At 41.9% G+C, this 69,741-nt stretch overlaps 1 protein-coding gene across 1 annotated transcript; it reads right to left on the reverse strand.

Annotated features, from left to right (window-relative positions):
* Positions 1-38,902: 38,902 nt before the first annotated feature.
* Positions 38,903-39,799, reverse strand: LOC143838882 (integrase/recombinase xerD homolog). Its single transcript, XM_077340790.1, has one exon. It carries the CDS (start codon positions 39,797-39,799, stop codon positions 38,903-38,905), a length of 897 nt encoding a protein of 298 aa, XP_077196905.1.
* Between the last annotated feature and the right edge of the window lie 29,942 nt (positions 39,800-69,741).

Below are 69,741 nucleotides of genomic sequence, written 5' to 3' on the forward strand. Positions count from 1 at the left end.
CATGAAACGTACTAGATGATCTTGGGCTGGTCACTTCCTCTTGGGAAACAATTCCCTCTTGGGAAAGATAAAGTAACTAGGATGTTTGTGTATAGGCTTAAAGTAGTTTCATATCTGTCAGATATTTGACAGAACAAGAAACTGGGGAGCCATGAATACATCCCTGCCCCTTCTTCTCAACGGCTTGTTGGTGAGACTCTTATAAGGACGTCAAGTCATGAGCGACAACGATGATCTGGGGCCAAAGGACCAAGCCCTATGAAGATAGGTTGAGGGACTTGGGAATATTCAGCCTGGAGAAAAGGAGGTTGAGAGGGGACATGATAGCCCTCTTTATTTGAAAGGTTGTCATTTGGAGGAGGGCAGGATGCTGTTCCCATTGGCTGCAGAGGAAAGGACACGCAGTAATGGGTTTAAACTACAAGTACAACGATATAGGTTAGATATCAGGAAAAATTTTTTCACAGTCAGAGTAGTTCAGCAGTGGAATAGGCTGCCTAAGGAGGTGGTGAGCTCCCCCACACTGACAGTCTTCAAGCAAAGGTTGGATACACACTTTTCTTGGATGCTTTAGGATGCTTTGGGCTGATCCTGCATTGAGCAGGGGGTTGGACTAGATGGCCTGTATGGCCCCTTCCAACGCTATGATTCTATGATTCTATGATTCTGTTTGGTTCTGAAAATGCATATGCAGAAGCCTGCTCCCACATGCATGTAGACTTTTTGTCTAAACCAGCTTTTATCCACTTTTTTAATGTTGAAAAAAATGTGAAACATTCTTCAGGCTTCCTAAAACCCCGAAAGTGGCATAATCATACAGAATATTGTTGGGAAGCATAGTTGTGTACATGCCCACCCAGGATCCCTCTCCATTCCACCCTTGCCTGGCCCATCATTGGTTATTTGGGGAGGGGTGGTGGTCATGACCATATATAGTCATATTACCCAATAAATGTTTAACAAATTTTAATATATATGTCTAAAAATTAACTCCCATCCATTCCGGAAACCCTTCCAGGGCTGTCAAGAAACCCCAGGGTTTCATGAAACCCTGATAGAGAAAACCAAGGATTTCACCCCAGTTTGTATGTTCAGGACACTTTTCAAGTCTCTGAAATTTGATGCTACAGAAACAAGAGGGTTTGTATTTATTTGTATTGATGCATACCATGAATTTTCCATATAATCTCAGGTGCTCATTAGCAGCCTGCACAGCTAGCCAGTTACATTAATATATTCTAAACAGAGAAGGTGATTTTTGAGGGCCTTGCTATTGAATTGTTCTTCGGACTGCAACAATAAAACTGTGCTATTTGTGCACTACATCTGTCAGTTTGTGTTGCATTGATTAATTTATTTTTATAGCTTTTATTTTAGATAGTCCATCTGTTTCTAGGAAATAATATTGTCTTGTCAACTGCCATGTATATTTTGAAATAGGGGGAACTGATCATGAAATCAGATACACTAGTGCAGGGGTAGTCAACCTGTGGTCTGCCAGATGTTCATGAACTACAATTCCCATGAGCCCCTGCCAGCAAATGCTGGCAGGGGCTCATGGGAATTGTAGTTCATGAACATCTGGAGGACCACAGGTTGACTACCCCTGCACTAGTCAATAGAGATAAAATCAGTCATTATATGGAAAATTTGGAAAACAGCGAACTGGCCCCTAGTTCCCTTTCTGTATTAAAGGTGGCAGGGAGGTCCTGGCAGAGCGACAAGACCTTATTCGTGAAAAAGCTTGCTAATTCCTCACAGCCAAGTGACAATTGACTACTATTTTGGCACCCTTCCTCAAGGGTGGTAAAAGATTGAACTATCCTAAAAAATTGGGCTCGGAAACAGCTTGCGGACATGATAAAGGCGGCATAAAACGTGCATTTAACTGCCCTAACCACCATCTCATATGCCTTCATAAGCATATGATAGGATGTTCTTGTAGCTTTGTTGCAAGCTTTCCTTCACACTTTCTCAAATCATCTCATTACTCTCTTAGCTCCTGGGTGTACTGGGAAGCCAGTTTGAGGTGAGGATGGAAAGGGAACCTGGGCGAAATCTCATCAATAGTGGTGGTTAAGTGGGACTGCCAGTCTTCCACCAACACTGCTAACAAGTTACTGGGAGGCACTGGGTCCCGCAGAGTCTCCATGAGCAGTCTAGAATAAGCCTGCTGCCCTCACAGGGAGGGTATCTTGAGCTGGGCCTTCAGGGCATAGTGGTCTGGCAATGGGACAGGATCAACCACCATCAGATCCACCAGATCGAGACTGTGGCTGGCCTGTTGGATAAGTCCAGTAACAAACTGGGAGAACACTAGCATCGCCATGGTCGACACTAGGTCTGAACCTAACCTAGAGGCAGATGAATTAGTGTGGACATTGAAGTTCTCCAGGATTAAAAGCTTGGGGTATTGCAGAGCCTAGGCCATCACTGCCTCTAGGAGGCTCAACAGGTTAGCTGGAGGAGAATTTTAATTGCCTCCAGAATACACAGGTCTTGTTCTTGCCTGAAGATTAGGTGGAAAGGAAGAACTTATTTATTTACTTCACATCCCATGTTCCCCTCACCCATAGGTACCCTAAGCAGCTTACAATGTTCTCTTCCATTTTATTCTCACAACAACCCTGTGAGGTAAGTTACATAAGTTTGGCTGAGAGAATATGACTAGACTAAGGTGACTGAGCACATTTCCATAACAGAATGAGGATCTGAACCTGGGTTACCCAGTTCCTAATCTGATGCAGTAAACACTGCATCATACTGGTTGTGAGGTGAGGAACCTATCTCTGAGAATTGCATCCCAACTGACCGGTGCTATGAACTTTACCTAAACAGAGTGACACTTCTTAATATATAAAGATGTAACACATTTTAACAAAAAATGAGATAAATCAGGACTAAATGGAAGAAGAGTTGGTTTCTATACTCCACTTTTCACTACCTGAAGGAGCCTCAGTTGCCTTCCCTTCCTCTTGCAACAGACACCCTGGGAGGTAGGTGGGGCAGAGAGAACTCTGTGACTAGCCCAAGGTCACCCACCTGGCTGCAGGTGGAAGACTGGGGAATCTAACCAGGTTCTCTAAACTGGAATCTACCATTCTTAACCACTATATTACACTAGTTTTAAAGCACATCTGTGCATTCAAGAGGCAAATGGTCATAAAAAGTTAAAGTAATATAAAATGAAATATGCATATGAAACAGACTAGCAATACAGACTTACCCCAGTTTAAATCTACTGATATCAGTGGAGAAGTTTTGCATAGGATTTCACTGTAAGAGGAACAAAATGTTAATACAGCAAAGCAGGAGAGATTTTTCTTATAGTCAGGGGATAAAGTGAGTTCAGACATGCTCAGTACTGGCTGATAGAAATTGAATTCTCTGCTAAGAAAGTCTTTTAAAGCAGCCCTGGTCAAAAAGAAGGTTGAACAGAGCTCTGAAGGAAAAAGAGGAGCTAGTGTCCTTCACAGGAGAGCAGACATTTCAGTATGCAAGGGGGGAAAGTACAACTCATCATAGAAAAAGGGGACAAAGCCTGTCAGAAATTGTGTATCAACTAAACGATAATAGTGCATGTAAATCATTAGGAAGAGATTCAAATAATGCCCAGAAGAGGGAATGACCTTTGTAAAAAGAAGTAAAAAGTGCTATTATTAATATTACTCTATTGCCATCTCGTCCCTAGTATTCTTTCAAAGAGCTCAGACCAGAATATAGGTCTTTCTGTTATCCTCACAGTAACACCGTGAGGTAGGTTAGGATGAGAGTGAAAGAGCAAAAAGCTGGCCTGTAAATATTATGGCTGAGTGGGGATTTCATCAATATTGAATATTGAATATTCTGTCAACTATACCACAGTGGCATTCTAGGAAATAAAAAGGGGTCCAGATCAATGCAGATTGCTATAGAAAGCAACAGAAACTTTCATTTCAGGTAGGAAAGGTTGTACAAAATGGCTGTAGACACATCCTATGAAGAGCTACAATTTAGGCTTTCAAAAAAAGTTCTGATCTGTATTTTTTTAAAGAGAATTTCTTATAGTAAGTCACAGGCAAATAAAACAGTATTAACATTCCCACCAACATTTTGTTTAATCAGAAACTCCTCCCCTAATGAAACTTCTAAAGAAATCTGAAAAAAGGTAATAGAGCTTTAGTACAACTAGCAACATTTCTCAAGATGTTTCTGTACACCCATATTTTGCTTAAAGCAAACCCTGAAGCCAATTTAAATGTAACAGTTGAGGAATTTCAAGGGAAATGAAATACATTTTTTGAGAACTGTAGTGAAATTTCTCCAGAGTATTCTGTGTATTCTGATCTGATATTAAAAACTCTCCTCCCAAATAAATGCATCCTATTTTTTATTTTTCACAAATTACAGCAATGATATATCCTGGAGACTATTTACTGATGCCAGCAAGGTACAAATTAATTAAATACTGAATGTAAAAGTTTCTATTATTTCTGCTGAAATAATTCTGCCAGTGGCAGATGGCAATACTCAATAGACTTCAGTCCTAGAAGCCTTACAGGAGTTAATTACGCTGCCTTGTGAGGGAAAATGAAGCTTGACTAAGTTTTTGTGGCTTGTTTTCACTGCAGTATGCTATTCAAGAGAAGGCTTCTTTTTCCTGTTTCATCTTTTGATGTACATTATCTTCTATTATTTAAAAAAAAAGAACATCTTTAGTAAACAATGAAACTTCCAATTCATGGTTAAAGGGGTATCTAATGGATGTCAATTAACAAGTTATAATCAGTTGCTGCCAAGCAGCAACCCTAAGAATTTTTAGAGAATAAATTGAATGGGATCGAGGGAGGCTGTGTAAAAATGCTTATGATTTTACCTTAAGCCAACACATTTTATTTAATGTACCTTTGAAAGAATTTACTAAAATAGGGATGGCATAAACTACTAATTTTAAATAATGCCACCAATGTTTGTAATTCTTAGGCTCAGGATAGGAATTTTGGTTAGTTATATTGTTCATATAATAATATAGAAGAAAAAGAAGAAGGGGACGACAGAGAATGAGGTGGCTGGATGGAGTCACTGAAGCAGTCGGTGCGAGCTTAAATGGACTCCGGGGAATGGTAGAGGACAGGAAGGCCTGGAGGATCATTGTCCATGGGGTCGCGATGGGTCGACACGACTTCGCACATAACAACAACAACAAATATTGTTCATGTTCAGCACACAGTTAGCATTTTGACCCGAGGCTTGTGTTGTCCCTCATCTACTTCTAGTCTGTCATCATTTTTGATATGGCTTTGCAGACTGCAAAGGGGGGGGGGGTATTTGCAGCTTAGTCTTTGTCTCCCTTGTTCTGAACACTCTTCCAGCATTGTCCAAGGCATAAGAACCCTCAGAAATGCAGTTCTTTGATGAGCTAATGTTAGGATATCAGGCACCTTGGAGACAACTTCTCTAAAGATCTGGTACATGTGGGAAACTATCAAATTTATTTATGTATGCTTGAGGCAGCTTACAAAATAACACGCAATAATAAGAAACCATGAAATATTGAAGATTAGTCATTAAAGCCTATGATTAAAAATTCAGCCAGAACATAAAAGACCAAACAGGTTAAAATGAGTTGAATAGTTTTGTAATATGTAATATAAAGTATTTACACCTTTCTGAATAAAAATTATTCTGTAAAAACATCAAACACTTTTCAGTTAAAAGAAGTATTAAAATAGTTTTAAAAAAATCAACCCCTTAATTTAAAGGTAGAATCAACAAGACTGACTGGGGAAGATTCCTCAAAGGTAGGCCTCACCAGGCTCAAGGGAAGGGAGTTCCATAGGTGAGGCTTCACATGTGGAAAAGCCCTATCTAGTTGTCATCTGCATGACATCTGAAGGCAGCAGCACTGAGAACAGAGCTAGCAAGGCAGATCTTGACTTCACTCTTTATTCACATTTTATGTGGATTGTAGTCATGATAGCCAATGAAATATATTAAAATATACATACAAAGAAGAATGCAATAAAATGAGCACACAAATTAAAGACCAATGAAACATAAATGGTACACTACCAGAAATGGCACCCCCACATGCAAAAAGCTGGGTGACCTTGGGATTGCCACGGCACTGATAAAGTTGTTCTGACTGAGCAGTCATATCAGGGCTCTCTCAGCCTCACCCACCTCACAGGGTGTCTGTTGTGGGGAGAAGAAAGGAAAGGCGATTGTAAACCTCTTTGAGACTCCTTCGGGTAGAGAAAAGCGGCATATAAGAACTCTACTACTACTACTACTACTCTACTACTACTACTACTACTACTACTACTACTACTACTTCTTCTTCTTCTTCTTCTTCTTCTTCTTCTTCTTCTTTCATGAACTGGGTTAAATGCAATGAGGGAGGTTGTCCCATCCACCCATCTGCCACTACCATCACCAGCCTTTCCTGAACTGCAGCCATAATGTCAGTTCATTGGACTGGATATTCATCAGTTTAGGGCAGTGGTTCTCAACCTTCCTAATGCTGTAACCCTTTAATACAGTTCCTCAAGTTGTGGTGAGTTCAACCATAAAATTATACAAGTGTTCTTTCACAGAAATTAAAGCAAAACTGACCAATGGTGTGAAGATCCATTGTTCTTGATTGTATATAAATTGTTTCCCCCCCAGGTTTCTCAGTTCAGCTCTGCCTCTTGTCCCACCATCTGCTGTTCCAGACAGACGAACGCTCTATCTTGATCTAACTCGCAAGGCTGTTGTGTGGATGGCGCCCCCCCCCCCGGTCAAGCTGCTTGCCCTGCCACGACCCCTGTGAAAGGGTCATTTAAGCCCCAAAGGGGTCCTGACCCCCAGGCTGAGAACCACTGGTTTAGGGTTTAGGATTGATAAAGTGGATGGAAAAGATCCAGAAACCATAACGCTCCCAGAATTGGATTTTTCCCTTTTGAAAGAGAGATCCATTTTCTGAGGCCATGTCTGAATAAATTTGAACAGATAAAATGAATTTGAAGTACGAAACTGTTAGGCACTCAAAAGAGTTAAACTCCAGCCCTTGGAGACTATAGAAGGGAAGGGACCAACTCGAAAAGCAATATTGCATCCTTAGTATTTCTAAATGACATTTTCAGGCTTTCTCCCCAGCCTTCCCCTAGCTGTAGGCTTTAAGAAAAGTTGGGCATGTAGCTTTTATGCTTATATATAGAGTAGATATAGATATATAGATGTAAAGTAGACTTCTACTCCCTCTTAATTGTTGGGGAATGTCTGCCTGCTCAGAGATTTACAGAACTCTGATTTTTTTAAAAAAGTCTTCTTGCTATTGACTGCAAGTTATTGGTTGATTCTTCATGTTTTCTTTACATGTATTACATGTTTTTACAAAAATCTGTTCAGAAGACAATTTTGATTTTGCTTGACTTTTGAAAATGATGAGTCATCAAACTGACTTCTGGTTCTTGCACATAATGGCTGCCAGCTAATGCATTGGCATGTAATATTGTGCCAGTGTGGAATTTAAAGGACATATTAAAAAGAAAATGTGTTTGTGGTGTGGTTTGTGTCTCTAGCATGTGTGTAATTGGAGTACATAAGAATATAAGAGCTTGACTGCTTGATCTGACTACTGGTCCATCTAGTCCAGCTACTTGTTTCACACTGTGGCCAACTGGTTGTCCTGGAAATCTGACAGACAAGGCAGATGGACCAAGGCCACCCACTGATGGTGCCTCTGTTACTGGCACTGATATCTAGAAGCTTACTGCCTCTGAACATGGTTCACTGTGGCTATATGGCTAGTAGCCATTAGCAGATGGGTTCTGCATGCATTTTACTAATCCTGTCACTTCATTAATAAACAATGATTTTCTCAGTTTATCACATCAAATATACCCACATATGCATACTGTGTTTAATGACACCCATACCTGTTCTACTGTAGAAACTGTGGTCAGAAGACAGCTGATTTGGGGTATGAAAAAAGATAAAGCTGAAAATAGATATAACATTGTTCTAAGAGTGGGGGTGGTTTAAACATGACCCCTCTATACAAAATGTACTTTTTAAATGTCTTGCCATAAAGCTTCCACTTTCCTTTCAAAAGTTTGTCCTTCACTGAAGCAAGGACCCAAATTGATTCATGTACTGTGTTTGCATCTGTTTCTCTGCCTTCAATGAACACTCACTTTCAGCATACTAAAGATGTTTATTTTTGCTGCTGACTAGCATAGAAATTGTGTAAGGAAGCTGACAATACTGATGACACAAGGAAATTTCATTAATTCTAGACTCCTGCTGTGGGGCTAGGTCATTGATCAGCTCACTCCTATGAACCTGATAACTAGAGTAGTGAGATAGGATCTCATATCAGTGGCTGGAACAGAACTTCCAAACACCTTCAGATATTGGCTTTGCAATTCCTCTCTAGCTATAGACCAGCTGGTGCCGCTACAGTTTAGATTTCTGCAAAGTACAATCTGTTCTGCTGATCTTTTGCTAGTGGTATACATTAGTTAAGGGAAAGTAACTATACCTGTCGAGTTGCTCCAACATAAATTGGTGTTTCCAAAAGCAATTAAATCTGATTTATCTACGGCTGGCTTTTAAGGTGCCCTGCCTAAGATAGCTTAGGCTAGCCTGATCTCATCAGGGCTTAGAGGCTAAACAGAGTCAGTCCTGGCTAGTACTTGGTTGCTAAAAGGATGCAAGCAATGACAGACCACTTCTGAAAAGCCTATGGGGATCACAATGAGTTAGCTATGACTCGATTGGAAAAAATAAGGAGGAAAAAAAAGTTTTAACTTGTTGAAATTTTTAAAAATTGCCAGTTGGATTTTTCAGGAAGACTTTTAAGGACGTTGCTGATCTTCTCTTTCATTCCCTAAACTGAAATCAGTCTGTTCACTTTAGTTGTATGATTGTGTACAGGTTTTAGGGGACCATTTGCAAATTGGAATACACAAATTGCTACCCTATATACTGAGGTCCATTCCGCATGACTTCAATGTTGCAAAAGGCTTGCAAATTGTAAACGCTACTAATTTGCAGTTATGCACGACGTCGCACACAATCTGCCACACTCCTGAAACCGATCCGCAAAAAGGGATTCATTATATCGCTTAAAGGGAAATCCAGAAAAGTGGATTCACCCTCCAAAAAGCTACACCCTTGCAAACAATCTACAACAGTAGCGAAAAAGACCTGTGCATTCCCATTGTTGCGGTTCTAGCCAAGTCCCTCCCCCTGGCTCTCTCCTCCGAACTTCCGGCGAAGCGATCGCCATTTTTTTTTCTCAGAGCAAGCAGAAAGCAATGAATCGGCGAACCTTCATTCACCCAGTGAGGCTTCTCCAGCTACAGTCCCTCCACAGAGCTGCTTTAAAGCTCCCCTAAGTCACCAAAGTCACCAAGGGATCAAGACTGCAGGGAGAAATATCAACAACCTCAGATATGCAGATGATACCACTCTAATGGCAGAAACTGAAGAGGAACTAAAGAGCCTGTTGATGCAGGTGAAGGAGGAGAGTGCAAAAGTTGGCTTGAAACTCAACATCAAGAAAACAAAGATCATGGCATCCGGCCCTCTCAATTCCTGGCAAATAGATGGGGAAGAAATGGAGATAGTGACAGATTTCCTGGGCTCCAAGATCACTGCAGATGGGGACTGCAGCAAAGAAATTAAAAGACGCTTGCTCCTGGGGAGGAAAGCTATGGCAAATCTAGACGGCATCCTAAAAAGCAGAGACATCACCCTGCCAACAAAAGTGCGTTTAGTCAAAGCTATGGTATTCCCAATTGCAATGTATGGCTGCGAAAGTTGGACCATAAGGAAGGCCGAGCGTCAAAGAATTGAGGCTTTTGAACTCTGGTGCTGGACTCTGGTGCTCTCCCTTGGACTGCAAGGCGAACAAACCGGTCTGTCCTAGAGGAGATCAGCCCTGACTGCTCCTTAGAAGGCCAGATCCTGAAGATGAAATTCAAATACTTTGGCCACCTCATAAGAAGGAAGGACTCCCTGGAGAAGAGCCTAATGCTGGGAGCGATTGAGGGCAAAAGAAGAAGGGGACGACAGAGAATGAGGTGGCTGGATGGAGTCACTGAAGCAGTAGGTGCAAACTTAAATGGACTCCGGGGAATGGTAGAGGACAAGAAGGCCTGGAGGATCATTGTCCATGGGATCGCGATCGTTCGGACACGACTTCGCACCTAACAACAAAACAAAGTCACCAAACACAACACAGCCCCGTTTGCAAGTTACCTTTATTTTCGGCTGAAAATCGCACCTGTGCATGGGGGGGGGGATTTTTTTTCACTTGGGGGAGCGTGGTAACGATGAATCGGCAGCTCACACACCAGCTTCCAGCTAGATGGGTCTCTACATTAGGAGGAATCAAGGAATCAAGGAATCAAGGCATATTCGTTGCAACGTGTGTTTTTCTTTTCTTAAAAAAACTGTTCTTAAAGGGAAAAGGGCTTTTCGGGAGCATGATAACGGCTTACCATTGGCTGTTCATTTGATTGACGGCCAGGGGCAGGACAAAGCACAGAAAAAATCGCTTCCTTTCTAGCGATTTTTGGCAAGACCGGAAACCTGTGGGAAACGATTGAAACGCTACTGGATTCCACTACAAAGGCAGGTATGCATAACGCCAAATTGTACTTTTAAAAATAGCGTTTCCGCTTTCAGGAACCAATTGGCAACATTGGTCCTGTTGTGGAATGGGGGTCCCATCATATGATGGTGGGAGATTGGCATGCCGCCATCCCACCATCATGGGGGCTGAGAATGCCCTGTTTGGCTCCATAGCACTGTGAATCTAAACGGGGCGTTTAGTGCATCATCAGACATTGATTATCTTCTTAGCCATCTTAAGTGTCCGATATAGAAGGAATGGTAGGATAAAAATATTTTAATGAATAAAATAACATGCAGTAAAAGTACAATTTTTAAAATTTACACAGATTTAATTAAATCCTTCATTCATTCTATTTTGATGTGACCTATTTAACCTCTTAAAGCTGAAATGTATTTCACAAAGTCACATAAAATGCATCTTTTTGAAGAAATAGCTATTTTGAATCTTTGATATATCATGTGGTTCCAATTATAATGGCTGGAGAAGCATCCCTGGAAAATTACAATTTCTAAGCCCACATGGCTAAAACTGCCTGATGTACCAGCAATTTGCACTTTTTCTAATAAGTACATTGTTCTGCTGAAAGAGATTATTGTATTCTTTGACAGCCAATTTTCTACTGACAAATTGTCCAAAAGCCCATTTCTCTGATACTTTAGTATGCAGTTAAATGAGTGGTAAGCTAATTTTTGTTTTCTTTTACAGATCAAAGACTTCTCAAAAATTCTATTTCACATCATTTACTGATAAATGCTTAGCTCCCAGAAAATGCAAAATATGGTACATGACAATCTGTATTACATAAGACCTTCATTGCTGCAGCATCGAACTAGGAGTAGAACTAGGAGAGACAGTTCCTATCCTGATTCGCCTTGTTAGTTTAGTCAGGTACTTCCTCTTGTCAGAGTCTCTGGCTGAGCACCGGGAGCCTCAGTTGTATTAGGACCTGCAGCTTTAGTGACTACCAGTGCCATACTAAACAGTGCTATCTTAAAACCATCATACCTTCCTAAACCCATTGACTTCAATGGACTTAGAAAGATATCACTTTGCTTAGGATGACCCAGTCACCACTTAACAATGCTCAAATGCAAAAGAATATGTCCTTAGAGGTCATTGCGTGATCTTAAAATCCAGCAAGAGAATGAACAGTTGAAGACTGAAGGGGGTCCAGTTAAAATCACTTCACAAACCACAAAGAGGAAGTCTACACTTTGTCTTTCATCTGGAGGTCCTGCTGAGGGCATGGCAGATCCTCTGCTCCAGTGTATGTCTGCTTTCTGAAGTTCCAGTATGGAGAATGAAAGCAATTAAAAATTCTGAAAAATTTTCTTCTGAAATTTATGGAATAACATTATGGAACTTAGTGTTATAAAGTTCTGATTGAGAGAAATGTAATGAGTGAGAGGAACACTTGCATATCGCACCATTCACCTTGTATCTTAGTGCCAAATGGCAAGTGATGGTGGGCACGGGTCCAGTCTGTGACCACCACCATCATTTGGAAAACATTTGTAGTTCTTTAAAAATTGCAGTAAATCCTGATACAGATTGGGTGTGTGACATGGTCGTTCCAGGAGCACTTGTTCCCCACTTCCACTGCCATGTTCTGTGACAATTCTCAAAGACAACTTTGAGCCTTAGAGTAAAAACTTTCAGTAATTTATTAGGAGAGACATGCTAATGGCTGCAAAGACACTTTGTTGCAAAAGCTTGCTACACACAAAAATCCAAGACAGTTATAGGGTTCAGTTCAATATGCACACCTAATGCCAGTTGGTTTCACACACTCTGTGATCCTATAGAAAGTTACCCTTTTCACCAAAGTAAAATTACAATTTACAACTTAACACCTATAGCAGGAAAATAGACACATCATACCTAAAGTGATAAGGAGGCCAGAGGGCTCTGGAAATCAGAGGTGCAAAATCTCACTTGGGAAAATGGGAGGGGTCAGCCTGAGAGTGAAGTTAGATGAGTATCTGAAAGGCATCATGAGCCAAGGGTGAATATGACATCCACTCCCTGGCAGGTACAGGAAAAGGCACCTCATGGGTGTTCATAACTTTTTGTAATGGTATCATTAAGGCTTCTTCAGAGGGTTTGTAATACATTGCTGTCAGCCGACCTGGGTCTGATGCTTTGTCCTTTTCGTGTTTTTTATTGCCTGGGAAAAATCTTGAATTGTTATTGTTGAATTTAAAATTATCCTATCTTCTGGCATAAATTGTGTAATCACGATATCTTTTAAATATTCTCTTTTTCCATTTTCAATGGGGCAACCTGGGTGTTTGTATAATCAAGGTAGAAGATAAAAGGCTTGTGCCAGTAGTAGATCATACATTGAACATGAATTGACACTGTGATGTGATAGCTAAAATGCAAAATGCAAAATGCACTTTTGAGTCATGTTAACAGTATTGTAGTGTGCAGATCATGTAATCTGATGATGTCACTTTGCTCTGCTCTGGTCAGACTACACTTGAAGTACTGTGTTCAGTTTTGGGTGCTGCAGTTTAAAAAGGATGTTGACAAGCTGGAATGTGTCCAGAGGAGGGCAACAAGGATGGTGAGGGAGTTGGAGATAAATCCTATGGGGGGAAATGGAAGGCGGTGGTTATGTTCAGCCTGGAGAAGAGATGGCTGAGATGATGTGATACTCATCTTCAAATATTTGAAGGATTGTCATATACAGGGTGGAGCAGAGTTGTTTTCCATTTCTCCAGAAGGCTGGACTTAGGTCAACTTAAGTTGCTGCAGAGGCTGAAACTCAACAAGATAAGTACTATCCTTAGCACATGATGGACATCAAACAGTTTTATATCAGTACAGGCTATACAAATGAACTTTCTGCTCTCTATACAGACATTAATGATATTTCAAAAGGTATAGGATACATTAGCAAACTGAGTGAAGTAAGCAGTTAGAATTTTATAATAGTGTTGTCTCAGTGACATTAATGAGAAGCTTGTCTATGATGAATGATGCACTTTGAGGTACATTATCGATCACTTCTTGAAAGACAAGATATGAATATCATTGACACCCTTTCAGCAATCCAGATAGCCATTTCTGAAAGCCATTGTTAAAGACCAAGGGCCAAAGTTCAAGGGAGTGACACTGCAATCAGGAAAAGGTGGAATGAAAATTGATTAATTATTCAAGACTGCAATCTAGTGAAAGATCCCAGAGACTTTGGTCTCCAGGACATGATCAGATGCTGATGAGTTCATACTTTTTGAGAAAGCCAAGGTCATGAATCTTCCAGTAAGAGCAATTTGGAAGGATGAAACTTGATGTGAAAAAGCAAATGAATTGCAGCAGCAGCAACATGCCGATTAAGATAAGCAGGATATCAGAAATGTTTCTCACTTATGAAATAACCAGCATAGTATAGTGATTAGGCTGTTAGATGAGGCCTGAAAAGACCAGGTACAAATTTCCACTCAGCCATGGAACCCACTGGGACTGCTTCTGCACAGCTGATTAGTCTCCGATTACTATTTGTTTCTATCTGGGTTTTCGTCCCAGTTCCGCATGGAACCAGGCCCCTTCTGGCAAGGTCCAAGGGGTGTCCCAACCTTCCCCCTCAGTTGGCCTGTGTCAAGGAAATGCTCAGAAATCCACCTTCCATTTTTTAAACGTGGGATCCAATGGGGTGTTTGTTGGGGATGGGCCATGCGGAAGCAGGAAAAATCAGGCTGTCCCCAGTCAGGCATTCCCAGCCATTGTTCCCCCTGCCAAGCATTACTTTTGTCATCTACACTCAAAACCTTCCCTGGCCTTAAAAAAAAACACAAATTGCTGAGCACATTACAATGTAATTCTAATATAACAAAATAGCATCCTCACCACCTGCTGCCATGTTTGGTTGGCACCATTCCTTCATTCTCTTTTTCCTTTAGGATTGGTTTTAGTGAGATTGGGGACAGTCTGCATGTGTGTGGGGAATGGTGTGATAAAACAGTCTACCTTTTTGTATCCCCTTGTTTGTGATGTTTTTTCTTTATAATGCAATTGTAATTTTTTTTTAAAGATTTCAGACTTGGAGAGGGCACTCAAACGCAACAAAATGGCACTGGAGGATGATTGGGAGTTTTTGCCATGTGACAAGGATTAACAAGTGAAAATATGGCAGGAAGTTTTCACTTCCTTTGCTCAGCTATCACATGCAGACACTAGTCTGGGGGAAAACAGGGGGGATGTGGGACAAAGGCTCCCCCATACAGTGAAAAGATCTGGAAAGCTATCCTAAGGCAAAAAATCAAAACAAAAAAAAAACTAGAGAACAGCAGGTCTTAACAGATGGGTGAGTCCTTCATGTGGAAACAGTCTGGATGAACTAAGGCCAGCCACGTTCTCTCAACCTAAGCTAACTGCTAGGGTTGTTGTGAGAATTAAAAGTTGAAGAATGATGTGCCCCACTTTGAACTCCTTGGAGAAGAAATGGAATAAAAATGTAGTATTCTGGAACCCATAACAATATTAATTCTAATGTTCATCCAATGTCTTGTGAAATGTAAATTACTGTCCCACCCTTGATAACCCAGTTGAAATCACTTCCAGATTAGACTTCTGTAACTCACTGTATGTGGGCCTACCCTTGTCCCTGACCTGGAAATTGCAATTGGTACAGAATGCAGTGGCACAAGTCCTTACCAGGTCTTCCTGGAGTGCTCATGTTCAGCCGCTACTCAAACAACTTAATTGGTTACAAATTTGCTTCCGGATCAGGTTCAAGGCATTGTTTTTGACCTTTCAGGTTTTAGGCAGCTTGGGCCCTACTTACCTAAGGGACCATCTACCTCCTTATGTCCCCCACAGAGCACTCCACCCTGCAGGTATGAATTTGCTGAAGGTCTCAGGGCCTCAGGAGGTGCACCTGGCCTCGACCAGGGCTAGGGCCATTTGGTCCTGACCTCTATCTGATGGAATGAACTCCCAGACAAGCTGTGGGCCCTGTCAGGACTCTCTGAGTTCCACAGGGCTTGCAAAACAGAGCTCTTCCGCCAGGCATTCAGTTGAGGCCAGGTGGGAGCCCTGGGGTATTTGATTGGGTTCCATACCCCCCCCCCCCATGTTGCAGTGTTAGACAATGCTGGAAGCCCAATTCTTTCTTCCCAGACAGACATATTCCATCTGGGCTAAGACCGATGCCTGGAGTATGGGAAGAGACTTTTGTAGAATATGTTGTATTCTGCCATCTTGGAACGTATTAGGGGATTGTTTTAAGGAGATTGTTTTAAGAGGATATTTTAATGGATATTCTGTGTATTTTGTATTTTGTAACTTTTTTTGTATTTTGTTTTGTGAACCATCATGAGCCAGATTGCTGGGAGTGGCAGTATACAAATTTAACAATAAATAAATAAAATAAATAAATAAATTATGTCTCTGTAGCCAAGGTTACAAAGCTAGTTAATATAAAAATGCATATGATAAATGAGATACAGTGATAAAGAGCTATACAGAGACAGGGTATTTAAGATGCACAGAGAAAAAGAGGTAACTAAGAAATGGGGCTGTGGAGAAGCCTATGAGCGGGAACTCAAAATGTTTGGCAACCTAGTCCTAAAAGATCATATGAATGAATTTGCCTGCAAGGCAATGATGGTGTAGCATTTCTGTTTATATTAAATGTGTATATCCCATCTGACATACATATGATATTACAAGATGTCAGTGAATTTTAGTACTTTAGTAGCCTTTGTGGTCAAATATTGAATTCTATTTCAGTTCAAATATAGAATGAGAAATATAGAATTACAAGTATGGAATTGCAAGTAACTTGTAGGATCAGCAACCCCATTCTTCTCATCTTTGGTTCCTCACTTTTCTCCTATTTCTCTCACTGTCTCAGTCAGTCAGTCACTGTCTGTTCCCCTACCCTCACTGTATGTTTCTGACTGTTGGTGTCTCACTCCTATAAATGAAAAAATAAAAAAACTGCGAGGGGATCTTATCCCAAATTATATTGAAGGATAGGAAAATTTGAATATATAGGCCCAATGATTCTATTAACAAAAGTTAAAATTAATAAATATTGACATATATAAAATATACAAGTATTTATTACAAAGTAGTATTCGCCTTCATTATAGCCTCATATAAGAATCAAAATGTACAATGAGAACCAGAAATTACCATGACCAATCCTGAACAGATGTATTTTGCCCAATTGGCCTTCCTCGATGGTAAAACAACTTACAGGATGGCTCCTGACTTTACAATACAACAACCATTCCTTAGAAATGGACCAACATGAAGTTTTTCTGGAGGGAAAAGCAAAAAATAGAACACATTTTTAATTAATTTCTGCTTCTGTCACCTGACCACCCATTTCCCCTTCTACATTTCTTTGCTAGTGGCAGTGGTCGGCCCAGCTACCTGCCTCTTCATTGCTACTTTGGGTTACGGAGACTCCTTCCAAGGTTTACTGCCTTTGCATTTTTCAGCAACTTCACCAACTCAGATGGCAGCTAGCCAGGGCCTTTCCCTGCTTTGGAGGCTTGGTTTGCTGCTGCAGTGACGACAGCTCACTCTCCCCTTAAGAGCTTCACCACCTCAGCAGCACCTCAGCAAGCACCCAGCCTCTTCACCATCTCACCATCTTGGATGGCAGCTTGCTGCTTTGTTGACTGGGAAAAGTAGGTTCGTGCTGAGCCTGGCCAATCCTGAATGTCTATACTTCCCACCAACTGCAGATGATGATGTTAAATGCCTTATTTTCAGAAAAGGTTATTGAGGACTGAGCATACAGAATGAGATCAGGCTCCTGTTCAAATTCTATAGTCTATCATAAAATGCCCCAAATGAATAAAACTCACATGGAAAAGAGGGGGGGGGGAATCTATAAAAAGCTTGAGCTTTTCCTTATGACAGATGGCTGAATAACAACTGCAGCAGGGCTCTAACAGCCCATTTGTAATCTTCAAAGTAAATGTAATTAAATTTATTGTTCTTCTCATCTTATATTCTGAATTAGCAGTTTGGAGTCCCATACAAAAGCTTCAAGTTACCACTTGGAATTCAAATTGACATGAAAGATTTGCTTTGCAAGAGAAAGTTTTGGAAGACGGTGAGATAACTACTCTATCTCTCTGCACCATATATTACTTTGTAATAACCTCGCCAAAGCATTTGAGAAGTTTGGAAAGCGTCTTTCTCTACCTGCTTCTTATGTGGATTATTTATTTATTTAGGAATTGCATTGCTGTTTCGCCAGGGCTATGGTAGGAGGAAAGACTGATGTCTTATCTATGATTGCTTTTTAGAAAGTTAAACCCACCTTATCATTAATTTATTTTCACTGGAACGAAGGTCTCTTTGGCAAAATATTTTAACAAATGTCAAAAGAAAATATAACTCTTGTTGAAGGGTAACTCAAAATACCATGATTGTAAAAGCAAAGTATAGATCTGGGGAACTGCTCAAACAAATTACTAATATCTGTGGCTATAATGTGTGAAGACAGAGAGGAGGTTAGCGCAGTAAATTTTCCTCCCAACAGTTATGATCTTAGCAAAAGAAACTAAATACCAGAGCAAATAGCAGTTTTAATGTCATACTGAAACCTCTTGTGTAAATTCTAGCAAAAATAAATTTCATTATTTTGATAATCAGTACTTCTGTAATGCCAACTGGTGATAAGGTCCAGATTCTTCAATGAACATTTATCAATGAAATCCAGCACTCTTAAGGCCAGCTGGCACCCTCTGCCTTGTTAAGGCCAGATGTAGGTGGAGAGGCCACTCAGGGAATCCTCATGCCGATACCATTTCAATCAGTCAATGGCAGCAGTTTCATTCGGCTGTCATCTGTTCATTGACAAGCTGTTAAGCCCTCATTACGCTGAAGCCCAAAGCCAATGCACAAGTGCTCCATGAAAGCAGTTCCGTTGTAGTGCCATCCTAAAAATGTGCCCATGATTTTGTTTCAGCCACCATGTATTGTTCACTGCTGGATTTAAAATTGTACATTACAGCAATATATTTTACTGTGATTTTCTGCTTACAGTAGAAAAAAATAACATATCTGATTGAAGTTGACATGCTTGTGTTTGATAGCAGGGGAAAGTTGAAGTGGGAAAATTCTGGAACCATGACACTATTTTTTCCATTCCAGACAACAGAATTTGAATTGGTCAGCAGTCTTTGTTGTGTGCTCAGGCTTGTTCATCGTAATGTACTCTATATGGGGCTGCCTTTGAAGATTGTTTGGAAATTTCAATTAGTCTAGAATGCAGTTTAGATTGCTACCTGGAATAGACTATGAGTTGCATATCACTACAGTGTGAAATGACATTTTCTGGCTTTGTGTTTGCATCTGATTGAAAGTCATGGTGCTAGTTTTGACCTATGTAGAGCTATGTATTTATAAGACCACCTGCTCCCATATACCTGTGCCTGGACCCAGCATTTTTAAAATTGAGGCTGTCTTTCATCTTCCCAAATGTTATGAGATAAAACAGCTGGCCACAAAGAATAGTATCTGTTCATTGGTTCCCACAGGTGGTGGCATGAGCTTGCCCACTCCCTGCATCTGGCACCTGTTCTTGCTCCTGTCCGAGCCAAGACTTTAGAGAAAAGTCAATCTAGCTTTTAAATGACTTTTAGAGGATTTCATTTTTTACCTTTTGGCTAGATTTTCTTTATTTGGATGCTGTCTGCCTTTAGTGTATTTCATTACTCTTTCCAAGGTGCTGCAGTTGATCAGGAATTCATTGATCAAAAATAGCTATGCCAGGGTTCAACAGCATTGCCCATGACACCTTTTCTGGTGCCCACCAAGTGTTTTTGGGAAGTGGCCAGGAGGGGCTTTTGCCCAGCAAGCATCTAATTGGCTATTGGTGGTTTGATTGTGCAGGGTTTTTTAAAATGTTACTTTGGCAGCAATTGCTCAAGGATCTCCTCTGTGTAGTTGACAGTAAACTGAGGTAGTCATTTTGTGGCCTCCTGCTGTAGCCATTGAAAGGCTGTGCCTACTACATTGTGTCAGAATTCCACAGACACCCACAGGCTCAGAAAGGTAGGGGCCCTTGGCTTAAACTATGTTTGCTTTTGACAGATTATATTTGTTGTTAACTACTTCAAATGAAAGGGCCACATATGCATGTTGAAAAATAAATAGACTCATGAGTTATATTGGATTGAAAATCTCTGCTGATGGAAGGGGTACTTCAGGGAACAGCTTCCTTCTCCCCCCACAATGAATAATCACCCCCAACTGAAGCTTCTTGTAGACTAAATATCACGAAGGACAGATGTCTGAAGTGGAAGGGGAGAATGAGCAAAAATGCCCCCTCTCAATTAGTGGAATTTTCATTGAATCGACAGCTGTTGCTTAGCAGGAGGGCAAATTTGGGCCAGCAAGGAAGATGCGCACACACAGCAAAATAGATTTTTTGGCATTGAATTGGCCACAGCTTTATTTACCAGCCAGGGCAGTGGCGCAGTCCAGGGAGACTCTGGGCTACCTCATAGTCAGCCAACCATGAGGAAACCAGACCCTAGAGACAAGACCATGGTTGCCAAGCCCTCGACACCCCATAGCTGCTGGGATCAGTGCAGGGAGAGCAGCCATTTTGCAACCTCCTGCTGAGCTGGTCCTGGAGGCAAGAGGCCGGCTGAGCCGCTCCTTTAAAGGGGCAGTTTTGCCCACACACAGGCTGCTCGGAGCCTCTTTGAACAATCTGCATGCAAGCCTACAGCCCTGCGGACTGTCATCCTGCTGCCCCTGCCCACCTGCATCGGCAACTTGCAGCTGAGCGGTGAGGCGCTGCTGCTATTATTGTGCAATTCTGTTAGTGCAATTCTAAGAAAACATTATTTGAATTTAGACCTTGAACCGACCTGAGTAGCACTCTGGGTAAACATGCTAAGGATTGCTCTCTGAGATGGGACCCTGGATGTTGCCAGTTCAAATCTCATTTCAGCCACAAACTCCTTACAAAGCTTTCTGTAATCCAGTCTGACTCAGTCCTCCCATCTGCAATATGGGGATAGTAATACTGGCTTATTTCACAGAATATTGCAATAGTATACTTGGATTCTGATAGTGCTATGCAGGTGCTAAGCAGTTATTTATTTATTTTAGATCATTTGTATATCATCTTTCTCTTCAGTGAGAACCCAAAGCAGCTAACGGCATTCTTTGCTCTTCCATTTTATTCTCACAACAACCCTATTCTAAACAGAATACAGATTCTCTAATCTGTTTTGGCTACTGGTACAACTGACCTTAATAAAAGTGAAGGGGAGCAAAGGAACCACTGGAATGGCAGAATCAATTGTTTGGTAAGCATTTTAATGGATCTTGGTCCTTTAAATTCCACAGAGTTAGTAAAAAATCACTTTTCCAAGTATATTCTGAATCTCAGTACCATACTGGTATTAGGATTTGGGAATATCTGGAAATATAGATATATTTTATGATCCAGTATAGCTGAACTAGAAAAATATCAGGGCGGGGGGGGGGATAGTTTGTACATGCCTAGTCCTGGCCAAAAAAATTGCAATAAGCTATATACATACATGAGCAACATGTCCTGCATCATCTCTTTGTCATAACAGAGGTCAAACCAGATTCACTGCATATTTAAAATATAAGGATCATTTACAGTTATAAATGTGGAACATGTTCCAACATGGCTTGGGTTACTTTTGGCTCACCATGCAACTGTGGCTCTAAGAACTTAAATTTGATACATCAATATTTATGATGGAAAAAGGGCTGGAAAGTTTCCTAGACTATTTGATTTGTGTGCATAGACCGATCAAATTTAATGCATCATTTAGTACAAAGTAGATACATTACCTGGACATAGTTTCAAAAGTTGGGAAGGATACAATTGTAGCTCATTCTGGAAAAAGGCTGGTGGCAATAATCTACGTCCTAGAGGTTTGTTCATATCTATGATGAGAAAGCTCTTACTGCCATCCATTTGGCTTATGGAAGAGTCATATAATCAAATCAAATGCTAGGGAATGTAAAAAATAAAAAGGACCGAGGTAGGCTGGCAGGCTCATAATGAGAATCTAAGGAGAGGAGGAAATGATGATTAAGCCATAAATTAAACCACATACATTTCTGTTAGAAGAATCATACATACTATGCTGCTTCTAATGCCCAAAAAAACAGGAAAAAGGATGGAATTAGGAAATTGCATTTTGGCAGCAGAACATAAAATCCAAATGAAAACCATGCATTAGTAAATCCTTATTCTTGCAGTTGCAACCTTGGAATAGATCAGATATAAGTATGTAGATTCCCATGGATCAATAGAAATGAATTAACTCAGAGTATGGTTGGGTGAAAACTTCTGCTGGATCTATGCAAGAAGGGCTTCATACAGGAAAGCAGTATCAAAGCATTTTGCAGCAAATAAGATATTTTGCAACTGTGGATAACTTAGAAGATTCCATTTTGTGCTTCTTTATTTTTATTTAATTAATTGTACCTATCATCAGTACATCTCCAGATTTTCTATCATCCACTAAACCTACTGATTATTTTTACTAGGAGTTTAAATCTCAGTTACGTAAGTTTTGTTTCTGATTGACAGGGTCCCATGATGAGAAGAGTGATGAAAGAAAATCCAGGCTACAGCAGATTCCAGCAGCAAAGCTAAGGAGATCTGCTTGCTGAGATTGGAAGAGTTTTATTCACCATCTCTGGAGAACGAATCCTGAAATCAATCAGTTGTTTTTCTTTCTGTTTTGCTATATGTGCTAAAAAACTATTTCATATCATGTTTGAAGTGTCTGTGTTCTATGTCAGCCTTGGGAACTGGAACCTTTCTTAGACAAAACTGTACTGATATCCGGTGTTATGATTATATTATCAGAATAAGAGTGTGAAATTACATCTTAGATCTATACTTCATATTATTTTAAGAAGTTTCTTTCCAGCATTGTTAAAAGAGGTAGGACTGACTGGCTTGTAATTTCCTTGGTTATCCTTCTTCCCTTTTTGAAGATTGAATAACATCTACAGTCTTGTGGCACTTCTCCCATTTTCCAAGAGGTCTTGAAGATGATGGACAAGGTCTCTACAAACTCTCTAGAAAATTCTTTGAACACTCTCAATTGCACACTATTCAGTCTGGAGAGATTTGTACTCATCTAATGCAACCAAGTGCCTTTCAACAACTTCATGTTAAGCATGGATACCATTTCCTCTCTACTACAATTTCTAGATAAGCCTGTTATTTTCTTCAGGGAAAAAAAACGGAGACAAAATAGACATTGAGCCTTTCTGCTTTCTCTCTATTCTCTGTTAACATTCTCCATTTTCAACCTGCAACTCGCCTATCTTCTCTTTTACCTTGCTGTTCACATATCTGAAAAAGTTTTTCTTGTTGTCACAAGCCTCCCTGGCCAACTTCAATTTACTCTGCAATTTGTCCTCTCTGATGACCCACCCACTAGGAGCCTTCAGATATTTTTCACTAGAGGTATGGCCTTCCTTTCATTTCTTGTACATTTTCTTTTTCTCCCTCAGCTAAACATGGAGTTTTCTGTTCATCCATATCAGCTTCTTAGATCCACTACCATTTGTCCATCTTGCTGGAACAAGGACGGCTTGAGCTTGCAAGAGCTCTTTTCTAAGGAGTGCCCACATTTCATTTGCCCCTTTCTCTTTCAGCATTCTTGCCAATGGAATGGCTGCCTCTTTCAGTAAAGTCTATACTACTAAAATCCACATACATGTCCAGCTAGGAATTTCCTAGGGTCCCCACAACAAAAGGAATTCTAAGAAGGCATGGTCAGTTCCTCCTGAGTTTCACCTCATCTACCAACTCTTGCCTGTTGTTTAATATTAAGTGGAGTGTGTCTGAGCCTCTCATAGCTTCCACCATCATTGAAAAGGAAGTTGTCAGCCAGGCAGGTTGGAATTGCATGACTCTGGACACTTAACACTGATTGTCTCCTAGCATGCATCAGGGAAGTTCAAATCACCTATAACTACAAGTTCAAGTTGCTTAGATACACTGTCAAGCTGCTCAAGGAGGGCAACATTCATCTCTTCCCCTGCATCAAACAGTTAGTAGCAACCTCCAATCATAATACAGATTGTCTTGCCTTTCCTTAACCTCACTCAAACTTTTAACTGGGCTGTCATCTTCCTCCTCCAGTATTTCCTGATAAGCAAGACACACTTACAGCAGGGGTAGTCAACCTGTGGTCCTCCAGATGTCCATGGACTACAATTCCCATGAGCCCCTGCCAGCATTTGCTGGCAAGGGCTCATGGGAATTGTAGTCCATGGACATCTGGAGGACCACAGGTTGACTACCCCTGACTTACAGCACCATGTTTGCCTTGTCTTCAACTGTTTTTGTTTTTTCTTGAACAACTCACTTTCATCCACTGCTACATTTCAGTCATGGGAGTCATTCCACCAAGTCACTGTAAAGGTATCCCCTGTGCAAGCATCGAGTCATGTCTGACCCTTGGGATGACGCCCTCTAGCGTTTTCATGGCAGACTCAATACGGGGTGGTTTGCCAGTGCCTTCCCCAGTCATTACCATTTACCCCCCAGCAAGCTGGGTACTCATTTTACCGACCTCAGCAGGATGGAAGGCTGAGTCAACCTTGAGCCGGCTGCTGGGATTGAACTCCCAGCCTCATGGGCAAAGCTTTCAGACGGCTGCCTTACCACTCTGCGCCACAAGAGGCCCATTCCAAGTCACTGTAATGCCTACTAAATCCTATCTGTCTGGGGAGACAGCTTGGTGTAGTGGTTAAGAGCAGTGGCTTCTAATCTGGTGAGCCAGGTTTGATTCCCTGCTCCCCTACATGCAGCCAGCTGGGTTACCCTGGGCTTGTTACGGCCGTGATAAAGCTGTTCTGATTGAGCAGTAATACCAGGGCTCTCTCAGCCTCACCTACCTCACAGGGTGTCTTGTTGTGGGGAAAGGAAAGGGAAGGTGATTGTAAGCTACTTTCAGACTCCTTCTGTAGAGAAGAATGACATATAAGAACCAATATTCCTCCTCCTCCTCCATTACAGCTCAAGTTCTTCCTTCTTATTGTCTAGACTTTGGGCATGGGTTTATAGGAACCTTAAACACTGAGCCCTTGGCTCCATTTGACCTGGCTTTCCAAAGTAAGCCCCTGATGTTTGCTTTCCGTCACTGAAATCTCTATTTCAGGCATCTCCTTCCCCTTGTGGTATTATTTTAAAACTCTCCTGATGAATGCTTTATATAAAGCATTCATAATAAAGATTTGTAATTGATTGAAGAATGTTATGTATTGATACACAATTTGATCTTACAAAGTGTTCTATCTAAGAACATTGGCTAAAGTATCAAATCATATTTCTGGAAAAGTCTCATATATACAAGGATGCTCTCCAGATGCCACACCCTGGAACATATAGTACTTCTCTCTCTCTCTCTCTCTCTCTCTCTCTCTCTCTCTCTCTCTCTCTCTCTCTCTCTCTCTCTCTCTCTCTCTCTCTCTCACTGCAATGTAGTGGTTTAATTTTTCCATATTTTGAATATCGAGAATGGGATTGATGATTCCCTTGGCCTTAAATGGCTAGTATGTGATACAGCCAAACTTCCTTATGGGATAGATGCCTATTTAACATTCATGATCAGACCATGGGGCAGATGCAATGCTTCTTATTTCCCTATTGCAAAAAGAATAAAATAAAGAACATCCCATTTTCTGTGCAGTTCAAATTGCAAGAGAAGTGCTCTATGCCCACCCCGCCCCTCCAAACTGAGAGTTTGGGCCACAGAGGACAAAAGTGATCCTTTCTTTGTTCAATAGTCTGAGATGACAGCTTGAACTGGGGAAAAGGGGAATTAGCTGGGACTCTTTATCACCCTGCCCTATATTTCAGCAAGTATACAATGCTGTAAATGTTCCAGGGTGGGTGATCAAAGAGACTCAATGTCAGCTCTTGATTCTCTCGAGGGCAAAGTTTTCTTAGAAAAAGATCAGAAACCCGCTTGCAAGTATCCCATTCCTATGGACAGACATATCATGAAAAGGCAAGGGGTCCCTTGAAAAACTGCCTGCCTGATTACCACTGGTGAACAGGAGGTGAGCTGAGCAGGTAGACAGTTGCTTCAAAACAACAGGATAATTCCATGTTGTTGAAAAAGGGAGGGTGGACTGGGATACTCTGAGGCAGATAATGTAGTCTGAGAAGTATGAGAGCTTTAAATAGTATCCTCAACACTCAGTTGTTGGGCTGCTCAAAGCAATCATTATTTTCACTACCCTAGCACCTGATGCCTTCTTTTCTCTAAGAGTATGCAGGACAATGCCCCTCCATACTAATCTGGACTGGGGAATGGGTTGCTATTCTTAGAAGGGGAAGTAATTTCCATACATGCAAGGAAGAGCAGCTAATTTCTACTGATGCTTTCCCTGTTCATTGTACTACATCCAATTCTAGATGGTGCTCCTTAATCCTCAGGTGTGGATTTTGGGGATAACATTGGAAAAGAGGAAGCAGAAAAGAGGAAGAGAGAAAGCTGAGCTCTTTGAATGTCCCTAGTCAAGCCAGTTGTGATTCAAGCTTACATTTTCCTGAACAAAATGTGAAAGAAAAATAAATTATTTTTCCAAGTACAAATCTATATGTTTGTGTTTGTGTAACTGGTTAACAAAAAATCTTGAAGAGTACAATGCTTACTCTTTATACAGTGTATTTTAGCAGTGCTAAAGAATTCATTAACAATAGTACTTTTAGGTGTTGGTAATTTATGATGCCTGATTTGCATGGCTGCGTAAAAATAGAAAGCAACTGTTTTGAAGTTGTGTTGCTATCATGGAAAATTATTGTACCATAGGGACTTAGCATGATATACACATTTAATTATGTATTCAGCCTCTCTGGATCCCCCTGAGGCATTTAACCACCCAGTCTAAAATAGCATATTTTGACAACAGAGGCGTTTTTGTTAGTATAACAAATAAAACAGTGTGTTGGTATTTGACATTTCTTTTGCCCTCAGAGGAGATTCATCTATGCAGGATATGGTGATGGAAGAGAACAAGCTATATGGTGGAGTCTCCTTACATGCTCTATAACACTGCTTTTCTCGGCTGCATTTATAATTGACACTGTTGTTGGGCTTCATTTGCAATTGGGCTTTCATTCACAACTGGATTTTTGTGTGGAAAAAGCAATCCAGTGATAATGTAATGTCCAAACGATGCATCGATAAAGTGTTTTGATGAACAGAGTATTGTGTATTCTTGGCAGAATGATTGGCTTATTATAGCACTATCCTAGTCAATCACTCTGTTCACCATTATTGCATTCATGCTGATGAGGTGCTCTTGAACAGAAACATATACCAATGTATATATGTACAACTTATGTAAAGCAACAATTGTGTCCTCCTTGGTGCCGGGTGATTAGCATTTGATGGGTAGGAAGGTGGTGTTGCACTAATCTATAAAGATTCTACCCTTCTAGCATGGTGTCCTATAATGCCCCATCTACTATGTCTCATCCAGGACACTACTAGTTTTGTGGCTGTGTACCTAATATTGGGATTTATTTATTTAAAACATTTATTTAAAGCCCCCATTCTACATTGTGGACTTCAAGTTGGCTCTCAAGCAATTAAGAAACAAGATTGAGATTCTTTGAGTGTACTGGCCACCCCACTGTTTACTACTTTCCTACCTGGGCTGACAAGCTGGTCTCAGGGGTGATGTTGAGGGCCTATAGACTGGTTGTCAAGGGAGATTTCAGTGTTCATGCTGAGGTTGTCATGTCAGGAGCAGCTCAGGAGTTCATAGTCTCATGACATCTATGAGCCTGTCTCAGTAATAATTGGTTCTACACATTGTCCAGATCACACTCTTGTTCTGGCATTCATGCTTTTCATTGTTACTTAAATCTATCAGAGGGAGGGGGTGCTGGCTGGCTAGGATTAAGTGGTAGTTAATGCTTTCATAAGATAGGGGATAGTTGCCCCTGCCTTGAAACAAGCTGTTGGATCTTCACTTCTATGTCTACACTAAACCTTGGAGATTGAAGGTGTCATTCACATTAGTAATTCCCTCTCATAAGAAACAGGGCCAAACATTTTGATATTATTCCTGTTGGAAAGTAATTCATTGGCACCTACAGTATAGGTGCCTAACCTTGTCCTTGATCCAGAAGTTACAGCTGGTACAAAATGCAGCTGCATGGGACCTCACCAGGTTATCTTGGAGGACCCATGTCCAGCCTCTGCTGAGGCAACTGCATTGGCTACCTGTCTGTTTCAGAATTAAGTTCAAGGTTTTGGTTTTAACCTTCAAGGTTATACACGGCTTGGGCCATACATACTTGAGGGACCGCTTACCTCTTTATGCTCCCCGCAGAGCACTTTCTCTGCTGGTAGGAATCTGCTGACAGTCCTGGAGCCCTGGGAAGCATGCCTTTCCTCGCCCAGGGCCAGGGCCAGGGCCAGGGCCTTTTCTGTCCTGGCCCCTGCCTGGTGGAATGAGCTCCCTGAAGAGCTGCGGGCCCTGACGGAGCTCTCTGAGTTCTGCAGGGCCTGCAAGATAGAGCTCTTCTACCAGATGCTTGGTTGAGGCTGAGTGGTGATCCTGGGGCTAAGATTGGGCCCCCCCTCCCCTTAAGATTTTTGGGCTGGTATTAGACTGTGTCTGAGCTGTGAGATAATCAACCCCTTCTGATATCTCCATTTTTTGAGATCTGCCTGATTTTAGACCAGCCCTTGTCCGGGGAATGAGTTTGGTTGTTAGTTATTATCACCATCTGTAATATTGTAGAGTTTTAGCATTATATTTTAATGGGGGATTTATACTGTTGACATTGTTGTTTTATGGATTGGATCTGTATTTTACGTACCTGTAAACCACCTCGAGCCAGTTCGCTTGGAGGGGTGGTTATATAAATCCAAATGATGGATGGATAGATAGATAGATAGATAGATAGATAGATAGATAGATAGATAGATAGATAGATAGATAGATAGATGGATAGATAGATGGATAGATAGATGGATAGATAGATAGATATGGTACATTGTGGTCTAGAGTTTCTCAGCTTATTCCTTTCAGTGGCAGATTCCCCTTTTATGGAAGACAGTGTGATGTGATGCAGGGTGTATCAGGACAGTAACATGTTATAAATGGTTTCAGTTTTATTTAAAGTACTTCATTCTATGAACAGGTTGTGAAGTAAACACCATCCATTCCTAACACATGTATATGCCTCACATTGTCACAAAAATCACACTTCAGTAATTCAGATTATAGAAATATACTGAATATACTTTCCGATATAAAAAAATACGAATTTTGTTGATTAATTGACAGGTAGGGCTGCCTAGTCAAACTTGAGAAATTCCTGGAGATTTCGGGAGTTGCCTAAGGGGAGTAACATTTGCACAGAACCAAAGGTAAATAATAAAGTCACACTGCTGAAGGTGCCATTTTCCCCAGGGCAACAGATCTCTGTATTTGAGAAATAAGTTGTACTTCTAGAACTCCATGCCCCACCTGGAGATTGGCAGCACTACAGGTACCACAGCATGAACAACTGTTGTTATCTGCTGGAAATTTGTTACTTAGTGGTGATGGTTCTGACAATGAGTCCCTGAATTCAGAATTCTTAGGTTTAAAGTCAACAAAACAATATATAACATGGTTAATAGCCTGGTAAGTTACTACATATCTTTTCATATCTGTTCCAGTGAAGCAATAGCAATGCTAGAGTTAAGTGTCCCACTGAATTTACAAACAGGTTTGCTAGTGGAGGACTCTAGCCTGATGACTCACTTAAAGTTAGACCCCTTTTTTCCCCAGTGTGATGCTTTATCATAAGGATGAACACTCCAGCTTCCCACTACACATGGAAGACTACAATTTTTTTCTCACAAGCAAACTTGCCTCTTTTCCCACCAACTTGCAGGGAAGAACAAATTTATTGTCTTTGTCTATTTGACAATTAATCAGCCCTGGACTTACCTGGGTGCTGCATTTGCACCAGTGGGCTGGGTGTGAGCTGAGGAATGGTCCTCATCTCAGTGCTGGGCTTGTGGGAGGAAAAGGGGGGTAGGCCCCTGCAACATGCCCAAGCTAGGCCAGTCATTACCTTGTGGATCAACCCTATGGAATTACTTCAGTCTAAGTTCACTGAAATCATTGAGCTGAAATTGGATAACCTTGCATATAAATCCATAATTAAACACTTCACTTACATCCTAATTTATATCCTATATATACAAACTTAAATGGACTCCGGGGAATGGTGGACAGGAAGGCCTGGAGGATCGTTGTCCATGGGGTCGCAATGGGTCAGACACGACTTCGCACCTAACAACAACAAGAAATACAAAGATGCCTTTATAACTAGCTGATTTTGACTGTTTGAGAAAATATCCATGCTATAAAAGAAAACCTGCAAAGTAGGGCCTTTAATGATTAAAATCTCTTTATAATTGGATAGCTTGTGGACAGCTTTTGTGTTTTTAGAAATTCACCAATATTAAGGTATATAGTATTAACCCTACTATTTAAAGTTCATGTACAACCAGTATTTAAGTGTTTGGAGCTGAAGAGACATTGACTTTAAATTGGTACTTCTGTGCAGAAATTGTCTTTATCTGCAGGCGCTGTGTGTCAATTACTAGGCTGCTGGGCAGTTTAAGAGACGGGATCCATCAGTCCTCATCTTGAAACAGAATGTGAAATAATGATGGAAAGCTACACTTGACCCTGGGTTAGTCTTATGGCAGACTAGCATGCAAGTCTGTCATTGAATGTGAATGACCAACACCTCACAAATGGACTGAAAAACACTCAGGCATGAAAACAGTAAATCAGAATTACTGGGACCCAAGGTCTTTTGACTGGGTGATATACGTAGTAAGGAGAGTTGAAACATTACATTTCTGCATGGAGCCATTATTTAGCAGCCTATATTGTGGTGTCATGTGCAATATCTTAGGTTCAACTTACAGAGTAGCATGTCTATGATGGTGTTTGATAAGGGGGGAAGGGAAGAGACTGGCTGATTAGACCATTATGGGCTGAGGTAAAATTTCTAGGAGGTTCAGTTAGTAATGGCTTGGGAATTTCTGAGCTGTGGGAGCTTATTTCTAGACCTATCCAACTGTTGGAATTTTTGTCTATATGTCCTGTAAAAACTTTCCTTCACTTCCTTTCCATCCTCTGATGTATGTCGTACAAAGTTTGTAAACACTCTTATTAAAAAAGCAGCTTGATAGAACTCTTTAAGCAGTCTTCTGCTGAATCAAACCACTGACCCATCAAGAATTTCCTGGAATCCTTTAACTGGAGATACTGGGACTGAAACTGAAGTCCACTGCACACAGCATTAATGTTGCTGAAGTCTTACTGTTGTGTAACACTATTTTTTTAACATTACACATGATGTCGTACACAATTCGCAGCACTCCTGCAACACTCCCACAAAAATCGCTTTGTTGTAGCACTTTCCAGGGAATCCACAAAACTGGATTCCACCTAAAAATAACCACTTGACTCCTGAGAACAACCTGCAACACACCCGAAAAAGACATGTGTATTCTCAATATAGTGGTAGCAAGAATGTCCCTCCCTAAGCTCTCGCACCCAAGATTCCGGTGTCGCAATCGCCATTTCCCCCCCTTAAACCGGCAAAAGCAATGAAAAAGTGAGGCTTCTTCAGCTGAAATCCCTCCACAAGCATCTCAGAAGTGCTTAACAGTATAACAAAGCTTCCTTCCACAATTGTCTTTAAAATTTCCGAGCACAATACAGCCCCCTGTTCGACACTGCCCGTAATTTCACTGCCAGAAATTGCACCCATGGGGGGGGGGTTACTTTAAGAGAGTGTAAACGATTAAGCGCCAGCTCCTATGCCAGTGAAAAAGGTCTTTCTGATACATCGAATGAACAAATATGCGTTGCTACAGGTGTTTTCGGGTTTTTAAAAAACAGTTTTTAAAGGGAAGCATGAACACAACAGTTCATTGGCTGTTCTGTTTGATTGACGGTCAGGGGTAAAAGGAAGCGCGGAATAATATCGCTTCCTTTGTCACGATTCCGGTGAGACTGGAAATTTGTGCGTTACGAAAACAGCGCTAGCGGGAGAGCCTTTTTACTGATAGAAACGGCTGTGTGTGTTATGAGACCTGCCACTATTAATTGCAGCACTTTATGATAGCGCTCAGACTTAGCTACATTGGCGGTTGTGTGGAATGGCCCTAAGTTCTTTTGCATGCAAAACATGTGCTCTTTCACTGAGTTATGGCCCTTTCCCCAACATTTTGTAAAGAAGATCATTATTTAGCCCTTTCTTTGGACCAACAGCAAGCTATCTGATGATTATTACTGTAGAATTCTTCTATTTTCTCTGTCCTTAAAAGGCTTAGAAACCTTTATATTGAACATGGTCAATGTCTTTATACTTAACATAATCAATGGAATAAAAATGCTGCAACTGGAGATGCTGAAGAGGATTTACTGCTGTGCACAGCAGTGTCAAAGAACTAAGCAGAACAGCAGGGAGGGACTTCTATAGTAGCTGTTTACAGATACTATGTCTTCCCTACATAAACTCCTTGTGTTGATCTTAGAGCAAAGTATAGCTGAAGGATACAGAAAGTACTGAGTCCTCATTGAGTATCCTCCTGTCTTCTTTTTGCTTGGCAGTGGTGTAAAAAATTATGCTAGCATAAAGAACAGTACCTCTCGCTATATATTTGTAAAACACAAAGGGACTAAGCAAGGAAAAGGTGGTGGTATGAGGTGACAGCTCTTGGTTACATTGCTACAGCTATTTTTGAGATTTGCCATGTTTAGTAATCTCGACATAGCTGATCCATTGTTACTTTCATCCTCTGTTTGAGGAGGAGAATTATGGGAAATCCCAAAGGCTATGAATTGTGATGCCCAAAGCTTGATTGAATAATTGAAGCCACCTTCAACAGCTTGTATTCCTTGGAAATAATATTTTGTTTTACTGACTGTGGATGATTCCATGAATGGACCATTCACCTGTTGAATATGAATACAAGCTCTGTAAGGTATGTGCATTAGCATCCAACAGCATGTGAAACACAGTTTGAATCTCAGAGGCTGCAGGAGAAAGCGATAAGTATTTTAACTCGAATTAGTTTATAGTGAGGGTGCAACTTTTGAGTGGCTCACAAAGGATGTACTCAAGTAAGCCAAATATAAAAGACAGCGTAAGACCCTCTTATACAAAGGAACACTATAAACTCTTCAATACTATCCATGGACCTATCAGTGTGTTTGTTTGTTATTAATTTAGTTGATACATTAAGCACACTCATAGATTCCTTCGAATGTTTCTAAAAACCCCACCCCATGGCCCACCCTCCATGGCCCACCCTTACAATTTTATTTCTCTTTTAAACGTTATATGTTGCATCCCATTCAGATTAGTCACATGAATGTAGGAACACTGAGACAAGAATAAGTCATTTGGCAAATGTAGAAGGAAATGATACACTTCAGCACTGTTTGAAGCTCTTCTCATGGAGAGATCTATCAAGTTTTGAGCTCGAAGTGCATTATGCTGAATCACAGCAGAGGAGGACAAAAAGACTACAGTGAATTGCTGCTGATACACCCAACATCGTAAAGCAATCCTGCAACATCTACAGCTGAAGTAAATCAGCAGCACTGTATTGACAATTAATGATCATTTCACGGCAAGGGAGCTAGTCAGTGATTATCCTGACTTGGATGGTCACACTTGTCAGATTTCATAAATTCAGCAGGTTGGCCCTGCTTAGTATTTGAGTGGGAAACCACTGAGCAAAACCAGGGTTGTTACTCAGAGACAGGCAATGACAGATCACCTCTGTTCAGCTCTTGCCTTAAAAACCCTGTGAAAGGGTTGCCAGGAGCTGGCTATGGCTTGACAACACTATATGCACAGTTAATGATTGTATCTTTTCTAATATAAATCAGTGGAGGGAAGTTCATTAGCATGAGCAATTAACAAACTGTACTCACTGTAGTGCAGCAAAATATTTGAGCAGATTTGTCCAGTTGCCTTTTTTTTTAGTTCTTAACGGTCTTCTGAGAGTAGAGTTATATTTACGTTTAAGTTTGTCATGTTTAATTTCAGTGGATGTTTTGAGTACAGAACAGTAGAGGTGGGGTTCCACATTAACATGCTCATTTAAGGAGACTTATCACAGTTACACACTTGTAAGCCCATTGACTTTTGTGGACTATAGAAGATAGCAAGTATGCTTACAGTATCACTGCCTGTTACTTATTTTCACCTTGCATTACTGAGGACTTGTTTTTCAATGGAGTGGGCTAGCTGTCATAGAGATAATGGGTCCTGGTCAATCTGTCTGCCAGCAACTGGACCAGGCTCCCTCCCCCCACCTTACCTGCTGGGATGGCAGAATGTGGGATTCTACAAGGATTCAAGCCGCTGTGTGATTCTGCCTGCCAATTGGGGATCCTCAGGATGGGGGAAACAAGCACACACATCTTGGAAGCTAAGCAGGGTTGGCCCTGGACAGCACTTGGAAGGGTGACCTCCAAGGAATACCAGGATCATGACATGGAAGCAGGCAATGGCAAACCACCTCTGAACGTCTCTTGCCTGGCAGTCAGACAATTTTAGGATTACCTGGCTATATTGCACACATGCCATACAATAAATAAATACAATACATAAATAGCTAAGCAGCACTGGTCCTGGCTAGTACTTGGATGAGAGACTACCAATGAAGTCCAGGGTCACTGTGCAGAGGCAGGCAATAACAAACCACCTCTGTTTGTCTCTTGTCTTGGAGACTGGAAGAGGTTGCCATAAGTCAGCTGGGACTTGATGGCACTTTCTAACATCATCATATATTATAAACTGACATGATATCCTTGTTTTCTTTATCCATTTATTACACATATATTGGGAGAAGCAGCTACCCAGATCTTGTAGGTTCTGCTTCCAGAAGAAAGAGAGCATAGTGTGCCTATTTTCATTGTTCCTTTATTGACTTTTGGCCTGGGGAAAACACAGTGTCTTGTGCACATTTCTTGTGCATTTCCCCCCTCTTCATTGCTGCTGCTAGCAGTGAGTACATTCAAGAGCACAATGAAAAGAAAGTCAGTGTGGCTGGAAATTTAAGCAGTTGGGGTGGACATCTATGTTAATACTTCTCACAGCATGGGTCAGCCATTTAAGCAGCTGAACAAAGTAACGCCATGGAATAGTTTGCTACTTCGTGGCTTATCAAAGAGAAGTTGCTGCTTCCTTCAGAAAAGTGACAGTGTGTGGAGCAGCATGGCAAGGAACAATCACATAACCAAATAGTGTAAGATAAACTTCCGTTGACATGCTGCCACAAAGGCAGATTTGTACCGACCGGCAACAACTGGCAGGTGGCTTCTGTCTACAAACAAACTGTCAAAATCCACGGAGTGGATTTTACCTCATGCTTTAAAATTTGGAACTTTCCCTTTCTTGTAATCAAGGTTCTGTTAACAACAGGGCCTATAAATAGAAAATATTTAAAAGGAAATTATATTCAGTAGGGCAAAAGGATCCAAGTCAAGCTCAACGAGCCAAACTGCAGGTTCTGCATATGGTGAACTGATAAGCAATTTCTGAGCCACCAGCACAGCTGCCCCTGGAAGCTGCCAAGAAGCCAGATGTCACTTTTGGAATGCTCATCAACATGCCTGACACAAATCCTCTGGTGGTGAATCATATTTAGGACTCACCATTCTGACCTTATCAACCGTAAAGATGTTACAGAGAACAAGGACCATTACCTTGGAATGGATCTGGGAATAGGCAACATCAAGTTGGGTATTAAGAGTGAAAAGTAACTGGAGCCCAACATCAACCAAATAACAAGGCCCCAGAGCATACCCATAGGAAAGATGGGCTAACACAACCTTTAAAAAGGTGGTGGAAAAGCACAAGTCTGCCTAAAGTATTCTGTTTTTTTAATGGATTTCCTCCCCTTTAGCTTGCATTACTGCCCGTATTATCTATGAAATGCTTCCAAATGCACAGTGGCTTTGTAATAAGCTGTTTGTCACCCCACTTGGGATGAGCTTTTCCCTGACTATGATAAGAGGAGTAATGCACAACTTGAAACAGAATTACCCAAATTTTGTTTTTAGCCTTTTAAGAATGGTGTACAGATACCGATGCGGAAGGGTTTCTTTTACAATTGATCCCCCCCCACACGCACCTATGGCAGTTATAACTGATTGGCTAAACATAAGTTTAATTTTTATGGGTATGTTCTTGCAACTGCAACAAATACAGCAGTAACATTATTGTAACTTTATTATAAGATTTGTGCTTTTAATTCTGGAAGCCATTGAACAGATATACTGGCTGAGATCAATTGTATTTCAGCCTTTCTTGATATCGTTTTAGCAGCTTTGGCACAACATACAGTCAGAATAAAAATTTAGCAGGATACTTTCAGGGAACTGGCAATCTGAACAGGAGCATTTCTAAAAGCGCCATACTTTTCTTGCTGTAGGAATATTTTTTGCCAGCATAGAGAGAATTTATTCATTTATCTTCATACCTCCTCTTTGGGGGAGATCCATGGGTAGAGACTGATTTATTCAAACTCCACCTGGGATCTAATAACACCAAAGCTAGTGAACGGTTCAGATTCAGATTCAGAGTACCATTATTGGCATAAAATTGCAAAGCATAAAATGAAAATTTCAAACAGTTTCAGATGTAAAATCATAGAATCATAGAATCATAGAGTTGGAAGGGGCCATACAGGTCATCTAGTCCAACCCCCTGCTCAACGCAGGATCAGCCCTAAGAATCCTAAAGCATCCAAGAAAAGTGTGTATCCAACCTTTGCTGGAACACTGCCAGTGAGGGGGAGTTCACCACCTCCTTAGGCAGCCTATTCCACTGCTGAACTACTCTGACTGTGAAAAATCTTTTCCTGATATTTAGCCTTTATTGTTGTACTCGTAGTTTAAACCCATTACTGCGTGTCCTTTCCTCTGCAGCCAATGGGAACAGCATCCTGCCCTCATCCAAATGGCAACCTTTCATATTCTTAAAGAGGGCTATCATGTCCCCTCTCAACCTCCTTTTCTCCAGGCTGAACATTCCCAAGTCCCTGAACCTATCTTCATAGGGCTTGGTCCCTTGGCCTCAGATCATCCTCGTCGCTCTCCTCTGTACCCTTTCAATTTTATCTACGTCCTTCTTGAAGTGAGGCCTCCAGAACTGCACACAGTACTCCAGGTGTGGTCTGACCAGTGCCGTATACAATGGGACTATGACATCTTGTGATTTTGATATGATGCCCCTGTTGATACAGCCCAAAATGGCATTTGCCTTTTTTACCGCTGCATCACACTGCCTACTCATGTTTAGTTTACAATCCACAAGTACCCCAAGGTCTTGTTCACACACAGTGTTACCTAGAAGCATATCCCCCATCCAGTAGGCATGCTTTTCATTTTTCTGACCCAGATGCAGAACTGTACACTTATCTTTATTAAACTGCATCTTGTTCTCATTTGCCCATTTTTCCATTGTGTTCAGATCTCGTTGAACTCTGTCTCTATCTTCTGGAGTATTTGCCAGTCCTCCCAAATTGGTGTCATCTGCAAACTTGATGAGTAGTCCTTTCACCCCCTCATCTAGATCATTAATAAATATGTTAAAAAGTACCAGACCAAGCACCGAGCCCTGAGGTATCCTGCTACTTACCTCCCTCCACTTTGATGAAACACCATTGACAACAACTCTTTGAGTGTGGTTCCCTATCCACCTAACTATCTGAAAATCCAGATTGCAGTCCTTCAATTTATCCATCAGAACATCATGGGGAACCTTATGAAAAGCTTTACTAAAATCCAAGTAAACGACATCAACCGAATTTCCACGATCCAGCAAACCTGTCACTTGGTCAAAGAAGGATACCAGGTGGGTTTGACAGGACCTGTTGGAGACAAATCCATGCTGATCACCAAATTGTCCTCCAGATGTTTGCAGATCGCTCCCTTTAATATCTGTTCCATTATCTTCCCCACAACAGAGGTCAGACTCAGTGGTCTATAGTTTCCCGGGTCATCTTTCCTCCCTTTCTTGAAGATCGGAATAACATCCGGCCCAGGGGTGCCAGATGAAAATCTATTGTAAAAGATTTTCATTTAAAATCGCTAGTAAAAACTTTGCTACTTTTATAATAGTTGCTGTGTCCCTCACATTTAGTATCATTTTAATCCAGTGTTTCTCGTTGGCTGGTACGAGGCCAGATTTGGTGGAAGGAAGACGCGACTCAGCATTGGCTTAAAAATGGCCACAGCTTTTAATCAAACAACCTCCCACGGAGGGTTGGCGCTACACCAGGTGAATGAGCCTTACCTAGGCAGTCCGCTGACTGCCCCACCCACACAACCCGATAAGAAGTCCATCAATGTTCCCCGCCGGGAATACGGACTTCCAATCAGGCTTCTAATCATGGGAGATAACTCATATGGAGGGCCAAAGGGCGCAAACCTCCTTGACTACCTCCAGAGTCATCTGGTCAATTAATGAGCCACTCTCACCGCCCCGCCGGGTCAGCTGATCACTCATTAGAACCACCTCGTTAAGGAGGTCCCAACCCCTGAGGGGAGTCCGATCGCATACTGGCTCCCCCAATAGGCTCATTCTCCTGTGTTCCAAACGCCACTGAACGAAGAATTCGATCCCGCCAACCCTCAACTCCACATAACCATTCAATAAGAGCCCAACGGATATCATTTAGCCAAATGTCATGCCCCCAATCGGATAGGTGTATTCCATCCGCTCGAAACAACGCTCCGAGCTGACTATCAATGTCAGGGTGCCTAACAACAAGGCTTCCCCAATTAATAACAAAACTACAAATAGAACGATTAATTTTAGCTTTTGCCCTATTAATGATCGCTGCCTTCTTCATGGAACTCCAGACGCGCCGGCTCAAAAGTTCTGACCATAGCAAAACCGTCTGGGGCATACGTTGCTGCAAAACCTTCAGATCTTCCACCATGATGTTAATCAATTGGCGACCAGGAATCTTTGGTATGTCGTTTTCACCCAGCTGAACAATCATTACACTCGGCATCCCCCAACGATAGATAGCTTGGGATGCAACGTCCAGCAGGTATCTCCATCTCAGGCCCCGATGACCACACCATGTAATGCGAAGGTGGTGATCCAAACCAAGATGACAGCCCCAACCAGAATTGACTGCATACCGGCTGGCCCAATAGATGATGCTGTGCCCCAGTACCAACACTGTCCAAATCGAAGGGCATATCCCTGGAACAATGAATAGATTAGTGAACCATATCTGGGCGCAGGTACCCTTTATAGGCTGCTGAGCGCCACCGCCCAAGTTTCATGATCTGTTTTGTGGAAGCCCCATCTTGCAAAGCCTGCGTAGCGGCCCCAATCCTAAAAGAATGTGAACCAAATTGTCCAGCAGGCAATCCTAGCTCATTCAGACAAAGCCTGAGAACTGCCATAAACTGAAATCGGGAAAAGTACGACCCATCCCGATGTATCAATAACGGCCCAACAATATCTGGGCGAACTTTCAAAAACTTAGATACCCATCGTACCGGACAAACAGGTAAGTCGTGCTTTCGGATGTGAACTGAAATACCCTTGCCCAATTGATCTGTTTTCGATTTCTGGAGCCAAATCAACAGACCATCCCCATGAAGTGTTACATCATGTAAGGCAACTGTAGCTGCCCCTGCCCTAGTACGAGCCGGGGACAGCAGCTCCCCACTTCGAAATGCTCCGTAAAAGGCCAACGTGAAGGCCGCCCCTGTAAGGTAGACCTCATACTTATTTAAACAGATGTGGTGCAACTTCTGCAGCAACCTCTGTAAAATATTCTTTGTAATCGGGCGCCTAGCATCTGGGATCCCAGGGGCTTGACGTCTCCAACCGTTAATGGCCCTTCTTGCCAAAAACGATGATCCCGGATCCCAACCCTTAAACAGTTTGCTATAGAAAGAGAGTCCCGCTAATTGGACTCTAATAGTTCTATGTGATGCCCCACGCTCCCACAGATGTGCCATGTAGCTCAGCAATAAACTTTCCTTCATAGGCCAGTCCCCCCGGCAGCCTAGTGTTCTGCAAAATAGAAGGAAGTTTTTGGCAGCTCCCAAGTACGATCGACGTGTAGATGGTGCCACAGAGCCTAGCACGGCCTGTAAAATCATTCTCGGCCAAGTGCCCACAGCTCCTCTGGAAAGACGTCTGGGGCTGCGTTCGCACCCGGGGCCAACTGACGGAACCTCTCGTCCTGCAAACGAGAGAGGGCGTCGGCTATTTCGTTGTGGACCCCGGATACGTGGCTGGCCACAAACGTAACGTTAAACCTCAAACAAGTCAAGACAAGTCTGCGGAGCAACCTCATAACTCGCATTGACTTTGAACTTTGTCTGTTCACTATATGAACCACAGCCTGATTGTCACACCAGAACTTTACCCGTTTGTTAGCAAACAATGAACCCCACAACTCCACGGCAACCAAAATTGGGAAAGTTTCTAAAAAGGTAAGGTCCCTACGCACTGCTGCATCCCAGCAATCAGGCCAACGTCTTGAACACCATCGGTTTTCATAAAATACCCCGAATCCTAGGCTCCCCGCAGCATCCGAGTAAATTTGTAAACTATCCTTAACTGATAAAGGAGATTGCCATATGGCAACCCCATTGAACGTTTCCAAAAATTCCCTCCAAACTGTCAAATCTTCTTTTATGTGACGGGTCACCCTTATGTGGTGATGCGCTTGCTTCACTCCAGCAGTGGAATGCGCTAATCGCGCACAAAATGCCCTGCCTGGTGTTATCACCTTACATGCAAAGTTGAGATGTCCAACCAAGCTTTGCATTTCCTTAAGGGTACATTTCTTCCTCCCACACATTTCTCCCAACAGCCTTCTTACTTTTATTATTTTATCCTGGGGAAGCCTGGAGGTACCTTCAATGGAATCAAGTTCGATCCCCAAATATGAAAGGCAAGCTACCGGTCCCTCTGTTTTTTCAGCCGCCAATGGAACACCAAGCTCTGCCGCCAAGTCCTGAAACGTGGCTAGCCGCTGTGCACATGCCATTGAACCTCGGGGCCCCACAAAAAGAAAGTCATCCAAATAATGAGTGACCTCATCAAACTGCCCCTTAGCCTTTACCGCCCATTCTAAGAATGTGCTGAACGACTCGAAGGCTGCGCAAGCCACAGCACAGCCCATTGGCATTGCCTTATCCACGTACCAGCTACCTTGGAATTGCATACCTAATAGGTTAAAATCTGTCGGGTGCACTGGTAATAGCCGAAATGCCGATTGAATATCGCATTTGGCAATTAACGCACCAGGCCCGTTGGCCTTAACCAGAGCTACTGCCTGATCAAAAGGCGCATATCGCACAGAACATAATTCGTGTGGTATTCCATCATTAACTGAAGACCCCCGTGGATAAGACAAATGGTGGATAAGTCTAAACTCCCCTGCTGCCTTCTTAGGCACAACCCCCAACGGAGATACCCGTAAATGAGGGATCGGTGGGGCATCAAATGGACCTGCAATACGCCCTTCCCTGCACTCTTTCTCAAGCTTTTTAGCTACCACCTCAGGCATTGTCTTAGCTGATTTTAAGTTTTCAGACCACGAAGCCTCCCGTACCCCGACATAAGGAATCCTAAAGCCTTCCCGGAAACCTTCTGCAAGGTATTCTGCTGCCCTTCTATTAGGGTATCTGTGTAACCAAGCCAACAAGTGTGACACACTTACCGGAGTGGGGGCTTTGGATAACAGCACCTCAGGAATGGACTTAAGTGGTTTTGGCAGCACAGCAGGTATGGACCTAAGTAGTTTTGGCAGCATTTGAAGATCCAGCAGTGCCCGACCCCCCTTCTTTTTTACTGAGAGGCCGGGCCCCTCGAAAGGGCATTGATGAACCACCTTTAGCACATGCTGGAAGAGCATGACCCCCTCCACATGCTTCACATCTATGATCGAAACGGCAACGCCGCCGCCTGCATCCTTTATTATTAAAATCCCAACATGTGAGACCAAAAGAACGCTTTCCTGGCCCACCCTGTTGGCTGCGTTCCCTGGGACGCCTGGCTCCTGACCCAATTGTGACCATCCATGTGTCTAGGTGCTTTAAGTCCCACCGTGCATCCGGATTCTGCGAAGCTAACTCCCGGAATGCACGGTCATACTCAATTGCCCCTTCATCCCCTGCTATGTCCCGAGCCTCCAATATATGCGCAAAGTAGCGGCCCAAATGCCACCCTCGCTCGGGATAAGATCCACTGACTAGGATCAGATATTCAGCAAAACCCTTAAGCCAGTTATCAAAGGACCTTTCAACGAAAGGAGCATCCTTCCGCCGTTTCCGGTCTTTTTTGCTACCGGTGTCCCCGATCTTTTCTTGACTTTTTAGGAGAGAAAAGAAATCAACAAAATAACCCTCCAGAGCCCGCTCACGGATCTTAGTCCGCAAGTGAACACTTGGAGGCGCATCAGCCGTCTTGTATTTAACGGGAGGGGCCCTATCCTTTTCCGGCACTCCAGCTTCATCTAACAGCCGTTTTGTGTTTGTCCTACGAAGATCCATCCATTTCGGTATTCCGGGCACAAAAGCCCCTTCAATCCAAAACCAGCCCTCCCGCCTGATTTCCGTCCCGTCATCCCACTCGGAGGACTCACCCGACGACGGACTGCTGCGCAAAGACCGCCGTCGTTTGTGCCCTTTAGATTTTGAATTCCTCCCATGTTTTGTTCCAACTTGTCCTGCATGTCGCACTCCTTCTTTAGAAGTATGGCTCGTCCCCTCTCCTGAAGTACTGGATGGGCTGTCTTGAGCCCGACCCTTCCCTTTGACTTTTGCCCTAGACATGTGCTCCACGGCCCTAGCATAGCCTCTCCAGTAAGTACCGGATGATTTGTCTCTTAGCACCTGTTTACTAGCCTGTGAATCCCCTTCCTCCGATGAAGCGGATGTGCTCTCACTTTTGCCACCAGAACTACTAAAAGAACCCTCACTAGAACTTGTTAACTCTTGAACTTCCTTGCTTTTCCTGATCCTGGCACTCCTGGAACCATGTCTGCGATTGGCATTCACCTTCTTATTTCTTCCTCTTCCCCGAGTTTGCCGCACTGGGGACTCACTATTAGAAGAATTTGACATTGCAGGACTACCCCATTTTGAGGCTACTCTGGACTCAGACCGCTCCTGTTGTTGAGCCCCTGCCTGTTTCTTATGCACCACTGCCTGTTTTTTATTTACCACTGGTCTAACCCCAGAATTGCTACTGCGCCTATCACGTGGTCTGACCTGCCTAACTTCCCCCTCCTGGCCTGAAGATGGCTCAACTACTTTGACAGGGCGCTTCTTGCCAACCGCCGCACTTGCCCTTCTGCGTGGTGAGCGAGCTGGTGACCGTCCTTGACATGCCACCCCCTGCCCTGCCCGTGGAGTTGGCAAGGCAGAAGCCCATGCCTCACGGGCTCTAGATGCGCTGCTGCGCCGTAGTGGCCCGCCATGCTCCTGGGCAGGGTCCGCGCAATCCATCCCTGCACTCTGCCTTGAGCCCTGTCTCCCTCCAGCCTGTCTGGCCCGGGTAGCTCTCCTTGCTGGCATCTTTGAAATCTGCTGTTCAAATAGCCACCCTTGATACTTTGTTTCTTCCCTTTTCTACTTTGTTTCTTTCCAGTGAGAAACCTCCCAGCCAAGCCTGCCGATTTCAAAGTGGCCCCTTTTTTACTTTGTTTCTTACCCCCTCTAAGGGAGAAGAAACTCAAGAGCGAAACCTCCCAGCCAAGCCTGCCGATTTTAAAACGGCCCCTTTTTTACTTTGTTTCTTACCCCCTCCAAGGGGGAAGAAACTCAAGAGCCAACCTGCTGAGCTTGGATTCGCGTGTGTGTGTGTGTGTTTTTTAAATCACTCGCGAAGCCACTCCGCTCACCGGTACCTCTTTTTTTTTTTTTTTTTAAGTTAAATTGCCGCCGGGGCCAAGGCAAGCCGATTGCTCGCCCGCACTCCAGACAGAGGCAGGGAAGCAACGGCCAACGTCCTCCCGGGGCGTTTAAACCCCCGCCCGAGGCTCGCGCGCCTGCCGCCGCCGCGCCCCGCGCCCGAGCCCCGCACGAGGAATGCCGAGCCGGCGCTTCCCCACTCGCCCTCCCCCAGCCAACCAGCGGCACCGGTAAGTCCCTGCCGCTTCATTAACACAGCTGAATTTCAATTTCTTCAGATAATTAGCTAACGGGCGACGAAATACTTCAATCTAGTGAAAGGTTTTTGCCAGCAAAGGTTTTTGACCCACCCACTTCTACTTATATTTTTTCTTTTCTTTTTAAATCTCTTTTTTGTAGATGTGTAATCTTGAAATTATAATTTAACTTAGAAGGCTGGCAGATTTCTAGCAGGATCTGACTTTACCAGCATGAATATTTATTTGATTAATGTTGCAGCAATAAGCCTTGATATCATTATAAAATCAGAAATAAATAAAACTAAAGTAAAAATAGTTATCACAACAATAACCATAAAGTAGAATATAAAAGGTAGTAAATACATACAATAAATGCATGAACCACAACACTTCCTAACCATAAAAGGAATTCAAAATGTAAAATCAAATAAAATCTTAATTTTATATTCCCTCATTATTTACTTCAACAAATTTCTTCCTTAGTTTAATTGATGAATGTATAAAAATAGCAACAGTGAGGGCAATAGATGGACTAGCATCAGCCAGAAGAAACTCAACATGCACCTTGTCTGAGTCAAGGATATTACCTGACTCAGCTTACTGTGAATAGGGGCATAAATTAGACAATGTAACATATAATGAGTAAGGTCTTCAGTTTTATTAAGGTAACATAGACAAAGATGGAGGTCTGATGGAATTTTGATTAAATATGACCTGCAGGTAGGCTGAGGACATTGTTTGGAATTGAGCTATTGTAAAGGCTTTCCTCAGGGATGCTGCAGCCTGTAAAACAGTGTGAATTTTTTTTTATTCAGTTTGAAATGGGTTACCACTTAGAGTATTTAGAGTTCTAACCTCCAAGAAGATTGGACCAGGGGGTCCAATTCTAGGGGCACCCAAAGTAGGAGCCCCTATCTGGCTCCATTGTATCCTATGGTGGAAATTCAGACTCTCTAGTCTAGTCTCACTCCATTGGGTACAATGAAGGATGGATGGGGCAACCCATTTGGGTGCCCCTAGAATTGGACCTCCTGTTCCAATTTCCTTGAAACGTTGGGGGTCTTTAGAAAAGAAGATCTTCAAGCTACATCTAAAGTTTGGAGCCTCTAACTGACTCCCCCTCACCCCCCGGCCACTGAGAAGATGGAAATGGGAACTTTAACAAAGCAGGGAGGGGAAGGGGAGATCTCTAACATGCAGATGCCACTCTCCAGGCAGGAATTATAGCTCAATCTTCACACAGAGCACTTAACATCACCTCCCCTGGAGAAAAGGGATGCTGCATGCCAGAGCAGGGGAGCTGTGGCTTCACACCCCAGCAATTCTGAGGTGCCAGCCTCCATTTGGGACCAGAGGCTCACTGAAATCACCTAACAGCAAGGAGAGATTGCCTGGCAAGGTGGGGGAGGGAAACTGGCAGCACACTAGGGCAGAGTCTGCACTTACTTTGGTTATTCCATTGTCAATCCTGTTGAATTCAGATCGATTTGAACTCTGGTCTTCCTCTCCCCCCCCCATTGAAACAGGAAAGTGTCCTGCACGTGGTTAGGGTAGTGCAGAAGGGGCGGGGGAGCCAAGCCTCTTTCTTTCTTTTCTTGAAGAGGGGGGGATGAGGAGCCAAGCAGGGAGCCTCTTTCTTTTCTTGGAGGGGGTGGAGAGAGGATCGAAGAAGGCAGAGGAGGGAGAAAAATCCAAGACCGAGAGAAGTTGAGAGAAATTAGGGGCTTCTCCTTTAAGGGAAGCTTGTCACATGATCAGCTTTGGCCAATCAGGGGTTCTCTACCACAGAGCTAAGTCCATATTCAAAACAGCCTGCTTTCTCAATTTAATTTTTAAAATATTGAGCATTAAAAGCACTCTAAGATATCGCGCAATAAAGGTAGGGTCACTCCGGATCAAGCCTTCTTGTTGCAGAAGGAAAATTTAAATTGCCCAAAATCAAAACGGAAATCGCATTCTGTGTAGACGGCAGGGACTGAATCGACCTGGGATTGGAATAAAAGCTCTGTGCAGTTTACACCTAGGAGTTTCAAGGTATGTCAGCCTGGCGACTCACTGAGATCACACCACACAGCAGAGAGAGATCACTTCACTTTTCTGGAGAGGAGGGAATGCATGCTTACTATCTGCTGTCTGGCTGGATATGGCCGCTGCTGTGCTGGATCTTGGAGGATCTATCTTCATGGTGGCTGTTAATTTCTATGATTTGGACAGCTGGGTTTGATTCCCCACTAGTGTTTGATGTGTGGCCAGCTGGGTGACTTTGTGTAACTCCTGCTGAGCTGTTCTCACAGAGCAGATCTGTCAGAGCTCTCTTAGCCCCACCAACCTCTCAGAGTGTCTGGTGTGGGGACAGGAAGAGAAGGCAATTATAAGCTATTTTGAGACTTCCTCGGGTAGTGAAAAGTGGGGTATAAAAACCAGCTAGTCTTTCTTATAAACGTTTGGGGGTTTTTTGGTGGGGGAGAGAGAACCCGGGATGATGTAAGCATGGATTCAGTGTTTAGGTCACCCAGAGCTGGGGCAATGAGGGTTGGTATAGATGCTGATCCTGCTGAGGAGGAGGAAGTTGTCCATGTGACACTACCTCATTGCTTCCTGAGGCTTTCCCAGGGCAAATGGATTACCTTTTTGCATGCCAGACATCATGATGGATTTGTTCTGCCTGCCACTGCCCTCCCCCAGCTTGCCAGTAGTAGGCATCCCCTCCTCTCTCTCTCTCTCTCTCTTTTGTGATGTTTGGATAAATGGGTAGCTTCAGTCTGGACACTACCTGCAAATATATCTCAGTCAGTTAAGGATTCTGTTTGGGAAACAACATATTAGCTGTTGGCAGATAGTCAGGTTGTTAAATAATAGTTTCAAGTTGTTTGCTGTGCTCATCATACAGTGAGCCTGACTCTGCCATTTGTTTTCTTTTCAAAAGAATAAAGATTCAAATGTATTCATATAGCATGCCAGAAAACAGTAGGGTGCTATATCATACAGTTAGGTTTTTTTTTTCCTGAATCAGAGAAAGTTTTGTTTTTACCCAAACTCTCTTTACATCCTATGATTTAAACGTTTTGAACAAACTTTGTATTCTATTTGCTACTCTTATATGAAATGTGCAAAAGAAGTGTGTGGCCACAGGTGAAAAACTAGAGGAAGAACTTTGAGGCTGAGGTTCACTGTATGGTACCTTTTCAGGAATTATAATTAGTATATATAAATTAGGATTTATACAGGCTGTATATACAGGGCTGGTGTAAGGCTTTTTGGAGTCCGAACCAAGGACTTGTGCCCCCCTCAGTTGCCTACCTATTTTTATAAACAAATGTAGAAAAAGTGAAAAAAACAAAATTTGACATTGTTACTTTAAAAAAAAATTGTGAGAATAAATAATACAACAATCTTGAACTTTCTTTCCCCAGTTCAAACAGTTTTAGCACACAAATCATAAATAATTTGGAATATTCCTGTAAATCATGATACAATTTAAATGTCTTGAACATTTCATTTCAGGCATATCAAAATTCCTTTTTGCAAGCCTTTTTCTTTGCATATTTTGTCAGTAATTCCTTCAGGTCAAGTGCTGATGCTTTCATGTTTGATTCATATAGTTGCCAGACCAGCTACTCTCTTTTGCAGCATTGTTGAGCGTATGTATATATTTTTATAAGTTTGCGCTTTAAGGAACTGCATTCAGCACTTGCCATTGGAAGTCTGAGAAGGATCCATAGTGCAACAAAAACATTATCAACACTACCCAGGAATTTATGTTGTAATATGAAGAGAAGTGGTGGCATGGACTTTGGAAGTCTCCAAGCTATTGCTGTAAGTTCACAGCACAGATCTTCAACATCAATATCTTTGTTTCCACTGTGCATCAATAATTTCCCCAAATTCTTGCAGGCCATCTTCAGTAGATTCCCCCCCTCCCACCTTGAGGCTGTATATATCATACAGGAAGGCAAATAGGGAAATATATTGTTGTTCAACAGATTGTATGGCCATGTCTAAGCATAAAAGAAACCTACTTTGAATTTCTGCTTTGGATCTTGCAGTGACTTTTCTTCTGTCTCATAGTAAAACTGCTGTTTCTTTCTCCTCTTCTTTTTCAAAATTTAGTAGCATTTCTAGCTCCTTTGCAATCTCAGTAATATCTTTCAAAAATTTGGAAAATCCTAATCATACCTGCAGTCCACTAGGTACTTCTTTGTCACTTGCAATTAGCTGGATTTAAATCAGCTTCCTTATTTTGTAGTAGCTTGCTTGCAAGATTAATTTCACAAAGTATGTTGTACCATGTAACAAGGGATACCACAAACTAGAACTTACAAATTGCATCAGCAAAGGCCTTAGCTTCAATCTAGGAAGAATATGCAGGTAAACCTTTTAGGCTAACGCAGTTGGCTTGCGTTATCACACATGCCTATTAACACATCATATATACAACCAAGATGTTTGCACTGTACAACTTTTCACTTGTACCACAAAATACCAAGGGAATTTTCGCACATTAGTAAAAATAGTGTCACACCCATGGAATGTTGTTGTTGTTAGGTGCGAAGTCATGTCCGACCCATCGCGACCCCATAGAATAGTGAAGCACTAAATCCTGTTGCACCTCCCAGGCTCTCCTTGCCTTTTTGCTGTCTTTCCTTTGCCAGCCTTCTTTTGACATGTCTTACCTTCCATATCTGCTGCTGGAAATGGCAGAAGAGAGCAACATGCATTGCGATACTGCCTGTCAATCAGTTCAGGGAACCGATCCCCTTTCTCCATATTTTGACGCAGTGCCCGCTATTTTTAAAAAAATCATACACCCCTTCCATACAACAATGAGGACAACAACCCCTCTTTAGGCTGCAAAGGCTGGCAAAATAACAGCCCGCCCCTGAGTCCAAAGACGTTCTGTGCAGGCCGCCCCACTACAATCTATGGGATTTGCTTCCCAAGGACAGGGGCTGCAATGGGGGTGGCTCTAAGATGGACACCTGGTGTTCCTGGACTAAGATTGTTTTCCTCCACTGGGTTCCTGTATTTTGAAATGAGAAGCAAATTTGCCTTCTTTCTCCCCCCCTTCTGTTGGGTTACCACGAGGGGGAAATACCGCCTGGAAACACACACACTGCCCCACACAGAACCTCCCCACATTCCTCTGGCTTTGTTTTACTAGTACAAACAAGCTGGGTATTAAAAGGGGTAAAGAACATGCAAAAGCCCAGTTGATAGACCAATTCAGAGGTTTCTCACATTAATTATCATCACTAAGACCAAATAAGAAAGGAGGGGGAGGAGAAGGGGAGGAGGAGGAGGGGAGTCCCCCCACACACCTCTCCCTGATGCCATTCAGCCACACTGCCTGGGGTGGGGGAGAGGGGGTCAAAGTGCCATCCTACACACAAAAGCATGCACACAAACAAAGGATGTCAAAAGCCACACACACCCGAACTGCACCAGAGCACAGAAAAACCCAATTCTCCCCCCCCCCCCGGCTGAGTTTTCCACCCACAGTTCCACCTGGCTCATAATGTAGCCAACAGAGAAGTGAATGGATAATAATTCACCCACGTTATGGCTGGGTCAGGGTGGGGGTAGGGGGAGAAAGAAAAGATTAATACAAATTAATACAGTTCTTGATTTTTTAGGGGGGGGGGGCTTTCAAGAAGCACACTTTGTGTTACAACTTTGAAAAAAATATTATTTTATTTCTGCCATCACCTACACATGTGTCTGCCTATTTGTTGCTCCAGGCACTTCACCATTTTTAAAAAGAATTCCTAACCCGGGAACAAGGGAGAGGGAGGCAGGTGTGAGGGTGAGATGAAGCAGGCAATTTTAGCACATTTGAGCTTACATACCTTCCTTCTGCTGGTTGCCTGCTGGTTGCTCTCTGGTAGCTAGCACTTTTTAGGTTGGTGAATCCACTTTATGTGATTCCCAAGGAAGTGCTTTGAAATGGAGTGTGTAGTGAGCTGTCAGTTGGCCAGATGCTGGATGTGAGCCAGAATATTCAGCTTGCAGTTGACTGGCATGACACTACATTTAATGCGTGCAGAAATGCCCCAAGTTTAGCATGTCAAGAATTCTGACCAAAGCAATCAAGCTTTGTTCGCAATGTTACCTTTCTTGGCTGGTCAATATGATCAATTGTTTTTCCTTTAGATAAGTGAAATTCAAATTCTCTCCAGGTTTGATATTTGTCTCATGTAAAGAAAAAATCTGTTCAATGTTCTTCCAGCCTTTTGAACCTGGTTCTTGTAGAGCTGGTGTACCATTCATTTTGCTGTACAATTTACAGCAAAAACAAAGTATCTTTTGAGATGGAATATAATAGCCATTGACGGTGTATAGGAGAAAATCTTCTGTTTCTTGAGTCTCTGTGGAAATCATTGGATACAACCTGCTGTGGTCCCTGTTGTACTATAAGCTGATACAAATTATCACTGCAATAGTTAGGTCAGTCTCTGCAGTACTCACACTTCTCTTGAAATCGTCTTTTTCCTCTCCTGGTTTTACTAAAACGTTTCCAGATTGTGAAACTTCTGTCTTAGAATTTATATAATTTGCACTAGGAGCACCATGTTCAGCTTCCTCAGTGATAGTTTCAATTGGTTCCTTTGTACAAGAGGTATTTCTGAAAGAATCTCTCTTTCTTTGCTTGCTCCTTAACTCTTTCTGTCTTTTGTATGTGAAACTGGATGCTTATTTTTAATCAGCCATAGTTCTGTTGAAAAAAAATTACTATATTTTCTGAATGAATTTAAGATCTTTCTAGGGAAAAATCAAAACTGTGGTTAGCACAAATCCACTTAGTCCAAGCCAAGCAAGCTCATAAATTATTTTTGATTTGATATTCCTCAAAGGACAACCCACTCATTGCTTATATTGATTTCCATTGTGTAATCCACCTAGAGTCTCAGTGAGAATGGTGGACTATAAATAACGTAAAGAAAATAAATAGATAAAAGGAACATCACTATCACAGTTGGTTTCATTCTTTAAAAAGGTCTAGGCCATCTCAAGATTTCCAATAACAAGGAAAAGTTTTCTAGAAATAAGTTCATGCTCCAAGATGTTCTACTGAAGCTGTTCTCTAAGTGCCTCCATTTTCAGAAGCAAAGATGGATAGCATTGGCCACTACGGATGTGCAGTTGGACATCTATGGGCAAAACCCCAACCTAAGCTACAACTATTCATAAATTTAAGGAACATTCCAAATTGAAATAGAATTATATCCATAATTCAGTGCCTGTCAGAAACTTTCCAAGCTGATGGTTATCCACACACCTCACTGTCTGCTGTGACTACCATGAACAGTATAATAAAGGAGGAACAGTAAAGAACTAAGCAACAGACTATGCCTGCCAGTGATGCTGTCCAACCAAAACAATTAGCAAATCCTTCTGCCTCAGTTCTGCCTCAAACCTGTGACCAAGATTTCTCATTGTCTTGCTGACTTTAGATGGCATTCTGATTCAATATAAGTCAGAGATTTATATTTTTGGACTGTATGCCTGGGAGCTGAGCTTGCCTACTGGGCCTTCCTTGCATCTGCTATAAGGCAGGGCACTGGCGTGAGCAATGAAGCAAAGGCTATAAATAGCCACAGTCTATGTTTGTTCCCCCTTTCGCAAATCTATATTTGCACGTGAAAGGGTTCCTGCAGCTGAAGAAACAGGCAAAAGTTTTGTTTGCACACAGGCAGAGAGGGGTATGCAATCAGCATAAATGGAGATAGAAAAATATCACCAAAATAACTTACCAGTATTTTCCAGGTATTATTTAAGCCAAATATAGATCAGAGAATCTGATTGACTGCCAGTATAGCTGAGCTCAAACAAAGCCCTTGGGGTTTGTGGGCAGTATTCAACTATACCAAAGATCGAGGTAGCAGGCGCTGAAAGCTCTTCACCTCCTCAGCTGGGGTTAGTTCCTCTTGCAGTTGGGTTTATACTGAGCTGGAAGAGGAATCAGCCCAGGAACCAGCCTAGGATTGGCCAGGGTGGCAGAAATCAAGAAGAACTCCATGCAACTTTGGTTGGAGTATAAGTGGAACTAGCCCAGGATTGGCTGGGGTGGTAGGAGGTGAGACCCCCAGCCAGGTAGTATGTGTGTGGTGGGGAGAGACCTCCCCATCAAAAGCAGATCCTGAAGCCAGCTTCTTCTGTGGCACAGTTTAAACCACACAGCAGTAGAAGCTGCACCAGGGTCAGGCTGGCTTTAAAAAATCAATATTTTTCTTCTCAGATTTATTGGACCTGAAAAAATTCAGGATTTCTGAAAAATCCTAGATATGAATACCATATCAGAACCAATTTTTTTGACCACTAGAAAATAATGGATTTTTGTTTGGGCCCAATAGAGCCAAAACTAAAATATCAGTTTCTTTTTGAACACCCCTAACAAGAAGTGAGAGCCTCTTGTGGCACAGAGTGGTAAGGCAGCAGTCTGAAAGCTCTGCCCATGAGGCTGGGAGTTCCATCCCAGCAGCCGGCTCAAGGTTGACTCAGCCTTCCATCCTTCTGAGGTCGGTAAAATGAGTATCCAGCTTGCTGGGGGGGGGGGGTAAATGGTAATGACTGAGGAAGGCACTGGCAAACCACCCCGTATTGAGTCTGCCATGAAAACGCTAGAGGGCATCACCCCGGGGGTCAGACATGACTTGGTGCTTGCACAGGGGATACCTTTACCTTTAACAAGAAGTGAAGACTGCAATTTGTGTCTGCCTTGAACAGATGAAGACTGCAATTTTCATCTCCTTCATACCAGAACATTTGTGGTCAGTCTTCAACACACCCTGAACAATCTGTACATTAGAGGCCTTTAAACTATGTCATGAAATGAGATTTTGTCTTCTTCTTGTCTTCTCTTTTCTGTTTATAGCATGTAGCCCAATGAAGAACTCTGAGCAAGCAAAAGGCTTCATATTGTTTTGTGATAGCTTTTGCCTTGGCTTTTTCTGTAGATCAATGTGACAACCTGCAATCTCTGATTTTTTCCCCATGGTCAAAACAAAGGATATGACATTACTTTCATATTTGCATTCTTCTGTGTACTTGTGTAGCTATCTTCCATCTCAGTTTTTTTCCTCCCTCACACTTTAAGTCACCGTTTCTCTTGTTTGTTTTGAAGGTTTTCTTTTAGGTGTTCTGTAATATGCATGCGTTGAAAAGTGTTAAGCCACTTTACAGGTTGGTAGACATGATATACATTGTTTTATTAAATACAATCCTGGATGCCAAGCTAGATGTCATGGTGCCAAATCCATGTGTTAGAACAGGATCTACACTTGATTTGCTGTGAAGTGGAGGGTGAAAAGATTTAAAAGGCATTGTGATTTCGTGTACTCCCCCAACTACGCCTTCCCATATGAAACCAGTTTTAAAAGCAATTTTTCTCCTGGTAGGAATAACTTCTTGTCTTGAGGCTTCACTGAGAGAAAAAGAAATCTGGGTGGGTTTAAAAAGATGTGTGGAAAAGAAACCCATAAACAACATTTTTCTTTATTTTCCTCTAGAGTACATGAAGTTTAAAAAATGTTAAATAGAATTTTAATTTTGTAACAGATCTGGTTGTACTTATTAGAAAACATTTGTAAGTGAAATGCATTCACTAACATTTATTATGCAGGTTATCAGTTATTTGCAGATAATATGGTAATACTGTAGTCATATTTTTGCATATAGATTTTTGAAAGGCCTCACAAAATATTTCCAAAGGCAAATTAAGGCTAGTGAATTTACTTTATCCAAATTCAGAAAAACATGGTTAGTCAGAATATATGAAATTCTCCACTGTTTCAATTATCACAAGATTAAAGAAAAGAATGGAAGAAAACAATATATACATGAACTGTACATTAATTACAGTTCACAGCAGGATAATTTCACAGTTGACTATAATGGGTATGGTAATTTTATAATGAATATTAATAGTATTATAGTCATAATATCAGCATACCCTACAAATCAGAGGGTGAAAATAATTTTCCTTCTTGTATATTCTGTCCCATATTTTTTACACAGAAACACATACATACAGTGCAATCTTTAGAAGCCTTTCCTAAAAGTAAAGCCCATTGAGTAGACTTGAATAGGATTTTGATTAGACCCATTTAGGATTGCACTGGTGGACTGTGCTATTATTCTAGTCTTCAGGCTAGCCCATAAAGGCCTTAGCCCCATGCTGATGTAAATCTGAGATATGTTGGCATAGCAACCCACTGGCACTGTGCCAGTGAAGCAGCTGTATTAGTATAGGAACCAGTGATGTGGGAATTCCCGAAGTATGCTAGGAAGTAATGTGACTTAATTGGCTTAAAGAACAGCAATTACTCTGGTACCAGTGTGATGTAGGGTTGTCACCATCCAGACCTGAGATCTCCTAGAATTACAACTGATTGCAGAGGCCGGTTCGCCAGGAGAAAACTGCTGCTTTAGAAGGTGAGCTCTGTGGCATTATATCCTGTGAGGTCCCTCCCCATTCCAAAGCCCTCTCTTACCGGGCTCCACTCCTAGGTCTCCATGGATTTCCCATCCCACGGTTGGCAACTCAAGTGATATTATACAATCAATAACAACTACAACAATAACAATAACAAACCCTGGCATAATCATTCCTACTGAACCCTCTTCTTCTTTTTCTTCTTCTTCTTCTTCTTCTTCTAATTCCAACTAAGTCAGCAGTAAATAACAGACTTGCATGCTTCCAAAGCCATAGAAATCAATGGAATTAGAAAGGTGCAATTCTCCTTGGGATAGCACTGTCAAGTACTCTATAAATTGGGGCAAAAACAGCCATAACTCAGACTACAGAATGGGACTACATCTCTTTGACCTGAACTTCATGCACCCTGAAAATTCACATAAGGAGACTTTGGTGATGGAAACTCTACAGAAAGATGATATGTAGGAAAAGGGGGTATTTTACACAACTGTGTCACTGCAATCAGGAAGGCCTTCATATTCATGGCCACCTATTGCCTTCATAGAGAAGTGCTCCAAGATTGCTCCATTTCCCTCAGACCACTCAGGGTTTGGTTTTATGTTAGTCTTTCTCCCCAGATGCTTCTGTCACTGGACTCTGCACTGGACCTTCCAAAAATTGCTGCCCACCACCACAGACCCATAGTAATTCAATCAAACAATGGATTCTAGCAATCAAATTCTAGAGCTCAGAAATTATGCTATCTAAGCATGACTTACTCAAACCTAAAGCTGGCCGTGCTTTTACACCAATATTTTGGGCTCTAGAACTGGCCATTCCAGAATATATTGTTGTCTAATTTACAAAGGAATATGAAATGCATAGCAAACAAACAGTTCTGACAACAAAGTTTGAGTATAAGCAAGAGCTGGCTGATTTAGCATGTGTAGTTAGAGTATGTTACATTCAGGCCATTTCTGCATTAGGAGACATACCTTGTTTTTGCCTTGCTTTGTATTTCCTTTGGATGCTGTGAGTCAACTCTAGTGTTTCCCCTTTGCGACTTTCCTTTCCTTATTGTCCAGGATGAAATTTGTAAAATCCTTTCTGCACTGAATCTGATGGAGGCATCATGTTTTGCTCCCTTCCCCTTTTCAAAAATTTTGTTTTTTGCAAAATGGTGTTTGCTTATACCTTTGTTTTTGTTGCATCCCTTAATCCCACCATTCTGCACCCTTGATCAATTCCCAAAGTCTCCTGAATGTAATTTTAAACACCCTGAGTTATAACATTATAACTTTAGAATTCTGCTGTGTAAGGCAACAAGTGCCTTTAAAAAAATGGTGACAGGGGAAGGGGCGTTCCAAAATAGCTCAAAATGGCGGGCACAGGTTAAAGCCCAATTGCATGCATTTCCACTTTGGGGAGGCCTAAATTAGAACCTGTTAGACCTTGCTTAAATAGATTAAATCTAGTTTTCTGGGGATTCCTTTAATGTGGGGCAAGTGAAGGGGCAATTCAGGACTATGCCTGAAGTAGCAAATTTTAGTGTGAATACAGACAAAAAGTTGATGCTTTAAAAATGGAAATCAAACTTTTACTTGTAACACTAGTAAGCAAAGGGGAACACTAGTACAAACACTAGTACGAAAACCATCTCAGTGCTTGCTTATACTCAGAATTCAACTTTGTTGGTCTTAAAGATGCCACTGGACTCACACTTTGTTCTATTGCTTCAGACCAACATGGCTACTGACGTGAAGTTCTCCTGGTACCCTGTGCTGTGTATATGTGTGTGAGAATGCTCAGGAAATTGTACTGGTACTGATGACCTTTTACCTTGACTCATGTAAGGAATTAATACTGCATTGTTTACTTAGCATGTTTTTCAGAGAATCTAGCATTTTATTAGGAAAAATCTGTTCATGCAATTGTCATGGAACAAATTACCACATATTATCATATGGCAAAACCTGCTGGGTTAGTTAATCTATCTCATGAGAGATGATAAGACCCCCTCAGAGGTTTAAATGTAGATAAAAAACCTTTCCTTCCCAACTAAGTATCTGCATGCAATTTCCAGAGCAATCCTGAGTGCTCCTTTGTACTGTGAGGCATAATCAGCTCTTGACTCTGACTCTCAAATTGAATGATCTCATTTGATTATGACCTGATGACAAGGTTCTATTTAGTGAACCTCTCTAGTGAGAGCTGGAGATCAGCTGCTTATTTTAAAACATTGATTTGAATTACAATGAAGGCACTTTACAAAGAAACTTATGTCTCCCATTAGGACTTTTGCTCAGATCAAAAAGTCATAATTATTTGGTGTCCTTATGGTCTCCTTTGGCTTGTCTTTTAGAGACAATGCACATATTTTGACAAGGGATATCTCATAACAATTGACCAAGTGATGTACAAGGAGACAAGACTGCTTTTTCCAAGATGCTGGCTGGGAATTCTGATATGAAAATGTTTTGAGAAATTGCCCATCCAATTATGCATCCATCTAATAATAGTATAAGCAAATTATTATTTATTCCATAGAGTTTATATCTAGGACCCAAACAATGAAACATATGCAATTGCCCCAAGAACACTATTAATTACTATGTCATTCTTCTTGTTTCCATTGTTTCATTTGATTGAGAGATAGTTATATTCTGCTTCATTTGGTCTTTTTAAAGATGGGAATGATTGACAGATGTATTAAATGCTGTCAGAATGATGGATTAGCATTAAGGGATTCACAGCTTTCCTATGTTTTGATTAATATCATCTTGAGAAATATTGTATCTGCTGGCAATAAGAATGCTGAAGGTAGAAACCACATGACATGAATGTATTATTAGGATATAGGTGTTGAACAGATGGGTGATTTTTCTAGAATGTAAGATTTAAGATATTTGGTTCCCAGTCCTTCTATTCTTTTAATATTTTCCCCTCAAATATGCTTCATTGTAAGCAGACTTGAACTACAAGGAAAGGTGGGGTAAAAATGTTTTATTCCATATACAATGTTGTAGTGTTTTAATGTTTAATTCTTTAATCCATTAAAAATGTTTTAATCCATGAACAGATTCATATATATAGGTGATTGGTGTCTGCTACCGACCACCTGACCAACGAGAGGATGTGGATGCTGCACTTTGTGAGCAGCTTGAAAAAATATCCAAGCGGCAGGACCTTGTCATCATGGTTGACTTCAATTTCCCAGATGTGTGCTGGGAAACAAGCTATGCAAAGCGTCCTCAGTCATGCAACTTTCTGACCTGCCTGGCTGACAATTTCATTTATCAAATGGTAGATGAACTCACAAGAGGTTCAGCCATACTGGACTTAATACTGACCAACAGGCAAGAGTTGGTGGATGAGGTGATGGAGGTGGGGACCCTAGGGGGAAGTGACCATGTCCTCATAGAATTCCTTTTCTGATGGGGAGCCAAGGAAGCTTGTAGCCAGACACGGATGTTGGATTTTCGTAGGGCAAACTTTAATAAACTCAGAGGCATGATGAGCTCTGAGGTGTGGATGAGAATGCTGGAAGGGAAGGGAGCATGTGAAGGGTGGGCGCTACTCAAACAAGAGCTATTGCATGCTCAATCAATGACTATCCCAGAAAGAAGAAAGCACTGCAGGAGCTCTAAGAAGCCTATTTGGATGAACAGAGAACTTCAAGAGGAATTAAGAAAGAAAAGGGAAACGTTCAGGAAATGGAGGTTAGGACAGAGCTCTAAAGAAGAATACCTACAGGTTACTAGGCACTGTAGATCAATCATCAGAAAGGCCAAAGCTGAGAGTGAGCTAAGATTGGCCAGGGAAGCCCACTGTAAAAAGAAAAGATTTTTCAGTTATTGTTATTTAGTTATTTATTTATATTTATATTTTTATACCGCCCTTCCCTATGGCTCTGGGCGGTTTACATAAAACATTTTTCAACATTCACATAGAACACTATCAAAATCAATATCAAAATCAATATAACAATATAACAATAACAACAACATATAAACTGAAACAATTAGAACGGCACTTCAACAATAACTTGACAATCCCTCAGTCGGTTCATTCCCTCAGTCTGGGGGGCACCTGTAGGTGTTATGGCTCAGTCGGCCCCACCAAATGCCTGGTGGAAGAGCTCCTTTTTGCAGGCCCTGCGGAATTGTGGAAGTTCCGGCAGGGCCCTGATCTCTTCGGGGAGCTCATTCCACCAGGTGGGGGCCAGGATCGAGAAGGCTCTGGCCCTTGTTGAGGCCAGACGTGCCTCTTTAGGGCCAGGGATCCGTAGCCAGTTGGAGGTGGCGGAGCGTAGAGCTCTTCTGGGGGTATAGGCAGGGAGGCGGTCTCTCAGATACACTGGGCCCAGACCGCGTATGGCCTTAAAGGTGATTACCAAAACCTTAAGCTTAATCCGGAATTCAACTGGGAGCCAACCAAGTTCTTGAAGTACCGGCCGGATATGTGAGGAGCAAAGTAAAGGAGGCAATAGGCCCACTGTTGGGTGCGGATGGACAAACTCTAACGGAGGGTGCAGAAAAAGCAGAAAGGCTCAGCGCCTATTTTACATCTGTTTTTCCCCACAGGTCAAAGGGTTTAGGCACATCTAGAGATGGCAGTAGCCAAGAGATAGTGTCTGGGTGGCAGGTTGACATGGACAGAGAGGTTGTTGAGAGGCATTTAGCTGCACTGGATGAGTACAAATCCCCTGGGCCGGATGAAATGCACCCGAGAGTGCTCAAAGAACTTTCCAGAGAACTTGCAGAACCCTTGTCCATCATCTTCGGGACCTTTTTAAGGACTGGAGATGTCCCGGAGAATTGGAAGAGAGCAACTGTTATTCCGATCTTCAAAAAAGGGAGGAAGGATGACCCGGGAAACTACAGACCAGTGAGTCTGACCTCTGTTGTTGGGAAGATAATGGAGCAGATATTAAAGGGAGTGATCTGCAAACATCTGGAGGACAATTTGGTGATCAGCATGGATTTGTCTCCAACAGGTCCTGTCAAACCCACCTGGTTTCCTTCTTTGACCAAGTGACAGGTTTGCTGGATCGTGGAAATTCGGTTGATGTCGTTTACTTGGATTTTAGTAAAGCTTTTGATAAGGTTCCCCATGATGTTCTGATGGATAAATTGAAGGACTGCAATCTGGATTTTCAGATAGTTAGGTGGATAGGGAACCGCACTCAAAGAGTTGTTGTCAATGGTGTTTCATCAAACTGGAGGGAGGTGAGTAGCGGGATACCTCAGGGCTCGGTGCTTGGTCTGGTACTTTTTAACATATTTATTAATGATCTAGATGAGGGGGTGGAAGGACTACTCATCAAGTTTGCAGATGTCACCAATTTGGGAGGACTGGCAAATACTCCAGAAGATAGAGACAGAGTTCAACGAGATCTGAACACAATGGAAAAATGGGCAAATGAGAACAAGATGCAATTTAATAAAGATAAGTGTAAAGTTCTCCATCTGGGTCAGAAAAATGAAAAGCATGCCTACTGGATGGGGAATACGGTTCTAGGTAACACTGTGTGTGAATGAGACCTTGGGGTACTTGTGGATTGTAAACTAAACATGAGCAGGCAGTGTGATAGGCTGCCTAAGGAGATGGTGAGCTCCCCAGTCTTCAAGCAAAGGTTGGATACACACTTTTCTTGGATGCTTTAGGATGCTTAGGGCTGATCCTGCGTTGAGCAGGGGGTTGGACTAGATGGCCTGTATGGCCCCTTCCAACTCTATGATTATATATATATGTGTGTGTGTGTGTGTGTGTGTGTGTGTGTGTGTGTGCACGCATATGTATATGTATATGTATATGTATATGTATATGTATATGTATATGTATATGTATATGTATATGTATATGTATATGATTATTAAAGCAAAGGGGAACATCACACTTTAAAAAAATTAGATCTTTAATTGATCAGATTAGAAGATCAGATTACTTCCCCCTTTTATGGAAGATAACTGGCAGATCTGCTCATGCTGAGGATTTGCTATAAGTATTGAGAGTAGAAGCCGAAATTGTGACTAGTTATACCAATGGAATTTTCAAACAGGAATTTCTGTTGCTAATCAGCAGTCCGTGATTTACCACGGCAGCAATAAAGAGAAGAATGGACATTTGCTTCGGTGGCGGCTGTAGCCTGGGTCATGTGGAGGGGGAGAGTGGGGCCTTTATAAGGCTTTGAATGCTGCCGCTCTCCCTCTCTGTGTTCAGCACCGTGGACAGCAACCTTCCTCCTACCCTATGGTTTATATTTCATTTGTTAAAGTTGTTGCAGCTGCAGGTTAACACAGGTAAGGAGCTTTTTGGCAGGGAGGCCCATTTGAGTACGGGACCCCATGAGAGAGGGGGTCTCCCTAAGGAGATCGACCACACCAAGGACGCGGCCCACTTGGCTAGGGGGTCAGGGGCCTGTGGCCAGGCAGCTGGGGGTCCCAATGGAGGTGGATGTCCATTGGCCCCCAATAGTCGCTTCCCATGTGATTTATGCCGTGATACAGCATGACCTGTTCTCCCAGCTGGGAGCGAGGCAGGGATCCTGAGCATCACGGCTTGATACAGCATAGCAGCCGGATGGCTGATGGGTCAGACCTGGGTGTTGGTGTGCCAACTCTCCATTGAGGGTTGCAATAAATTGGGCTTGCAATAAATTTGCAATACATTTCAATTCCAGATGGAGTGTTGAGTCTTCTTTGAGCTAATCGCCTCCTGCTAGTCAATATGCTGGATCTGGTCCCAAGTTCAATATAATTGATTAACCTCATGTGACTGGTAATGTTTCAAATGATTAAGTTTTTCAACTATATTAGAGCTAAACCTTCATGTTAAAGGCTTGGATTTCAGAGTTTCGTGCTAATGTGTATGTCTTGGGGTGGGGGGAGGTATTTGTAAATAGTAATGAGTTAGTGACCTGATTACAAGGGCAAGAGAGTTTAACTTTATATGACATTATGTGATTTTTTCAGGTGTGATACAATCCCAAAAGGATTGTTGGCCCCTTTGAAAAAAGATGCAGACAACATACAGAGTCTTTGTATCCTTGCTCAGGTACAGAAAACAAGTCTACATGCCTATTTGATGACAAGAAAAAGAGGCAGGGAAAGAGTTAAACTGCACTTCATCTATATTGTGCTCCCTGCTAGAATCATACCCACCCCCCATATGTTATTTACGAAGCCTACTTGAGCACACTGAATGTGGAATTTGTGGATACTCAGTCAGGCCATTGATCTACCAAAGTCAACCTTGCCTACTCTGACTGGTGACAGCCACCTGGGGTCTCAGGGAGTGACCTTTTCAACCATCTATTATCTGATACTTTGAACTGGAAAAGCTGGGACCAAAATCCGAGACCCTCTGTATGCAAGGTTATGCCCTACCAGTGAGCCATAGGTCCTCTCCTTTGGATGTGAATTCTATAATTGCACGTTTTTTAGGCATGTAAGTCAATGTTAAAAATCAAGTTGTACCAACATGGTGTAGTGCTTAGGAGTGGTGGCTTCTAATCTGTTGAGCTGGTTTAATTCCCCACTCCTCCACATGCAGCCAGCTGGATGACCTTGGGCTCGCCTCAGCTCTGATATAGCTGTCTTGTCAGAGCTTTCTCAGCCCCACCTACCTCACAAAGTTTCTATGGTGAGGAGAGGAAGGGAAGCCGCTTTGAGACTCCTTCAGGCAGTGAAAAGTGGGGTATAAAAAAACCTCTTCTATTACTTTGGTTAAAAGGCATTGCAAAAAAATTAATGCCAGAACAAATATATGTCATATCTTTGGCACAGACAGATGTCCATACTTCTGATAAGTTTTTTTACTTGCAGCTATAGCTTTTTACACTCAAAAGATTACTAGTTTTATATTTGTTTTCAGATATTAGAAAGTAATTGTAATTTTGGATGTCTGAGCCTACAGAATAAAGCTGGCATACTGAGCTATCAAGTTGTCTGGTACCCTGGTTTAGTAGAAAATGAACAAGACAATCTGGGCACATGTTTTGGTTTTTCAAGCTATACTGCTTGTAAATCCTTTTAACGTTAATTCAGAATAAAGAATTCTTGTGCAGATTTTAATAGGAAACTATATTTACTGTTCGGATATTGAAGCTGATTTGCAAGCATGAATCACTGAAATGTGCAGTTTAAAAAAAAAACATCAGGCTGTTTCTTTTAATATTGTATAAAGCAAGAACTAGGCCACCATTTTAGACTGGAGAATGCCTTAACATGGGATGTTGCAGGAAAACCAACACAGGGAAACGTTATATATGATATAGCGGATTTAGGAACATTCAAACCCGTAAATATCACTAAGTACTGTATAACTAGATATCATATATATGTTTTAAAACTTCTTATATATCTACCCAAGCTTCTGCATTTCTGCCTTTATATAATAGGATCTTCTGAGGCTTTGGGACTTCTGAGAATGCAAACAATTTTGATTTTGGGTATTGTCTCAATATTTCAAGTCTCCAAGAATACATTCAATCCTTAAGCATTTGAGGAATTATGTTTTCTTTCAGCTTCAGGATTCTTCAAAGCTGGAAAGTCCATTGTATGCTAGAAAAAGACGAGTTGGTTCTTATATACCCATTTTCTCTACCAGGAAGAGCTTCAGAGTGGCATACGATCACCATCCCTTCCCTTTCCCCACAACAGACACCCTGTGAGATAGGTGAGGCTGAGAGAGCCCTGAGATTACTGCTCGGTCAGAACAGCCCAAGGTCCCCCAGCTGGCTGCATGTGGGGGAGTGTGGAATTAAACCCGGTTCACCAGATTAGAAGTCGGTGCTCATAACCACTACACCAACTGGCTCCTATAAACATTTACCTTGCATGTTGGGTGGTCATTCTTTCTGCTTTTGTGATTTAGTGGGAGGCCAGCCACTGTAATATTAGTGGACATGGTAAGTATAATGTCTTATTCTACACTTACTTTGGGGGAAGGGACCTGGACAGCATGCATGTCCCTTCCCATTTTATCCCGTGGAGTAGGTTACACTGTAACATATCAACTGGTCATCCTGTCCAAGAAGAATGGATCTCCCCTGTTTAGGATCACCCACACCATCACTCAGTCTTGGATTTAAAACAGCAGCAATCAGTCTTGTTTCAATCCCTCCATAATTTTTAAGGAATCTCGGAGAAGTGCAACTGTTCAGTGATCCCTGCAGAGTTGACGTGAGACGAGCTTAGCTCTCCTGCCCCACATATGTCCAACAGGGACCAATGCATATTGGAATACAAAATTCTTATGTAAAACAATCACAATAAGATCCCCCATATTAAAAACACAAGAGCATAAAGTCATAAGATTGAGACAAATTAACAAGGAGATTAAAACTATAGTATACCATGATGATGATGATGATGATGATGATGATGATGATGATAATCTGATAAAAGGTTTGGAAAATGGTCTGTAATGAGAAGGAATCAGAAGCCAGTTTATTTAACATCTCCAAAAGAAAATGCTTGACTAAAAAGAACTCAGATGTAGTAAACCAGCTGGTGGAGCCTGCAAATATCTGCAAGTTCCCTTTCTTAAAGGAAGTTTCTAAGAGCAGTTGTATTCATAAACAAGCAAATTATTTCTGAACACAAGCATATGATGCCTGGAGGGGCATCATTCTGGGTTAGGTCCAGCTAAGTAATTTTCCCCTTGGCAGCCAAGATGGGATAGGATAAGTCTGTCCTAAGGCAATACTCCAAAAGGTCGGACAAACACCAGATCCCTGAGTATTAACCCAAGGAATATCTTAATGAAAATCCTGAGGCTTGGAATTGAAGAAAAGTGAGATCAACAGAAACACAATGGGGCTGCTTTTAATTTCTCCCCTTTAAAACCTTATATTATTCTAACATCGAAAATGCTGGATTTTTCCTTTATACTACATTGTTGGATGCATCAGAGATGGTCATCATGACACACAAAAGAGCAAGCATTAAAGCAGTCATTATGGGATTGATATGCAAATTTAGGTTCTAAATCTATGCCTTTTCATTATTAATTAATTAACTGCAAAAACAGCCTTCAGTTGATTCTGTGTTTTTAATCATTACTATGTTTTAGCTTTCAAATTGAAAGTATGGATCTCTCGCCATCATTCAAATAGATGAATTTAATTTTTTTTAATGACCCTTTAAAATTAAAGCTGATTTATAGTCTTCTGTTTCTCCTCTCTTTGAAATCAGTTTTATAGGAGCATTCTGACAAACTTCATTATTTATCACAAATTAATGAACCAGAGATATTTTTTATAATTACTTATGTGAATTTAAACTAACGTTATGCCATATTATGGTTTGTTAAAATTTTTTGCCTTTTATCACTCTGTTTCCAGATGCTCTATTTACAGATGCAGTATGAAACTCCTAGTTCATTTTGTGAATGAAACTCCTAGTTCATCTCTGTTTGTGATGTCCAGAATTTACATATAGTTACTTTGAGCAGCATGGTGAAGGGATGTTAATTTGAATACAGACAAAGAATGAAGCCTGGATCAATTTTGGAGGACATTTCTCTTTCCAAGAGTTCATCACAGTGATGATTAATGCTAATCACCAGAATATTTAGCAAATTCTTCCTATGTCTAGATTACAGTTTGATTGTCATATGCAAACAGAACCATCAAACACTCACAAATTTGTCTACTTCCTTAGAACCTTCCAGGTTGCGTTGGCACGTGCCTATTCATACAAACTTATTTGCTTCATCCTTTACCTGATATGTTTGTTATGCATTTTAGTTATTTCATAGAATCATAGAATCATAGAGTTGGAAGGGACCTCATGGGCCATCTAGTCCAATCCCCTGCACTATGCAGGACACTCACAACCCTATCGCTCATACACTGTAACCTGACACCCCCTTAAGCCTTCACAGAATCAGCCTCTCCGTCAGATGGCTATCCAGCCTCTGTTTAAAAATCTCCAAAGATGGAAAATCCACCACCTCCTGAGGAAGCCTGTTCCACTGAGAAACCGCTCTGTCAGGAACTTCTTCCAGATGTTTAAATGGAATTTCTTTTGAATTAATTTCATCCCATCTGTCCCTCTGGGGCAAGAGAGAACAATTCTGCTCCATCCTCCATATGGTAACCTGTCACTTCCTGACCTTGACCCTGGTTCCTCCCCCCTCTCAGACACACACACACACATACAGACTTACAAAACTTCTATCCTCCCACCCCCCCGCCTTACCTTTGGGGTTCCCATGCTGCTTCTACCTCATACTCACTGGGTGGCAGTGATGCAGCTTGGCCAGGCAGTGTTCCCTCCACCACTGCCTGGGACTTGCCAAGGGTGGGACCAAGCTGGGCCAGTAGAGCTAACTGCTAAATGAACTATTGCCATATGTAGACACAAAACGATTTCAAATACAGTTGCAAATTGCCATCAAGGCAACAACATGAGGGCCTTGACATGACAAAAAATGGACATTGTGAGCAATTAAACACCACATTGTATAAGGAGGCACATTCAGATATACATATTTACTATTAATACTCCATTATTTCTAATGGACTCTGAAACTGGATCTGCATCCAGTTTCATGGATCATGGCTGCATCCAGTTTCATGGATCATGACTAGATGAAGGCCTGGCTTGTTATCAACAAAGATATATTCCCTCTGCCCCATCACATTATGCCAGCAGTTTTGCATCTTTATGCAAACTGGTGCAAAATATCTCCAAAACATCGAGTGTGCATTTTGCCAAGGAGCATTTTTTTGCATGGGGTGGGGGTGGAAGTACACTCTCAACATTTCAGCTCCACATTCAAGGTCATTTTACTTCCCTATCCTTCCCAGTGTTTTTATAATTCGCATAGTTGTCCTGGATATGCTTTTTATTGTACTTTTATTAGAAGAACTTTCAGTACTTTTTACAGAGCCAGTAAGACCCTGGACGCCCCATTACTTTGGATTCATTTCCCAATGGATTTATGAGCAGTATTTACATCTCTGCTGGCTTTTTTGACATCTTTATACCTCATCCTTTAAGTATGTTTTTAAAATAAAAATCCAACTTTGGTCTTTACTACTAGCTGTCCTGATTATTCCTTAATGGTTGGCTTTATTGATGATTATTTTAGAGTAGTATGGTTTCCTATATCCCTGAACTTGTAACACAAGCTACATCATGATTGTTTTACATTTTTGCCTTGAATTTACCAGCAAATTGTACAGCCCATAGCATTAGTTTCCTGGAGTATTTCATGCTCACACTTGTGTTTCCCATGAAATAATATGTGGCTAAACTTGTAAAAATGAACAGCCTGCGGATAATTTAAAGGACCGTAAAACTTTGATTTAAGTGGAATGGTTTTAAGCATTAAGCAGTTCCTCATCTGTCGGCAGGAAGGTTTTTTAAAGCTTTAAAGCCACAGGAATCATAAATAAGCAAACATCCTTGAAAAGTTCCAGGACATTGATTTTTTTCTACCAACTAAGGAAATTCTTCTGCAATTCAGGCACCTGACAGACATTTACAACATCATGTTGGGTGATGGAATGTGAAGTCCATATTGTTTTCAGCAGCATTAAATCTCTCCCATAGGTAAAGGATGTATGTTCTCTTAATTAGATGGTCTCATTGTGGCAGATGTGTATTTTACTAATAAGTCAAGCAATTAAGGATCCAACATGTCACAATTTGAGTTTATAAGGACAAAGGAGACTGAGGGTTATCAGGTTATCAACCACTTAGCCAGATACATTATTACTGACATGACATACCCTAAGTTACTCTAAAACTTGTAGATAGCCATGCTAGGTTACAGAACAATTCAGAAGCTGTCTAATAACTTTTTGGTGAGACCAACCAAATATCACAAAATACTGTGCAAGCATTCAGTTTATCCAGAATTCTTTAGCATGTTGGATGTTCATTATGAATGTATGGAGGAGGATAAGAAATAATGTTTCATGACATGTTGGAAAATCTCCAGCACCAGCTTTTATACCACTAGGAACTTCACCACCCCAGCTCCCCACGGGAGTGCAGGAGCACAAATCGGGGGCGGATGAGGTGCACTGGGCCAAATGCTCCCCCATGTGGGTGCAGGAAGAGGTGAAGCAATCTGCCACGGCTAAAACTCCAGCCTACAGCCTGGCATGAAACCTCCAGTGCATAAACAGTCAGTGAGGAACAAATTCCCAGTAAATAGTAAAATCTAATAATCAGCATCTTTCCATCCTTTTACCAGAGTTTAGACATGCCAAGGGGCTCAGGCAAGTTTCTGGCAAACTAGATGTGTCCTCACCCCACCCCTGTCCATGCCAGTTTTATATCTGGTCAAGCTAGTGTCAGTGCACAAGTGATGTGCAGGTCCCATGGCTCCTCTTCCTCCCTTCCAAATAAAAAAAAACCTCACTGTACCAAATAAAACACCAGCAATCAAATCAATTATCAGCAACAATGGCCATACCAGCACATCTTCAGAGCCTTGGCATCACATTTGCTTCATAAACTGACTGGATCTTACTATTTGTACTTGGGTTAGCATTGTTCTGGCTGCAACTAGATACAGCATAATGTTGTTGAGCAAAATTGCCATTTGACCACAAATCTAATACTCAAAAGCCAGTTTCTGGTTAGTAAAGGCAAACAAATCTCTGTCATACAGATATTGCCTTGTTTTAATCAGCTATTTTATGAGAACGGAATGTTGTTGTGGTAAATCAATTTATTTTTTTATTTTTTTTACAATTTATCTCTTCTTTTTGCCTTTTGGAATAATACATTTTTGCAAATGGTGAGTCCCATTTCCATATTACTGAGCTGCTCAGTTAGAAGCAAATTAACATGTTGAAGAATATTTTTATACACAGAGTGGGTTTTTTTGCTGTACTTACAATGCACTCATTTTTGTTGATTTAGTTTTATGTAAATCAAATAGCAACTTCTGCAGTTTCAAAAAATGCTGTTCACATTTATTGTTCTCTTGATCTGCTGCTGGTTGGCACATCATTTGCTAACTTGAAAGAATATTGCCCACATTCTGTTTTTTCTCCCCAGTCCTGTTTCTGTGAGCTAATGTACATGACAAATCTCACATTAAAACATTTTTAAAATCCTTACTGGATGCAGATGCACAAAAACTCTTGATGCTGAAAAGATCTTCAGGATTAAAAGGTACTTGTACACTTTGCACATAAATGTTCAATTGAAAATATTCTGGAACTCTGTTCCCATTTTTATGACTTTGAAGCAGTGTCTGAAAATGGAGCACTCTTTTTGCTCCATTGGTAGCTGGCCAGGCATTTTTACCATCTCCGCCAGGCTCGGCTACTAGTGCCCTATCTGTCCCCTGAACACTTGGCCACAGTGATCCATGCGACGGTCTTCTCCAGATTAGATTTCTGTAACTCGCTCTACACTGGCCTGCCCTGAGAGCCAGTTTGGTGTAGTGGTTAGGAGTGCAGACTTCTAATCTGGCATGCCGGGTTCGATTCTGCACTCACCCACATGCAACCAGCTGGGTGACCTTGGGCTCGCCACGGCACTGATAAAACTGCTCTGACCGGGCAGTGATATCAGCGATCTCTCAGCCTCACCCACCCCACAGGGTGTCTGTTGTGGGGAGAGGAATGGGAAGGCGACTGTAAGCCGCTTTGAGCCTCCTTCAGGTAGGGAAAAGCGGCATATAAGAACCAACTCTTCTTCTTCTTCTTCTTGGGCTTGATCCGGAAACTACAACTGGTCCAAAATGCGGCTGCTAGGGTCCTCATGGCTACACCTTGGAGGATACATATCTAGCCAGTGCTGTGGCAGCTGCATTGGCTACCAGTTATCTACCGGATCAGGTTCAAGGTTTTGGGTTTGACCTTCAAGGCCATCCGTGGTCTGGGCCCAGTGTATATGAGGGACCGCCTATCGCCCTACGTCCCTCGCAGGGCCTTACGCTCTGCGGGGACTAACCTATTGGTCATTCCCAGTCCCAAGGAAGCTCGCCTGGCCTCAATCAGGGCCAGGGCCTTTTCGGTCCTGGCCACAACCTGGTGGAATGAGCTCCCAGAAGAGCTGCGGGCCCTGCGGGAATTGTCATCATTCCGCAGGGCCTGCAAGACGGAGCTCTTCCTCCAGGCTTTCGGTTGAGGCTGGGCAGCAAGAAGATCTAGCCCCCCTCATAAATGTGATGGTTGTGTCTGTCATCTGCCCCCTCCCTTTCCCTTCTTAGGGGGTGTGGAATTGGGTTAGCTATATTGAATTTTGCCGCCATTCTTGTCGTAACTTTTGTATTAATTGTATTATGTTTTATTGTGCTTTTATTGTTTTAGGGGATTTGTTTTATGTGACCCGCCTCGAGCCTCCGGGGGGAGGTGGGATATAAATTAAATAATGATGATGATGATGATGATGATGATGATGAGGATGATGATGATGATGATGATGTGGTAACATTTGCCAAAGTCAATGTATCCAGTTTAATTTAGGAATATTCAGTGCTTTGTGATCACTCCCCTGTCACATAAATCTGCCTTCTACTGAAGCAGATCTTTGGTCCATCAAGGT

The sequence above is a fragment of the Paroedura picta genome, chromosome 5, assembly GCF_049243985.1.
Source record: "Paroedura picta isolate Pp20150507F chromosome 5, Ppicta_v3.0, whole genome shotgun sequence".
Lineage (NCBI taxonomy): Eukaryota > Metazoa > Chordata > Lepidosauria > Squamata > Gekkonidae > Paroedura > Paroedura picta.

What these genes read in the sequence shown, in the direction of transcription:
- LOC143838882 (XM_077340790.1), bottom strand. Translation starts at nt 39,799, where the DNA reads ATGATTTTACAGGCCGTGCTAGGCTCTGTGGCACCATCTACACGTCGA.